We start from the raw sequence: 72,089 nt of genomic DNA, 5'->3' as shown, positions 1-72,089 counted from the left end.
CAAGTACACCAATTTAGTTATTGCTTAGACACCTAATCCAAAAAAGGGTTGGAGGCTAAGGAGGATGCCCTAATCCTTGAGATTAGGCTCTTAAATATGGAATAAAACCTAAAAATCATGGGCTTGGGTTGCAGTCGCTGCCATGTTGTGACCTTCCTCTTGACACATTGTGGTAGCCATCCAGATATGTGTTTCTTGAATTTGGAATGCCACGTCGTGGTACTCCATTCACTTCGTCGTGGCACAAGGTTTTTCTCGAAAACCTTACCTTTGATCCTTCTAAGCCCTCAATCGATCTATTATGGAAAATAGGTGTTACAGTAAAAATTTTTGACATTATTGTTAGAATAGTAAGGCACAGCCTCATCATCTGAGTTTACAATCAATCCTTCTTCATTCTCATCATCTTTGACATAAGAAACAAGGGCTAAAGGACCACCAAAACTAACTTTGTCCTTTTCTTCTGCGATTTCTTTCACTTCAACTTCATGTGATTTCAAGATGTTGTAAAGGTTCGATAGAAAGTATGAATCAAAATTCTCTTGAGTTTTGATAGTAAGGCAAATGTTTTTCCACTCCTTCTTCAAACCTTGAATGAATTTAATGTTGAATTCCATAACTGATCGAACAAAGTTATACCTTGAAAATTTGTAAATTAGATCGTTGAATCAATCATAGTAGGCTTTAATTGACTTTGTCTATTTCTGCTTGAATTCAGATAACTCAGAGAGACATTGGGTTACCGAGCTTTTTATTAGTTCGTTCATTTCCTTGAAGTCTCTCCTTCAGAATATTCCAGATCTCTTGAGCAGTTTTACAACTTCTAATATAGTTGTAAACGGTTGGAGGCAATACACCTCTCAGTTCACGGATACACCTTTTGTCATTCACTTCTTTCTTCAATCATGTGGCAGTTATGTTTTCATTTTGGGCAACTGTACCAACAACTTCAAATGTGGTTGCACAAAATGAACCATCTCTGATTGGATGTCACAAATCTTCATCGATTCCATTTAGATAATCTTCCCATACGATCAACCCATTGATCGTAACATTTTGGAAGCAACATTAAGGTTTGTATGGAAGATCCAAGAAGATTTGCAAAGTTCATCATCGTACTAACATTCAAGTTAGCCATCAATTTGTTTAGAGAGAATGAGAAAATCGAATTGGATTGAAATCAAATCAGATTGATTGAGACTTGATTGCAAAATCATACAATCACAACGTTCGCATGAAGAAAAAATGCTTCTCAAATGTGGAAAGTGTTGAATTCAGAAAGATTGAATCAACAGATGAAAACGTGAAAAAAAATTCTCCAAACGATTTTATGATTCCTATTCTCTGATACCACTTGATAAGTCATGAATTCAATCAAGTTATGATTGCGTAAATTAAATAAACACATAATGTAAATAATTCAGGTTTAGCTTAATTAAGAATGGAAGACAACAAGATTACCGAGTACAAGAGTAAGTTCTAAAAAAGTCCCTCTTTATAAACTATGCTACAACACTATTTATAGTGCTATCAACATATCCAAAACATACATAGAGACTTCGGCATTTAAGTACGAAATCATAAGTGCTCTGTGAAATATATAGATATATCGGAGTTACGTAAACTTCGATATACACAACAACGCAACCTTCGACATTATGACTATACGACTTTGATAGAATATCTTCACAAAAATTTTGTATCGTCACAACAAAACCAAACTCTACACCTACAACAAGATGAAAGATTTTAGGTAATTTGCGGTTTTGCTTGATCCTACCACCAAATCATCTTTTTTGTTACATGCATTTAAAAAAATGATCGAGTACATGGAATTGTCGTTGACCCTGACGAATGTAGACATAAATGGTCTGAGAGGTTGAGAATAGGATGAAGAATTTATTTATGACCTACTTGGAAAGATTTGACAATAGTGGGTCTTCTCAACAAGATGTGAGTCAAATAGTCATTGATTGTGATGCTGATAAAGGTTTTTTTGGCGATTTTCTTTGTATGGGAGGTAGCAACTCTGATCCAATGGATAATGAGTTACGAACCTATTTGAAATAGACTATAGTGAAATAAAAAAAAGATTTTTGAATTCTCGGTTGGTGGAGAATAAATGCGATTAGGTTCCTGACAGTTGCCCAGATGGCAAAAGGTGATTACTTTCTTTTTTGTCTTTCATAGTTTCTTTTTAAAATAATGTTGTTACAATTTAATTATTTTGTTGTTATACATACTGACAATACAAATCTCAAGTGTGGTGTCCGAGTCTGCGTTTAGCACATGTGGTAGAGTTGTAAGTAAGTATCAGATTAGTTTATCAATGTTGATAGTTGAAGCTTTGTTATGCACCAAGATTGGGTGAGAAAGCCTACAAATTTGATAATTGACAACGTTGACCACATCTTGATGGATGATGATATAACTTAGGGTAAACAATTTACAATCTTTGTTCCTTTTTTATACAATTATTACATTTTATTAAAGACTAATAACATTTTCATTTTGTATTTATGTAGAGATTACACAAGCATTAAACATATTAGATTTAGATGACAAAGATATGTGGAAGAGGTCAATGGAAGATTAGATTATGACGTTTGTTAGTTGGATTGATTTTAAAGTTTAAATTATGATTTTTGGTGTTACGGTAATTACTTTTGTATGTTTTAAGAATCTTAACTTTTGAGGGTTAACTTGATTTATATGTTAATTGCTTTTATTTGAAAAATTAATTTTGCAATTTATAATATCTATCTATCTATATCTATATATCTTATAATAAAGACATTTTTGTTAAAATCACATTCATTTGAAACCTCCCCTCTTTTAACTAATACAACTCAAAAGTCTTTTTAATAATGATTTAACACTCGAGGTTTTATAAGTTATATTATGTTTAATAAGCACTTAACGAAACGTTTACTATAAAAAGGTCAATCTTTTGGATAGACATGCATACAAATCACATACAAACCGCACAAAGAAAACAAGCTTAAAGGTTTTTGCATTAGTTTGAGGTCTTATGAACACTTTTTGAGATATGTTATAACTGTTAATTCGTAAGTTTGTTATATACTAATTATTTTTTATATTTTCCTTGGTTTTTGGATTCATTTAATACAATCATTGTATGTTGTTGTTTAATAGTTAATATATATTATATCAAATACATGTTATCGATCAAATGTTGTATGCTATGATGTGGATAATATTTAATTAGATATGTTAAATATGATTCTTTGTTTGGACTGTTTCAATAAAAAAAACTAATTAAAATTCATGAATATGTAACATTTTCCATGTAAGTATGAAAGAAATATTTTTTTTCACCACATGTATTTGAAAGTTCCATTACTTTTTAAATTCTTTTTAATAACGATTATAAATTGGTTAATAGTATTAAATAAATGCACAACGTAAATTAAAATCCTAAAATTAGCTAAACTTCAATATTAAATTAACATATTTTATTTCTACTTATAAAGTTATGTCTTCAACTTTTAACATATTATATTTAAGTTATTAGTTTTGATATATTGTTGTATGTGAAGAATCGTCAGTTTAAATTCACAACTTTTAAATAGTTTGTATATAATACTTAAATTGTTAATTTAAATATATTATTAAAATGTTAACTTAAATAGAATTTTCACTTAAACTTAAAGAAAATCCAACGACTATTTTGTAAATAGTGAGTATAAGTTATAAATTAGAGTGTTAAATGTAAAACCTAAATTGTAATTCGAAATTAACTAAAATATTTCCTAAAACTATTTTCATAAACATTATAATTTCTAAATAAGTAACTTACAAAAAACTTATAACAATAATAGCTAAAAGTAAAAATATATAAAAGATTATATTGTTAAATTTAAAAACAAAATAATTGTTTATGTTTTAAATAATTATAATAATAGACGATTGAGATTATATATGTATATATAGGGCTAGGTTATAATGTGGATTGTAACTATTGTGTGGATGTAGGGATCCGTTGTGGTCCAATCATTTTTGGAAATTTAAAAAGTGATTATCCTATGTAATTAATAAGCTTAAAACGACTTGAAGGGTAATTATGTCAATTTGGTTAAGAATCAAATAAGGCATGTGAGATATTCTTGCTACTAACCAAATAATCACATCCAATTTCAATAAATTTGGGATTTGAATTTGATTCTCCAGATTATCGAGTTAAAAGCTGATAAAGAACTATACAAAACTTTCTCTGATTATGCATTCTTACAAGAATAAACTTACTAAACTTAAAGAATAAACATACAATAAGAAACCATAGTCTGACAGAATACATATACAACAACCTGGCTTTACTCGTGAATATGTAGACATAACTTTTTCTGATTATACATTCTTACAAGAATGAACATACATAGAATAACTATTCTAACAGAATAACTATTCTAACAGAATTCAATATGCATATTCTAATAGAATACAATGACAATAAAGGAAAAAATATCATTCTTCTAAGAATAATCATGAATTCATGTAAAAAGTATTACATAAAAAAGAAAATCTTAAAAGCATTCTTCAGTAATTCTTTAAGAATGAATTAGAATACATTTTGTGAGAATGTCTTTCAGAAAATCAAATTCTAACTTTTTTGTTTTGGATCCATGAAGCTGCAAGTGGGGGTAACACCAAAAGCCATAATCTTTTGTTGATTATCTTCTTTATTCATTAATAGTATCAAAATATTCGTCTTCTTTATCTTTTTTTTTCTTTTTTATTATCAGAATATCCTTCTTCTTTGTCTTTTTTTTTTCTTTCTTATGCAGCACCTAGAAGCATGTAATGCTGATAGAATGTACCCATTTCATTCGGAATATGTATATACGCTTAAGTTGAAACACAAAATAAAAATGAAACATAAAACAAAAAATAAATAAAGTACAACAATTATGAACATAATTTAATCAAATGGAATATGACTAACCTGAATCGATTGACTGGTCCAGACACCGTTAAAATGGTCCAGACACCGTTTCATTTAAATCTATCACACGTAGTTCTACCACTTCAATTATAAAATTTGCTTGCACAAACATATATGTTTGAAAGAGTATGTATCTCCAAGATACGTTTGAATCATGAATTCCATGTGTAATTTATTGCGTTCTCAATCTGTTCATGTGCATCTTCCAAGTTCTTCACCACTGCATGTTCCATTCATCACGTTAATATCATAAATCAATATTCACAAATCACTATATAAACCATGTAAGCTACAACTTGATCAATTAATCTACTAAAATTGTTAACTAACTAAACGCATAACCCACAATAAAACGGATTTAATACCAGAAATCTTAAGTGAACAACTCAACAATGGATAAAAACAAAAATTTTGAAAATAAATTCATGCACCTGAGCATAAGTCACAGTTGAAAAACACTACAATTTATGTGTAAAATCTGACAACCTAATATGATGATGAAGAATGTGATTTGTCTTTCAATCATTCAAATTCCAAGAAGAACATTTGAAGCAGGGGATGCCCAATCATTTTGAACCTGAAAGATCCAGTAACAAAGTCATACGCAATAATATAACTAGGGGTGAGCAAACCCAAACCAAGAAACCAAGAAACCGACTAAAACCGAAGAAACCGAAACCGTAGCAAAACCAATGGTTAGGGTTTGAATTTTTTGAAAACCGAAAAATCGGGTTCGGTTTCGGTTTTTACTCAGAAACCGACCCATCCAACCCGAGAAACCGACCCATACTTAAAACCGACAAACTGCCCCAAGAAACCGACCCATACTTGATTGTTTTTTTGGTTGTAATAGACTATTTCGGGCTTTGGTTGTAACTTGTAATAGACTATTTGTTGTAAGACTCATGTTTTTTGAAGTATTTAACTTAAATTTTGTTTTTTTTGAAGTATTTAACTTGTTGCTTCATTTATGGAAAATAGGTTAAAACCCAAAACCCATGGGTTTAAACCCATAACCCGTGAATGTCTGGGTTGAACCCAAGAAACCGAAAAACCGCTCAAACCGACCTTAGAACCCAAGAAACCGAACCGACCAAAAACCGATCCTATTGGGTTCTGAAAACCAAAAACCAACCACTTATGGGTTGGGTTGGGTTTGGTTCCAAAGCCGACTCAAACCGACCCATGCACAACCCTAAATATAATTTCTGAGACCCACGAATGATAAGTATGTAATGAACAAGAATAAAAGCGTAACATGATGAACAACAAGAAAAAGGGAAATCCAACACAAAATTGATTTGGTAAATAACAAGAATCGAACTTAAATGAATAACAAGAATCAATTACATACCTTAATTTGGAAGTTTTGTGAGTCGATTCGTCACCGTTGAATTCTACTGTAGTTCACACATAGGGGAGGGGGAGGGATCTGATTAGCCTAGATGAAAACGACGGGAATGATGGTTCACGTTAGTTTCAGAGACAAATCCAGATAGATCTTCCAGCGGTGGACGACGTGGTTTCCAGAAGTGATGAAACATGATTTCTGATGATGGTGGTAGTGATGAAACAAATATTTGAACAACGAGGGCTCTGATTCATGGAATTTCGAACATGATGGCTTCGATGGTTTGATGTACTGTCGGTTTCAGTGGTGTGTTTATGTTTCATTGGAAGGGGATCGTCGATGGTGATACTCCCTTGTGAAATGACGAAGATAGGAAGTGGAGAAGAAAAATAAAGGGGGAAGGCATTCCTATGTTACGTAGGGTTGAAAAAGATATTAACATAAATATAATATCAATCTAAAATGCAGTTACCAAGATTATAGGCTTCAATTTTAAATTTAATTGATTGATTTATAAGTCATTTACCAAAATACCCTTATTTGATTAATTAATGTTTTATTTTTTTCTAAATAATACTTGACACATATTAATCCTTACATCCACACAATATTTTTTCATCCATATTTTAACCTATCTTTATATAATTCAAAATAATCAATATTTTATTCTAAATTATTACAAGAATCAAAGTTCAAAACACCATTTTTATAAATAAATAACATATATCTAAAAAATTGTAGTTGTTTTCTATGCAACGTTCGAATACTGACCTAATTATAGATAAATTTAAATTACTTATCCATCAAATATAATAAAACCATTAACTTATTGGATTCAAAGTTTAAATAAATGATAGGGTTTAGGTCATTTTTGGTCACTTAACTTTTTGTTTTGTGCTCATTTGGTCACTTAACTCTTTTTAAGTTTTAAAATGTCATCAAACTTTTGACTTTGTGCTCATTTAGTCACTTAACTTTTGGTTTGGTCATATTTAGTCACTTAACTTTTAGATTTGTGCTCATTTAGTCACCTAACTTTTAAAATTGTGTTCATTTAGTCACTAAACTTTTAAATTTTAGTGACTAAATGAGCACAATTTTAAAAGTTAGGTGACTAAATGTGATCAAACCAAAAATAAAGTGAGTACATGGATTAAATTTTTCCCGATTCGAAGATGCCTTGTCGTACACGCTGTATACATGGATTATCAAAACAACTCGACGAGTTTGTGGTGAAAACTCGTCGAGCTGGCACTGTTTTCAGAATTTATATATAGAAACACTTCTCATTCGAACCCTAACTTTTTTTGGAGGCTAGTTGCGATTATTGAAGACCAGAAGGGTTCTTGAAGCTTCAATTTTCGAGATTGCAACCTAAGAGACAATTTAGAAGAGAATCAAAGGCAAATAATCATTCTTTATTCTTAAGCTTTGTTTTGAACCATGTATGGATCATTAGATTTTGATTTTAGATTATTACTTGCTGTAGATATGAGCTAAAATCTTTTTACTTCTGTTTGGATGAGATAATCTTATGAACATGGTTTGATTGAGTGGTTGGATTAATATTAATTTGGTTATTCAACTTGTTAAGCTTGTTAAAGATCCTCATGTATTGATGATAAATGTTTTCTGTTATTAAGTAAGTTATTGAGTTGCATGAACATCTTCTTGATTACTTGATTCATATAGTTTTGTGAATACAAGATTGTATGCCTAGGAATAGTGAACATGAAACTAGGGTTAACTAGAAAATATGTAAATCAATGTGTGAGCATGTGTGACGAACAACCACATATGAGGTGATTGAATTGAACAAATTTTATTAGCTATTATTACAAGTCTTACTTGATATGAACTGAACACTAGGAAACTTGTTAGTTTAATCAACTGGCCACTGTTTGAATTAACTTGTCTACTAAAGTATTGGTAATAGTGAACATGAACCCAATCACATTAGGAATCGGTAACCATTGACATATTGATCCATTGCACTTGCCAAGAAATCAACCATAGGAATAAGTGAATCAAATCTGAACAGAAGTCTCTTTTATCATTGAATCTAGTTGTCCTTTCTATTTCTTCTTAGTTGTTAATTGTCTTTGTTGGAGTGTTAATTGATTATTTAAGTTTCTAGTCTTGCAAAACTAGATAAACCTCATCTTTTATTACTTGTTTTATTTAGATAATATTAGCATTTATTTTAATTGTTTACCGTTCCCTGTGTTCGATACCCTACTTACCTGAACTAAACTGCTAAACGATAGGTACACTACCTTTCGTGTGTTTGTCTTTGTGTTTAAGTTAGTAGGATTAAAACTAGTTTGTTTCACACGCATCAAGTTTTGGCGCCGTTGCCGGGGAACGGTTCAAATAGTTAATTTTATTTGCTAATTGTTATCGTTTTTAATTTATTGATTAATTTTTTTTTATTTAGTTTAATTTTTATTTTTATTTTTATTTATTATGTATTTTCCAAATCTCGATGCTCTTAATGCTTTTCTTGAGGAAGTAGTACAGGAATTGAGCAAGAAGATGAGGAGTATGACTCAGATGAAGATTTGATGAAATTTGGAAGATGGTTAGATAACATCTTGTCTAACGAACAAGAACAATCTGATTCACAAGAGCTAAAGTTACAAGACGAAAAATTTAATCCAGAAAAAGATTTGGAGGAGCTGAAAAGGTTGCTAGCAGAGAGGTCAGACGCAGAACAAGAACAAGCTGAATTACCAGAACCACGACATGGTTTGACCGTTACCACGGTGTATTATGGTGTTGTCTCTACAAAATCTGCATGATCCTGTATATATCGATGTTGCATCTTATTCCATGAATTTGATCTTAAATCCAAGTAAACTAAAAAATCATAGCACTTGTGATTCCACTCGTTTGTAGACCTGTCCAGAATCCATGATACGATAAATCATTTGATTGGAAATGTAAATATAGTCATGAAATGCACATTCTCAAATCAATATTCCTCTAATAAATATGCAAATGTATTACAAAGTGGTACATGTATGAATAATGTTCTTTCTGGGTTATATTTTAAAGACAAGCAAAAATAAATCTCATAAAGTCATTAATATGAGTAGGAGATGACGTGAGATTTTCTATAAATGAGTAAAGGAAAAATGACTCAGAAGGGTAACCAACTGTTAAGTTTTTTCACATTTGGTCCATTTCCTTTTTTTGTACCCTATATACCATCGAACTTGTTATTTGTGTTCACCATAACCCTTTTGACTGGCTATCACAGGTGATAGTCGGTTAAAAGGGTTATAGTGAACATAAACAACTAGTTCGATGGTATAGTAGATAAAAAAAAGGAAATGGATCAAATGTGAACAAACTCAATAGTTGGTTACCATCCTGATTCAAAAGTCTTTCAGTTTAATTGGTTAAGAGCGTGTGTAATTTTTAATATGAAGGTTCATCAAGTAATCTGCTGAAATGGTCAAAGAGGGTTAAAAGTAATTACATTAGCTGTAATCTGTCTTTTTTTTGTTAATAAAACTTAATTTAGGATTAGATCGTCGACCGACAAAAAAACAAAAAGAAAATGAAAACAATAAATGAAAAAGTGCCAAAAACTCTAAGAACCTGGAAAGTAAAAAAAAATGACCTCTAGTTACGATATAGGGGTGACATATTTTTACCAAACACACATGCAGACATACAGATTACTCAATGTATCATTTATTCAATACAAAGGGCAACGGTAATCAAGTTAGGGGTATATAACATGGTTTTTTCTGTTAGGATTACAATTATAGCTTGTTTTTTGTTTGATGCATAGAGTTCTTTTCTTAATTGGGTTTCCATGATGCTCTCATAGCATGAGTGTGCTAGGCTTGTAGGCTGTGCAGGAAACTAGGTCCTTGTAGGTTGAAGACTTGATTCGATGTTAATTAGAATTTCTTGTTGTTGCTTTTGTATTTTTTGAGAAGTACAAAACATATGGACATTTTAGTTGAAATTTTCACTCAAGTGGAATCAAATAATCCATAAACCAATCACCAAGAAACACCTAAACCTAAATCAAAACAGATGTACGTAACCATAAGAAGTAAAAACTAAGATTATAGGGTAATAAGAACATATTCTACTGCCCAAGAACACAGCACCAAAAGTTCCCCGATTCGAAAAAGGAGAGGTTGTATTTTATGATACATGCATACACACAAGAACAATAAATTAACAAAGAAAATATAGTATGCTGAATTCAAAGGTTAATCATGATCATGAAAAAAGAACAACTTCAATTCAATTATGAAACTTCCGAGTGTTATAACTGACACTTAGTATAAACAAGGGGATAATAAACTGTGCATCTATGGTGACAAAATATTGATCAAAGGCAACATGAGTTTAAAGCCTACATCTTTGAAGCAAACCTACGTGAGCTCAGGGGCAATTTGGTCATCTAGTTTATATGAAAAGGGATTTTGTATTTAGGGTCAATATGGTCAATCTACACATTCTTTTTTCAATTATGATGATTCTAAAATAATAAAAATGATTATAAATTGTAAAAAAAATATATATTTGGACGAAGAAGAAAGCTTTAACAACCAGCCAGTTTACCTTCACAACCTTAGGCGAACTAACTCACATAGTTACACTCACATCAGAACTGATTCGATGGATCGTTTCGAAGCTTATTTTTGTGGCTATTAGATGGGTGGTATATTTGTTTTTTGTACTTTTCTATTGTTTCTGTAAAAATGATAATGTTTCTACATCTAAATTAATTCATTCTTATTCCCAAAAAATATCGATCCGTACATTTATAGGCTGCTTCTTTCCAGTGATCTTCATAGGTAGTGTCCCTCTTAGAAGGACCACCTAAAAACAATGTTTGTAGCGGTTGCTATCGATGAGAACAACCAGACCCTCCATATAAAATTTGGTATGGTCGTGGAAAATAATCTCTATTGTTGTACATGGTTCCTTATGAGCTTAAGAGAAGCTCTGAGACAAGGTAAGGAAGTATCGTTATGTAACATCCCAAAATTTAAGACAAAAAATTTCATTTTTAGCTTAATAATTCATAAAACCAACGGTAAAAAGACATCCATAAAAACACCCCATGTCAAAACCAAAGTGTCGATAATCAAAACATGTTATCATAAAACAATATCAGAGTGCAATCCCAAAGATCTCATGTGCGGAAAACATAGTGTGATGCGCTGCGATTGAGCCGACTCCTTTCCTTTGAAAACAAAGTACCTAAAACCAAAACTGAAAACCGTAAGCACAAAGCTTAGTGAGTTCCCCCCATCATACCACATACCATACAATAACATACTGCCTAGCATATCCGGGTGCTAGCCTACCCTTTCGGTCTCTTTCAACCGGTAACCACCGAGCATATCTGGGTGCCGGTCTACCCCTTCGGTATCTTTCAACCGATAATTGCCTAACGTGACTGGGTATTGTCCTACCCCTTCGGTCTCTTTCAACCGATAACTGCCTAGCATATATGGGTGCTGGCCTACCCCTTCGGTCATTTTGAACGGATCCGGGGACTAGTTTACCCCTTACCACTACCATATAACATACTAGCATATAAAACATAAATCACATACTGCCTAACATATTTCGGTGCTGGCCTACCCCTTCGGTCCTATCGACCGGGTACGAGACTATTCCCCTTCTATCATTATCACATAATATCATACCATGCTAGCACATAAAACATAACCGATAGTGGCATACCAGGCAATTATCACAAAGAGAATTATCTAATCAAACAACTCCTACTAGTGAGCCAACATTGTGGCCTTAGACCCACTTCTACTGGAAGGCAACTCACCTTAATATCTGGAAGTAGTTGCAATTACTCCAGCTCTGAACTCGACCCTACTCAAAATCCTACACATAGACATTCCTTCAATTATCCTTTCCAGATTCATGACCCTTGAAGGTCAACATTGGTCAAAGTCCAAGTCAAAGTCAACTCTTTGGTCAAGGTCAACATCCTGGTCAAAGTCAACATTCTGGTCAAATTCAACGTTCTGGGTTGACTCAACTCGCTGAGTTGGTCCATCGACTCGTTGAGTTTCATATATCAGAAAACTATGAAATCGCGATCCAACTCGACGAGTCCCTCCTATCAACAACATCAGAACTTTTCCATTCAGCTCGTCGAGTCCTTCCTTTACCGAATCGGGAATTTTGCTCACAGCTCGCCGAGTTCCTCATTGAACTCGTCGAGTTCTTCAATCTTCAAGTGCAAAGACCATGTCCAACTCACTGAGTCATCTCCTAGACTCAACTAGCTTACTCAGTAACAGAAAAGGTTGGGGGACCACGACCCAACTCGCCGAGTCATATGAACAACTCGTCGAGTCCCCCATATTCTAAATCAATATAGACGATTTTAGTTGGGTTTAATGCATTCAAAACATAGATCTGGTTCCCTAGGGTCGATATATCACGTATAGTTTCTAACTTTACGTTCATGCATGGATTATTTAGCTCATAAGGCTCTAAAAAGTGGTTTATAAGATGCATGGGACTCTCATGGCCATAAAGTTGGCACCTTTATGTCATGGAGTCCCTCAAAGGCTCTGGATCTAAAGCTACAACTTCATGATACACTCAAATCTCAAAAATGACTTCAATATGGCCTAAAAAGGGTAAAAGACAACCCTAAATGAAGATCTAAGCAATGGAAAGCCAAGGTATAAGCTTATACCTCAAATGAGACCAAAATGCAGCTTGAACTCTGGATCTACCGACTTTCTCTTGAATCTCCAAGCCTTTCCTTCCTTCTTGAAGCTTCAAATCACAAAGAATGGCACAAAATAGCTCAAAACTCTCAAAAGTTGGTTACGGGTTTCGTGGCTAGGGTTTGGGACAAAGGAGGCTGAAGGCGAGGCCAATATATGGGAGTTGAGGAGATTAAATAGGGTCCCAAACCCTTAAAATTAGGGTTTCATTCTGGTATTCCTAGTCGTCTATTCATGCAGGTGTGTGCTGATAATTTATATTAAATTGCCTGACAACTTTGATCCCAAGAAGTCTTAAATTTAGTCATTATTTTTTTTTTTGTTAAATTTGTTCATATTTTTCCTCTATGCACAAATTTAGGGAGAGAATTAAAAAAACAACAAACAATCGAAAAATAAAAAATTCAAAAATATTCTTATTGCTTTTGAGTGTATTTTTATTCTTGGTTGCTTTGTTTGTGTGCTAAGTTTAGTTTTGTTTTGTTTTTATCTCAAAGTTTCATTTGTCTTAAAAATCGAATTCAAAAGAAGTAGAGACTCAATGAGACTGTATCGGAACTTTCTGAGCCAAGGTTACATCCTTGAACAACTGTGGTGAGAAGGGTCTTTATAATTTTGTGATCCACAGGGACTTTTAGTCATTTGTTACTTTTCAAGGAGCAACGGTGATCATTGAAGAACGTTCATTCGAAGGAACAAGAAGTGAAGATTATTTTTCAACATTTAATTTTTCAACCCCATAAGCATAGTGGGGGCTTAACCAGTCCATGCCAATAATTACATCAAAACTCCTAATGGAAACAGGCATTAAGTCTATTTGGAAGACGTGTTGATTTAGAGTTAGGGTACATCCGATGTAGACTTCCCCAGTGGATTCAGTTTTCCCATTGGCCATTTCCACCGTAAAGGTTTCATTGAGCTTCTGGGGTTGTTGTTTTAACAAATGTTTAAACTTATTGCTCACAAAACTTCGCTCTGCTCTGGTATCAAATAGGATGCATGCATAAGTGTGGTTTAGGAGGAACGTACCGGTAACAACAACGGGATCCTGAATTGCTTCTCCCTGACCCATGGTCAGCACCCTTCCTGTTCCTCCATTTCCGGGATTGTTGTTGTTGGGGCAGTTTCGACGGAAATGCCCGGTCCTTCCACATCCATAGCAGGTGTGGCTAGGTCCTGCATTGTTGCCGCCAATGTTGGTGTTGTTGTTGTTGCGGTTGTTGTTGTTGTTGTTTCCCTGTTGTTGGTTCTGAGGAGGGTAGGTCCTGCAATACCTTGCCGTGTGTCCCTTACGATTGCAACTGGTGCACTGCATCTCTCTGCATTCTCCATTGTGATGGAGACCGCACTTGTTGCACTTGGGAAGATTACCGGAATAAGGTCTAGGAGCACTTGGAGCAGCTGAGGCTGGAGCATGTGGTGTGGATGGAACTTGAGTGGTCGCAGCATTAAGCCATTAACTGCCACTGTTTGCTGCTTCTTGGACGATTCGGAGCCTTGACGTCCCTTCCTCTTGTTGTTCTTCCCCTTCTTGCTATCATTTTCCTTCTTAACTTCAGTCTCCACTGGCTTCTCACCCTTTTTGTTGTTGTGGTCATACAGCTTCTTGGCCAATCTCTTGGCACTGTCGAAAGTTTCGGGATTTGCAGCTATCACGTTTCCTTGGATCGGGGATGTTAGTCCCCAGATGAATCGCTCGATCTTCTTTCCTTCTGAGGTGATCACGCCAGGGCACAGCAGAGACAGTTCGCTAAACCTTGATATGTATGCATCTATATCAGCGTTTCGGACAGTGAGATTCCACAACTCTTGTTCTATTTTCTGAATTTCACCTCGAGGGCAATACTCGGCCATCAACATTTCTTTCATCTCTGTCCATGGCATGGATTTGGCTACGGGGAGTGTCATGGCTTCCACGTGTCCGTTCCACCAAGTGAGCGCTTGGTCAACGAGAGTGCATGCGGCAAACTTCACCTTCATCTCCTCAGGGCAATCGCATATCTCGAGTACCGATTCCACCTTCTCGATCCATCGTTTCAGGGTGATCATTCCTCAAGTGCCGTTAAAGGTTCGTGGTTTGGCGTTGGTGAAGTCTTTGTAGGAACATGTTTTGGTGGGTCCTTGATTCATCCCGTTGTTCGAACTTCCAGGTCCTGGTCCGCTGACTCCTCCATTGTTCCCTTGATGATTTTGGGCCATAGTCGCGGTGATCGCAGCCGACACCGCTGCATGAAAAGCAACAGAGTTGAACTCGGGAGGGTTTGGCTCAGGGTTTTCGCGGGTTGGTCGTCGAGGCATCTTTCTGCCATGGAACAGAAAGATGTTGAGTATCTGTGCTTTTTGTGAGAGTGTGATCCTATGAGCTAGGTGTGTGGCACGAACTTAGGTACTTTCATAATTTGGCACATAACGGGTTCAATCAGTCATCAGACTGGAATACCTTAGCCCAATCAGTCATCCGACTGGAATGCCAACACACAACAGGTTCAATCAGTCATCAGACTGGAATACCCAGGGTTTGTCGGCATGGCGCCTTAACCTAACTGCTCTTCTTGAGCCTCCATGCCTACAACTTACAACCGATCTGCACTAGGTATCTTAGCCTACAACATATAGCAGGACCACCTCAACCTATTTCGCCACCATATGGCTATCCCACTTAAGATGTGCGAAAAACCTAAGGAAATCATTTATATTTGTTGAATAAGTACAAAAACAAAAATTACTTATTTTATAACAAAAAAAATATTAAGGACTAAATGAATGATATAAACAAAAGTTTGACCAATATACCCCTTCACCTAATAAAAAGGTTTCGTTGATATATTGCGACGCAGACCAAAAGAAACACACAGCACGCCTCCATTCTTCTATAGTCCGCTCCTCAAGCGATTCCCGATTGCTTGCCGCCCTATCACTACGATTTCCATCGGCGTCGCACTCCACAGATTCGCTTCAGGTTCGATATTCTTCAATCTTTTCCTGCTTTCGTTCAATTGCATTTGCATTTTGGCTGCTCTAGGTTTTACCTTTTCCCCTGATTTCAGTTGAAATGGAAATCATATTAGTTGTTGTAATCGAAATCTGTGTGCTTTTCTTCAATTCTTTCCTTCTTTCGATTTTCTTCAATCCTGTAGATGTATATGTGAAACTGCAATAGGTTATGTGTATATGTGAAACTGCAATTGCTACTGTTAACAGGGACATACAGATTGTGTTCATAACTGGAACGTAGACATTGTTTTGAATGATGATCTTAAGGGGGTGTTTGGCTTGGCTTTTCAAAGCCAAAAGTATGTTTGGCAAAATGGTTTCTTTTGAAGTTTTTACATAAGCAAAAAGAACTTTTTGGAAAAGTCAAGAAATCCTGACTTTTTGTAACTTTTCCAAAAAGAACTTTTGAGGTTTAAAAAGCCAAGCCAAACACCCTCTAAGATGCTTATGTGATACACCAACCATGATAATCTTGTTGATGGTGGTATATCGAAAAAGAAACTTAAGCCTAAACAATTGCTATTAGTTTAAAAAGAAAATGTTAGTTATAATAAGAAAAATAAGTCATAATATAAAAGGAAGCCCTTTTTGGTAAATTTACACATATAAGCATTTTTTTTTTTTTTTTTTTTTGCCGAACACTAAAAATGGCTTATCAGCTGATAGCGTTTTGACACGGTATAAGGTTAGCCAAACACATTTTTAAAAAACTCTGTTTTAAATATAAGTTAAAAAGTTAAAATCACTTTTAATAAGCTTAGCCAAAAACCCTGTAAATTCATATAACCGAAATGTATCTTTTCTGGTGAAGGAACAAAGTGAAGAACAAAATGTAATTGTAAATATTTTAATGTTTCTGTGGTTTGATTTAATTCTGCATAGGGTAGGTATATCTCATGATGCGTACTAACATTTTATTTGCCTATTTATGTTATTTTAATCAACTTTAACGTTTCAAATACCTGGGTATTTAGTTATTAGCTTGTTTGTTGTTGGTATATAGCTGTTTGAAAGCAGAATGCTAAAAAGAGAGACTACAGTTATTGATTTCTGTTACAATTGAATTATTGTTTTTATGATTGCAATGCACGGGGTTAGCATATTATAGATTGAGAATTTAAGTAATCTTGTATTAGTTTGACAGACTTGAAGAATGTAGTTAGTTTATATTAATGTTATTATTATTATGTTTTATAATTGTTTTTGTTGATGTTATTGATTGATATAGATATAGGTAGAAGATTGAATAATGAGTGGAATAAGCTTGGTGATATCAAAACCTTGGTGTAGGGTGTATAATCCTTGTACAGGTGAAAATAATAAGAGTAATTTTGGTACAAGCAATAAGATCCATTTTGGTACAAAACCAAACAATAAGATGGACTTAATCCCATGTCATTTATCAAATTCAAACTTAAGAATTTCTTCTCCTGTTGCAACCAATCACATGTTGAAACATCGTGTGTATTCATCATCATCATCATCATCATCATATGCACGTAAAGATGTAACCGATTCAACATCTCAACCACCTTATGGCTTGTATGGCCTTGTTGCTATTATTGGTTAGGCTTTGCCTAAAGCCTGGGAGGCCGCTATGCATTTTATTTCTGCTACGGAAGGTAGGTAACTTTATCTGCCTTGCCTTGTCCCCCCTTTTTTTAATGATATAATATACTGAGAAATACGACTACAAAATTTCTCATAATCTGTATTTATTTTTTTTCAGGAGTTTTGAAATCAAATGCGTGTTACTATATCTTTCTAGGGGTTGCAGCTGTTTTTGTAGCTAGAAGCTTTCTTGGCAATATCATGCGTGGGTTTGCATTACTACGTAACAAACCCTTTTCAATTGGAGATATGATAGAAGTACGTAAATAAGCTTTCTGATATATTTTATCTTTCGTATGAGTATGAATTTGTTCTTATTTCGAGTGTTTTTTTTGCAGGTTGGACATTTGAAAGGTGAGGTTATTGATATGGGACTCATAACGACCTCATTGCTTACTGAGGAAAACCGTCGTGCATTACTTCCTACTTCCTGGCTTAGTGGACAGGTCTTTCATCGTTACCCTTGAAAGTTATTATGTCATTATAAAGTCTTTTTGTTGGTTAAGTACAAATTTTGGGTTCATATTCTTTGTTTATCGAGTTTTATATTACTACCCTTGTGATAAAGTTTTTTGCCCTCTTTTATAGGATTATGTGAACATAACTGGGTCTCCAGCGCATGCGATGGTTTTCAAGATTGATTTGAGCATTGATGAGATTGAGAAGATCCCCGAGATATCAGAGGAAATAATAAACATGATGAAGTCTAACTCAATCATTTACTTGGAGCAAGAGCAGCCGTATTGTTATCTTTCTCAAGTGGACCCTCTTGGTTTCACACTTACTATTGGATGCAAACTAAAAGAGGGGGTACGTATAGCATACTTCCTCAAACATTTCAAATCATAATTTGCCTCCATTACCAAATAATATTTTTTTTATCAAGACATTATATTTCGTAAATCTACCTAATAATAGCATTAAACTTTCAACTTTTTTTATGTTATATATAAGTCTTTGTAAATAGATAATATAGATATAGTAAGGATGATTTTTCAAAGGAAGAAATGAAAGTAGGATGCTAGAATATACAAATAAGTAGAAAGTAAGATGGTAGATGTTGAATTTCTAGAATTCATCTAAAATTTTCTTATGCCTATTTTATATTATGCAGTGTGAAGACGAGTTTTATTCAGCTAAGTATGATATCTTTAGGCAGGCGATTCAGATAATGAAGAAGCATGGGGCCTACCTAGATATGAACTAGATTTTCTTTCTTTCGAGTAATCGCAAAACCTTAACAGAAACCTTTTATGTACATTGCTTTTGGTTTAGCTTGTTGATAGAAAAATGAGAAGAAGGCAATTCTTCTGCTTTATTGAATTAAAACATCCAATCGTCGATATAAATACAAATCCAAGAGAAGAAGGCAATGGAAGGTCATAAGACGTTACTAGGTAAGACATTTTGAAGGCAAAAGAATCAACTACAATTATAATCAAGATGGCATAGTTATAAATCAAACATAAAATATGGGTGCTTTTGGAAGAAACATGAATGCAAATAATTCTTCTATTACTATTGGTATTTAATTGAACATGGAGATCAAGAATTCTTCTATTACTATGTGAAGTTCATGTATATTCAAGGAATGAAAATCAAACATGAATGGAAAACAATACCAGTTCAAAACATGCTGACATTTGGGATTGCTTTTTTCCTAGGTTTTCCATGGTATCGGAACCAAATAACTTAATATCATTTTCTCCAAAATCATAGAACTAGTGTCGGACCATATATGCTTAATCGGTACCGGTTAAGCTTCCATTCTGATATGAGGCCAGTTTGAGATCGTGTATCATATCAATCCTATGTGCCCGCATCTGTGACTGAAAGCATTTGGTTTTCAACTTATGCTAACAAGATGACAAGACTCTAGAGCATCTTAATTGGGTTTTAAATATAAACTTAAATAACCTTTGTAAATTGTCATATTGCAATGTTATGTGTGCATGTTTCATTTTTCTATATTTTAAATTAAATTATCATATTATTGGGCTACAAACTATTGTACAAGATACTGATTATATCCAAGATCTTTGTCTTGCCCGGGATGTTAGTTCGAGTTTTAAGATATAAATGGTAAGGTGAAAACTCTACCCATAACAATTACCCCCATAAATCTTCAATCCGGGATCTAGGGAGTTAGAAATTTCTAGATTTAGAAAGTGGATTACGCTAATGTGATGTGACCTATTTTTCTGGGATCAATCTTACCTGTCAATTATCTTTGGAAGTTTGGGTTTTGAATGGTTGAGATTCGCATGTATAAACCCACAGAGAATTCATTCAAACTTTAATCAGCTCACATTCTTCAAGGTCACCACCGGCTATTTTACACAAAAAAAATGTTTTTTATGCAATTCCATTGAATAAAATTGTCTTTTCTTAACCCAAACCAAAACTTTTGTTCCATTCCGTTGAATAAAATTGTGATTTCGTGATTGTGATCACTTCTATTGAAACCACATATGTTTTATCTTGCTAACTGTGTTGACACTACTAGAAAACATGGGGTTTTCCTATGGAAAATGGCTACAGAATCGCTACGGATCAGCTACAGAATGGGATGCCCTAATTTAGTAACGGAATAGCTACAGATGCTAATCCGTAGCTAATTAGCTACGGAATGGCTACGGGATACCTACAGATACTATTTACCTACAGATTAGCTACGGAGTATGTTTTCCGTTAGAATTCCGTAGCTAATCCGTAGCTAAGTAGCTACGGATTTTCCTTATTTTCGATTTTTCGGGCACCAAACGTCGTTGTTTTCACTTCGTTTTTTTACACCTCTATTATATATGATTATCTATATTTTCACCAACCTATAGCTATTAATATCGTTCATAAAGTTGTGTGCCCCTTCGGGATCAAGTACTCGTTTCACAGTTTAACATTGTAATACCAATACTTTTCACCAACTTGTGATGGATTATGTTTGTATATGTATATTTATATACATGAATGAGTTGTGGTATGTGTACGTGTATATGTGTATGTATACGTGTTTGTGAGATGTATGTGAACATATTCATAAACATTATAGTGCTAAACCACTAAACGAGCAATGGATCCCGTATGTGCACACGACTTTATAAATGATATTAATAGCTATAAACAGGTGAAAATATAAATAATCATATATAATAGAGGTGTGAAATAATGGAACGAAAAAAGCGACGTCTGGTGCCCGAAAAATAAAAAATAAGAAAAACCCGTAGCTAATTAGCTACAGAATTCTAACGGAAAGCATATTCCGTAGCTAATCCGTAGGTAATTACCTACGGATTAGCTATGGAATATGCTTTCCGTTAAAATTTCGTAGCTATTCCGTAGCTAATTAGCTACGGATTTGCTACGGGTTTTTCTTATTTTTGATTTTTCGGGCACCATACGTCATTTTTTTCGCTCCGTTTTTTTCACACCTCAATTATATATAATTATCTATATTTTCACCAATTTATAGCAATTAATATTATTTATAAAGTCGTGTGCACATACGTGATCCATTACTCGTTTGGTGGTTTCACACTATAATGCTTATGAATACGTTCACATACATCTCACAAACTCATATACATTATCATCATCATCACCATCATCACCACCATCATCATCATCATCATCATCATCACCATCACCACCACCATCATTATCATCATGATCATCATCATCATCATCACCGCAACCACCACCACCATCACCATCACCATCACCATCACCACCACTACCATCAACATCACCATCACCATCACCATCACCAACACCATCACACCATCACACCATCACCATCACCATCACCACCACCACCACCACCACCACCATCACCATCAACATCAACATCAACATCAACATCAACATCACACCATCACCATCACACCAAAACCATCATCACCACCACCACCACCACCACCACCACCATCACCATCACCACCACCACCACCACCATCACCATCACCATCATCAGCACCATCACCACCGCCACCGCATCACCATCACCATCACCATCATCATCTTGTTGATGTGTTAAACGTATTTTTTTTCGTTTAATCGTTTGTTTGTGTGTTCAACACATTCGTTACAATTATCATATATTATTATGATTTTTATTAGTATTATTATTATTATCACTATTAGTATGGTTGTTAATGAAAAATTATAATATTGGGAGTAATAATAATAATAATAATAATAATAATAATAATAATGAAATAATAATAATAATAATAATGAAATAATAATAATAATGAAATAATAATAACAATACCAATAATAATAATAATAATAATAATAATAGTAGTAATAATAATAATAATAATAATAATAAAGGAAATGAAAGGAAGTTGACATTGTATAAAAATGTTTATGGAGGTCTTACATATGGATGTGGCATGCCCAGCTTAGTGGTAAGATGAAAAACATATATGCCGCTTAACTCAGTTTGAATCCTGCCGATTTTTTTGATAATTTTTTTTTGGTCCCGTCGCGGTTCCGTAGGAATTCCCCAAATTAGTCGCTTCGTTCCCTCAAATATTTGGCTAGTTTTGCTCTCCTGCTTAATTATGTCCCGGCTCCCATCTCTCACACCTTTTCCCTTTCTCCCCTTCCACTCCATTCTAGGGTTTAAAGCTGGAGCGTATCTCACGTCGACCTTCGAATGCCTCTGCTCATCTTCTTCATATTTCACGTTGACGATCGGCTTTCTCCTTGCGGCCACCGGTGCCGCCAGCGCTTGATCACAACCTTCCGCCACTGTCGCTGTTCTTCAGCCCTGCCCCTCCTCCAGCGCCGCCTTCCTCCAACTCTTGTAAGCTCTGTGTACTTTGACTGAAACTAAACTATCTCATCTCTCTTGGTCCGATTTCTATTCCTTAATCCTTATTCTTGATTTCTCATCCTAAATCTCTCTCGTATTCTCATCTATTGTAAATCTACTGCAATCGATCAAGTTCGATTAGATTTGTCGGTACCACTGTGCTTGTGCTTGATTGATTCAATTTTTTCTGCCCAAAGCAAGAGGAAAACCGAAAACGGAAGAAAGGAGTAAGGTCTGTGGTGGTTGGCAGGGTCGGCCCAATACCTGGGCAAGATGGGCTAAGGCCCAGGGCAGCAAATATCAGGGCATCAGTTTACTACAGCAAGTAGTTGTATATGTATTAGTTTGGCCCAAAATCTTTAGCCTATTACACTGATTTTATGACACAGACGCGAGATGACACCGGAGGCAAAGACAAGCGCAAAGCGTGGGCGCGAAAATTATTGAATCTACCAAATAGAGATGTAATCGGCATTTTTGATTGGCTGATTGCCAATCGACGCCTAGGACACGAGCAATGTAGAAGATCGAAGAGTCCACTGCCATCTCTAAATAGACCTAATCCCAATTTCTAAATCTGATTTCAATTTTATGATTTCTCATATTCTCCTATTTATGGTTCCCGATTTTGCGATTCTGGTGAGTCATGGCGGATCTTTTCAAGGGCTGGGGGGGGGGGGGGGGGGGGTTGTGGCCCCCCTGATATTTTTGGCATTAATAGTCCTTGTGCTTTAACTTTATACATATTTAGTCCAAAAATATAAAATTTTGACTATGCCCCCTGTTCACAAATTTTTATACAAATTATCCCCAAAAAAAATGAAATATTGAAGCTCCGCCACTGTTGTGAGTTGAAGAAAAACTAAGATTGTCAATTTTCTAATTGTTGTTTCAAATTTTGAATTCTCATATTCAAATCAAAAAATAATGTATTATTGCTTGTTTTGCAAGATGTCATCGAATTAGTTGGGTATAAAAAGCTAAAAACCTTTTTTGATTTGTTGATCTAATTCTAAGATGTCATGCTCTTGTTTTGTCTCTCAATAGGAAGTAGAAGTTGAACCAGGAAGCACTCAAGTGTATGACTTGAGGACCTCAAATTGTACTTGGAAATGGGAGATCGGAAATTTTGTCTCAGCATAGCCTTTGAATCCCTCTCCTCTTAATAATTGGTATTTGCTAATTAGGGTCAATTTGTTTTTGTTTAGTGGATTAATTTTGCTCTTGTTTTCTTGTTGTAGGAAGTATTTGAATTAGTTGTAATCTTCCTATTCAGTTATTTGAACATGGAGACCAAGAATTCTTCTATTACTATGTGAAGTTCATGTATATTTAAGGAATGAAAATCAAACATGAATGGAAAACAATACCAATTCAAAACATGCTGACATTTGGGATTGCTTTTTTCCTGGGTTTTCCATGGTATCGGAAGCAAATAACTTAATATCATTTTCTCCAAAATCATAGAACTAGTGTCGGACCATATATGCTTAATCGGTACCGGTTAAGCTTCGATTCTGATATGAGGCCAGTTTGGGATCGTGTATCATATCAATCCTATGTGCCTGCATCCGTGACTGAAAGCATTTGGTTGTCAACTTATGCTAACAAGATGACAAGACTCTAGAGCATCTTAATTGGGTTTTAAATATAAACTTAAATAACCTTCGTAAATTGTGTCATATTGCAATGTTATGTGTGCATGTTTCATTTTTCTATATTTTAAATTAAATTATCATATTATTGGGCTACAAACTATTGTACAAGATACTGATTATATCCAAGATCTTTGTCTTGCCCGGGATGTTAGTTCGAGTTTTAAGATATAAATGGTAAGGTGAAAACTCTACCCATAACAATTACCCCCATAAATCTTCAATCCGGGATCTAGGGAATTATAAATTTCTAGATTTAGAAAGTGGATTTCACCGATGTGATGTGGTGTGATCTAGGGAGTTAGAAATTTCTAGATTTAGAAAGTGGATTCCATTGAATAAAATTGTCATTTTTTAGCCCAAACCAAAACTTTTGTTCCATTCCATTGAATAAAATTGTGATTTCGTGATTGTGATCACTTCTATTGAAACCACATGTTTTATCTTGTTAACTGTGTTGAAGACTTGAAGTACTGTATGATTAACTGTCTAATTGCTCAATCATTTTATATTCTAACTATGATTGCGTTGAACTATGATAAAATTCTAATTATTTCTTATGTTTTCTTGTTAATTGTGTTAAAGTACGATTATTTGTGACTTTAGTAACCGGCCTGTAAATTATGATTAACTAATTATCATATGTGAAATATGATTTACTAATTAACTGGATTTGATTGAACGTTGATTGACTAATTATGATATGTGAAATATGATTTACTAATTAACTGGATTTGATTGAACGTTAAAGTATGATTAATTGATTAATACACTAATATATATAAATTCTACATAATATAAAAAACGTTATACCACTGCTATACAACCGTAAGAACTGTGATTTCAAATAGCGGCCGATGACCGCTATTATATTTTTGACTGCGATAACTACATATGTGAGATATGTATCTTTTCTAATGCAAATAGTGATTCACTTTGATCATCAGGCAAGTTTCCACAAGGTACTATCTTTAGGGTTCATGGGTCAACTTTTAGAGCAAACTATCTTTCTTCGTCTTGGGGTTTGTTGTGGGTAAAAATTTTGACTCATTACTTTTATATCTTAAATGTGTACTAACATACCAGGAAAACCCAAGATCTTGGATTTATTTATTAGCTTGGTCTGCCACCGTATTTTCTGTGAAAACTTATGCAGGAACTTAAGGCTTGTTGAAAAGAGAATAGACTAAGTCAAATACATGTGGTCAATGCCTCATGAACGTTGAATACTCTTGATGTAACGCTTGGTCCATGTATTATTCATTTCTCAACATTTTTAAGGATTTGGGCTAGAACTTGACGAGTTGGGGAGCTCCAACTCGTCGTGTAGGAATCTTCTTGGCCGCGGAGTTTAAGGATCCAACTCGACATGTTTGGGAGCCCCAACTCGACGAGTTGATGGCCAAAGATGAAACCTTAATTGTAGGGTTTTTCACCTTATATAAAGGACTTAACTCTCTTGGTTGGCCTCCCTACCAGCCTCCTTGTCTAGAGAAACCCCAGATTCGTATTCCATCTTGCATCTTGAGTGTGGTGAGCTTAAAAGAGTGGTTTTGCTGATTCTTTAGAAGGAGCTTGAAGCTAGGAGCAATTGGGTTGGAAGAATTAGTGTAGATCCAAAATCTCTTCTTTAGAATTAGTCTCTTTGAGGTATAATTCGACACCTTGCCTTATATCCATCCAGATCCCTTTTCCTAAAGGTTAGCTGGAGTTTTGGGACATTGGATGAGTTGTCCAAAATAAAGAGGTTTCCAGGGGTTGATGGAGTAGATCTGACCCTTAAATGACCTCTTGAGGCTTAAAGTTGCAAACTTTAATGACCTCCATGTCCCATGCTTTCCATAGGTTCATTATGAAGCCTAAAATGGATCTTAGAGAGTGTTTCAAGCATGCATGGACGTAAAGTTAGAAACTTTATGTGATTTGTCCACCTTTGGACATCATATCTGTGTTTTGGGACGTTAGAGTGAGAGTTTAAGGGCTTAATGGGTCAAGACCTTCCTTAAAGGAATTAGGGTTTGAGTTTGAAGCCTTATGGATGATCCTTGGGGGTAAAGTTGGAAACTTTACCCTTTTAAGACATCATAATGGAAGGGATCTGAGGTTTGGAGCCTTTGGATTCAAGAAAAATGGCTTAATGCATTAATTGGTTTGGCAGATTGGAGAAATCGACGAGTTCATAGGTGAACTCGACGAGTTGGGTTGAGGTTGCCCGATTCTGTTAAAAAACGGAAGGAACTCGACAAGTTCTAGGAAAACTATACGAGTAGGATCGCAATATCGTGATTTTGGCTTTGGGGTGGACTCGACGAGTTAAAGGGTAACTCGACGAGTTGGGTCAAATTGGAGCGTTGACTTTGACTTTGACTTTGAATTTGACCAAGGTTGACTTTTAAGGGTTGAATTGAATCTAAGTAGTTGTTTATGTTTAGGGATTTGACAGAGTTGATACTCGGAGCTTGGACCTATTCAGCTACATTTCACATTTGAGGTGAGTCTCTTCACCATACCAATGGGTCGAAGGCACCAATACCGACCCATGTTATTAGCGATAGTGGTTATTTGCGAATGTGCTATCAATGTGTTATTTATTTGTATGAAGACCATGTGAGGGTTCCCATGGCAGTGGGCTAAGACCATGTGGGGGTTCTTATGGCACCCAGTGTAAGACCTTGGAGGGTTTCCATGACATCCTTATATGTTTGCATGTATGGCTTGTATGACATTTATTTTGATTAGTTAAGACCATGTTGGGGTTCCCATGGCAATTAGTTAAAACCATGTGGGAATTCTGTAACATCCCAAAAATCATGACAAAAATTTTCATTTTTGATTTACTAATTATAAAACTATTTGTTTGAAAACAACCATAGTAACAACTTATAATAAAATCAAGTATCCATAATCAAAACATGTCATGATAAAACAATGTCAGAGTATAAATCCCAAGGAACATAAGTGCGGAAATCCTGGTGTGATGTGCTGCAGTCAAGTCGGCTCTTTTCCTTTCGAATAAGAAGTACCTGAAACCAAAACTGAAAATCGTAAGCATGAAGCTTAGTGAGTTCCCCCATCATACCATATACCATACAATCACATACTGTTAGGCATACCGGGGTGCCCGACTTACCCTATGCTAGGCATATTTAGGTGCCTGACCTACCCTTCTGAGCATACCGGGGTGCTCAACCTACCCCACTATCAAGCATACCAGGGTGGTCGACCTACCCCATGTCAGGCATATATGGGTGCCCGACCTACCCTTTAGTATATCTCAATCGGTTTCGGGGACTATTTCAACCCTACCACTACTACATACTAACAAATCAAAAACATAATCATACTGTCAGACATATCGGGGTGTCCGACCTACCCCTTGGTCCTATCGACCAGATAAATAATACCATATCATGTTAAACACATAATACATAACAGATAGTGGCAAACCGGACAATTATCACAAAGACAATCATCCACAAACAACTCCTACCAGTGGGCCGACATTGTGGCCTTAAACCCACTTCTATTGGAAGGTAACTCACCTCAATGCCGCGTTGTTGTTGAACCTTCCTTGGTACTGGGATCAACTCCTCACAAACCCCCTACACATAACAATTTCTTTTAGTTACCCTTCCATACTCATAACCCTTTTAAGGGTCAACTCAGGTCAAAGTCCAAGTCAAAGTCAACTCTCTGGTTAAAGTCAATATTCTGGTCAAAGTCAACATTCTGGGTTGACTCAACTCTCCGAGTTGGTCCATCAACTCGTCGAGTTTCATATATCAGAAAACGCTGAAATCGCGATCCAACTCGACGAGTTCTTCCATAACTCGTCGAGTTCCTCCTATCAACAGCATCAATAATTTTCCATTCAGCTCGTTGAGTCCTTCCTTGAACTCGTCGAGTCCTTCCTTTACATAATCGGGACATTTTGCTCACAACTCGCCGAGTTTCTCATTGAACTCGTCGAGTTCTTCAATCTACAAGCCCAAAAGCCATGTCTAACTCGCTGAGTCATCTCCTAGACTCAACGACTTTACTTCGTAATAGAAAAGGTTAGGGGACCATGCCCCAACTCGCCGAGCCGTATGAACAACTCATCGAGTCCCCCATATACCAAATCCATATAGTCGATTTTAGTTAGGTTCAATGCATCCAAAACATAGATATGGTTCCCTAGGGTCGATATATCACGTAAAGTTTCTAACTTTACGTTCATGCATGGATTATTTAGCTGAAAAGGCTTTAAAAAGTGGTTAACAAGATGCATGGGACTCCCATGGCCATAAAGTTTGCATCTTTATGCCATGGAGTCCCTCAAAGGCTCTGGATCTGAAGTTACAACTTCATGATACACTCAATCTCAAAAATGACTTCAATATGGTTTAAAAAGGGTAAAATCCAACCCTAAAGGAGATCTAAGCAATAAAAAGCCAAGGTATAAGCTTTATACCTCAAATGAGCCCAAAATGCAGCTTGAACTCTAGATCGACTGACTTTCTCTTGAACCTCCAAGCTTTCCTTCCTTCTTCAAGCTTCAAAATCACAAAGAATTGCACCAAATGGCTCAAAACACTCAAAAGTTGATTAGGGTTTCGTGGATAGGGTTTGGGACAAAGGAGACTGAAGGTGAGGCCAAGTTATGGGAGTTAAGGAGGTTAAATCGGGTACCAAGCCCTAAAAATTAGGATTTCATTTTGGCAGTCCTACTCGTCGAGTTGAGGCTCCCTAACTCGTCGTCTGGACTTCGCCACTCGCATCCAATACCATTCCTACTTGACGAGTTTGGGGCCTCCAACTCGTCGAGTCCCTTCACAAAAATGAATAAATTTTTAGTTAAATACATACCAGGAATTGGGCGTTACAGGTTCACATGACAGGTAGTAAAAACCATGTGGGGGTTCCCTCGACAGTGGGCTAAGACCATATGGGGGTTCCTATGGCACTTGGTGTAAGACCTTGGAGGGTTTCCCTGACATCCTCATATGTTTGTATGCATGGCTTATGTGGCTTATTTGGATTATGTGATTATGTGGATTACGTGTGGTATGTTATGGGGAACTCACTAAGCATTAGCTTACAGTTTGCCAGTTGTTTCAGGTACTTCGGGATCTAAGGGCAAGGGCCTAGCGTGATGGCGCGACATGCACTCCCCGACATTTTAATATGGATACTCGAATATTTTGAATAACTTATTTGATGATTTGGATTTTTGGGAACAATTTGTGATTGGAATTTTATAATTCATGAATATGAGTTGTTAATTAAATGAATAATTTTATTGGAAAAATTGGGTTATTACAAGTTGGTATCAAAGCCTTGGTTTGAGGGATTAGGACACACTCTCGGGTGTGTCAGACCTCAAACTGAGGAAATGGTAAAATTGTTTTTCAAAAATCAAAAGTTAAAAACTTCTTAAAACCGATTTCTTGAAAGAACAAGGGAAAGTGCAATGCGTGTAATCAACCGATCTCAAGTAAGTGTTTCCCAAATATGTTAGCCATGCTATATTGATATTTGGAATGTGATAATCGGATGGATTTTGCTATGTGTATGCTTTAAAAATTGTATATGGTTAGGATCTTATAGCCTTAGAATAATTGATCTAGCCTTACTTCTTGTTCCTTGTCTAGTTGTGGTCCTAGGGTAGAGTCTTTTATTCGACAATCTATTTGATCCTATTCTGTGTATAATTTGCATGCATAGAGCAACCTATTATGATTGAATTGAGTTCTGGTTGATGAGAATTGAGGAAATCTTAGGGTAGCCTAGGGTTTGAGTTATGTAGCATTCTAAGGTCATGTTTTGTGTTAGGGCGAATTTGAATTTTATGTAGAGCCTCGGGAAAGGTGTAGGTCGGTGTGGAAGGTAGTATTGGGCCCATACTACTGAAAGCACAAGACCTGTACCCGAAGTAATGTTAAACCTGAAAGCTCTAAGGAGACTAGTGATGACGAGGGGGGTTCCCTTTCGGATATATTTATCATTTTGTTTTGTGGTATTTTCAGTGGAAGATGGTGATGATCACTCAAGGTTCAGGATCAGGATCAGGATCTGGGTTGGGCTCCGGTGCAGAGCCCATTGATGAGAGGTTGTGCGATCTTATTGCATCCGAGGTGACTCGTGGCATTCTTGACGCTACCACAGTGCTTTTCAGGACCGTCAAGGAGGGTATGATGGAGATCATGGAGGAGCAGCTCAGGTCTTTTCGAGCCGAGATTGCCGCAAGCCAGGTTGGGGCCCGAACTCCCTCGTTCCAGGAGTTCATGGCGTGTGTGGCGCCCGAGGTCTTTAGGATCAAAGACCCCATCACGAGTCGACATTGGGTGGAAAACATGGAGAATGCCCAGCGCACGAGCCTTTACCCCGAGGCGGTAAAGGTTGGGTTCACATCTTGTATGTTGAGGGACTGAGCCAGGGATTGGTGGGATGAGGTTACCCGCGAGGTGGGGGAAGCGGGTGTGGCTGAGATGACCTGGCAGGAGTTTGTGAGGAGATTTGATCAGGAGTTTGCATCGTCTATCGAGGTGCAACAGTTGGTGAGGGAATTCCAGGATTTACGCTCTAGTAACTACATATAGAGCATAATGTGCAATTTCATTAATTAACATACTTTTCATATTTTTTTCTAAAGTAACTAACACTGGGATTTAAAAATAGTTTAATTACTTTATATCATTATACTTATTAATGAGATTATGTCTTATCAAACCTGTTCGGATAACGACCTTCCACCACACAGGAGGGCGGTGGGTAAGAGTAGACACCCATTCAATGGCCATTATATAGGCTACTTCCCTATACCCTCTTTATATCATGGTTTCGTGAATGAGGCCTACTATTGATTTGCGTAACTTTTCTTATACATATAATAAATTAAACTTTTAATAGAACACATATAAGGTGTATTTTAACTTTCGAAAATACAAGGTTTAATCTTTTAATTATCTAAATTAAAACTTTTTAATTTAATTAAATTTAAACCATTTATGGATTTTATAATTATCCTTTAATTAAAACATTTAATCAAATTAATAACAAGATCCATAAGGATAATCTTAGTTAATCATATAATTAATCTTTATCAAGTTTAATGATATCTCATAATATTTAGGGTTTCAATTAATTATCTAAAATCGGCAAAAATCGGATTTTTAGCAGATATATATGCAAATAGATAATTACCAATTACCAACCACATAAATCAAATTAGTCAAGATAATCCAAAAATTCGGATCTGACTATGCTCACGTCATGAAAGAAGCATGTCATGTCGTGAGCAACGATTTTCCTAAAAAAGTTTTGTTCATTCAACAAATGTACGATTAATGCAAGGCACACCAATAGCCCTGCACTGATAGGTTTTATAGGTTACAACAGCAATGCATAAAGCGGAAAATACTTAACAATTTAAAATTTAGGCACATGCAACCTAAATGATCTATGTCTTTCACATAAAGGAAACATACTTTTGAATTTGAACAGACTACCATAAACCTAAGAAATCGATGTTCCTAAGGGAAGAAACCTACCTTTTTGATTTGTTGTAGAAAAATAAATCAAACCAATCTTCAAAAGAACTATTGGAAGCTAACACCAGAAATCTCGTGTCTCTGATGGTTCACACGTAACCTTAGTAACTAGGATACTTGAAGAGAGAGAAGAGGGGATGGTAAATTTCAAAATTCTCTTCTAAGGGATGTGATAGCTGAAAATATGAGGAGCCATAGGGGTTTATATAGGTATATAAGGAGCTTAGGATAATGCGTGTTTCCTTGGATAACCCTTATCCCCTTTACTTGCTCCCAAAGACTTCCAAGAACCCTTTGGAATCTCTACCAAAACTGTCCCCTCTATGGGAAGGTTTTGGAATTCCTCAATGCTAAACTTTTGAACATTGTCACCTTTAGTCCCTATACTTTTAATTAATCTAATTAATCCTAAAATTAATTTTAGTTCATTTTTGATTAATTATATGTAAATAATTATATTTCTAATTAATATATTATTCTCATAATATATTAATAAATCATTGATTTTGATTTCTAATTAGTTTATTAATCATATAATAAATTAATTAATCAGTCTCTCTCTCTCTCTCTTCCTCTCTCTCTCTCTAAAAGTCATTCTATCCAATTACTAGGTTGAGGGCAACCCAAAAGGACTTTGCTTTCAATTCAAGTACACCAATTTAGTCATTACTTAGACATCTAATCCAATAAAGGGTTGGAGGCTAAAAAGGATGCCCTAATCCTTGAGATTAGGTTCTTAAATATGGAATAAACCCTAAAAATCATGGGCCTGGGCTGCAGCCGCTGCCATGTCGTGACCTTCCACTTGACATGTTGTGGTGGCCATCCAGATACGCGTTTCATGCATTTGGAATTCCAAGTCGTGGTACCTCATTCACATCGTCATGGCACAAGGTTTTTCTCAAAAACCTTACATTTGATCCCTCTAAGCCCTCAATCGATCTATTGTGGAAAATGGGTGTCATAATAAAACTTTTTGACATTACTGTTAGAATAGCAAGCCACAGCCTCATCATCTGAGTTTACAATAAATCCTTCTTCATTCTCATCATCTTCGACATAAGAAACAAGGATAAAGGACCACCAAAACTAACTTTGTCCTTTTCTTCTGCGATTTCTTTCACTTCAAGTTCATATGCTTTCAAGATGTTGTAAAGGTTCGATAGAGAGTATGAATTAAATTTCTCTTGAGTTTTGATAATAAGACAAATGTTTTCCACTCCTTCCTCAAACCTTGAATGAATTTAATGTTGAATTCCAGAACTGATCGAACAATATTACACCTTGAAAATTTGTAAATTAGGTCGTTGAATCAATCATAGTAGGCTTTAATTGACTTCGTCTATTTCTGCTTGAATTCAGATAACTCAGAGAGACATTGGGTTACTGAGCTTTTTTTAGTTTGTTCATTGCCTTGAAGATTCTCCTTCAGAATATTCCAGATCTCTTGAGCAGTTTTACAACTCATGATATAGTTGTAAACGACTGGAGGCATTACACCTCTCAGTTCACGGATACACCTTTTGTCATTCACTTCTTTCTTTAATCGTGTGGCAGTTATGTTTTCATTTTGGGCAACTGTACCAACAACTTCAAATGTAGTTGCACAAAATGGACAATCTCTGATTAGATGTCACAAATCTTCATCGATTCACTTTAGATAATCTTTCATACGATCAGCCCATTGATCGTAACATTTTGGAAGCAACATTAAGGTTTTTGTGGAAGATCCAAGAAGATTTGCAAAGTTCATCATCATATTAACATTTAAGTTAGCCATCAATTTGTGTAGAGAGAATGAGAAAATCTAATTGGATTGAAATCAAATCAGATTGATTGAAACTTGATTGCAAAATCGTGCAATCACAAAGTTCGCACGAAGAAAAAATGCTTCTCAAATGTCGAAAGTGTTGAATTCAGAAAGATTGAATCAACAGATGAAAACGTGAATAAAATTCTCCAAACGATTTTATGATTCATGTTCTCTGATACCACTTGATGAGTCATGAATTCAATCAAGTTATGATTGCTAAAGTAAATGAACACATAATGTAAATAATTCGGGCTTAGCTTAATTAAGAATGGAAGGCAGCAAGATTACAGAGTACAAAAGTAAGTTAAAAAAAAAATCCCTCTTTATAAACTATGCTACAACACTATTTATAGTGCTATCAATAGACCCAAAACATACATAGAGACTTCGGCATTTAAGTACGAAAACATAAGTGCTATATGAAATATATTGATATATTGAAGTTACGTAAACTTCGATATAGACAACAAGGCAACCTTCGACATTATGACTATAAGACTTTGATTGAATATCTTCACAACAATTATGTATCATCACAACAAAACCAAACTCTACACCTACAACAAGATGAACGGTTTTAGGTAATTTGCGGTTTTGCTTGATCCTACCACCAAATCATCTTTTTTGTTACATGCATTTAAAAAAATGATCGGGTTAAATGGTCTAAGAGGTTGAGAATAGGATGAATAAAATCACGTTAAATGGTCTAAGAGGTTGAGAATAGGATGAATAATTTATTTATGACCTACTTGGAAAGATTTGACAATAGTGGGTCTTCTCAGCAAGATGCGAGTCAAATAGTCATTGATTGTGATGATGATAAAGGTTTTTTTTGGCGATTTTCTTTGTATAGGAGGCAACAACTCTGATCCAATGGATAATGAGTTACGAACCTATTTGAAAGAGAATACTGTAAAATAGAAAAAAAGGTTTGTGAATTTTTGGTTGGTGGAGAGTAAATGCGATTAGGTTCCCGACAGTTGCCTGGATGGCAAAAGGTGATTACTTTCTTTTTGTCTTTCATAGTTTCTTTTTAAATTAATGTCATTACAATTTAATTCTTTTGTTGTTATACATACTGACAATACAAATCTCAAGTGTGGTGTCCGATTCTGCGTTTAACACATGTGGTAGAGTTGTAAGTGAGTATCAGACTAGTTTATCAATGTTGATAGTTGAAGCTTTGTTATGCACCAAGATTGGGTGAGAACGTCAACAAATTTGATAATTGACAACGTTGACCACATCTTGATGGATGATGATATAACTTTGGGTAAACAATTTACAATCTTTGTTCTTTTTTGATGCAATTATTACTTTTTATTAAAGACTAACAACATTTTCATTTTGTATTTATGTAGAGATTGCACAAGCATCTTTATATATATATATATATATATATATATATATATATATATATATATATATATATATATATATATTAAAAGAGAAACTTGGTGACATCACCGTCAACAACCATTGGATCATTTTGATGATGTCATCCTAAAATAAAATAAAGTAAAATTAGTATTGACGAAAGTTTAAAGTTTCACTAACTGATTTAATGTTAACGTCCTTTATAAAAGGAATGTATTCAACTCATTTAAACTTCATCATAATGTTTGAAAGTTAATTTGATTCATTCCTAATTAAAATCACATTCTTAGTTGCACCTTTCGTATATTCTTTCAATCTTTCAATTCACATATATTATATGAAATGAATCTACAAGATTACAAGATATCGTTTCTCAATTTCAAAGAATCAAAGAATTCGAAATTTGATATCCTTTCCATAATCATTGTTGAAAGTTACGTATAAATCATGTGTTGCTGTTCGTACATTATGTTTTCTTCAGACCGTTTGCAGCATCATGTTCGAACAACATCACCCTTTGCAACATCACGCTCGTCATCCACGTTTCTTCTTTCATATGATGTTCTTAATTTTTATTAATTATATTCGATTTTTTTGATTCTCATTAGTGTTGTATTTGATTGTGATCTTTGAATGCATGAATAATCTTGATTATAAATTGTTAGCATTATTTTTTCAATCATTTACTTTTGTCTTTTTAACCTTGAATTTTATGTTGCACTCTACATGTTTGATAAAATGTCCATGTGAAAAGCATAGTGACTTTTGATTAACTGTATGTATGTATGTATGTCTTACGTAATTAAATTTTTCTGAGATTGTTTGGATTACACGGTAGTTGATGATTGAAAACTACCATTTACCCTTCAGTGTTTTTAATTATCAATATTATACTTGATTAATTTCAACAATTAGTGCCACTATTGTGTTTCCTTGATTAATTTCAACATTGGATCATTTTGATGATGTCATCCTAATAAAAATAATATTGATTAAATTTGAAAGCTTGACTAACTGATTCAATGTTAACGTTACTTATAAAAGGAATATATTTAAATCATTTAAACCTCATCATAATTTTTGAAAGTAAAGTTTGTTCCTTCCAAATTAAAATCACGTTCTTAGCTGACACCTTTCTATATTCTTTCAATTCACATCTATTATATGAAACGTATCTACAAGATTATAGTATATGGTCGCTAAATTTCAAAGACTCAAAGAATTCGAAATTTGATACCCTTTCCGTAATCATTGTTGAAAGTTATGTATAAATCATGTGTTGTTCGTACATTATATTTTTTAGACCCTTTGCAGCATCACGTTCGAACATCATCACCCTTTACAACACGTTCGTCATCCATATTCCTTCTTTAATATGATGTTCTTAATTTTTATTAACTGCATTCGATTTTTTGATTCTCATTAGTGTTGTATTTGATTGTGATTTTTGAATGCATGATAATCTTGATTATAAATATTAGTATTAGTTTTTCAATCTTTTATTTTTGTCTTTTTAACCTTGCATTTGGTGTTTCACTCTACATGTTTGATAAAATGCCCATGAGAAAAGCCCAACGACTTTTGATTAACTGTATGTATGTCTTATGTAATTAAAATTTTCTGATATTGTTATGATTGCACAGTAGTTGATGATTAAAAACTACCATTTACCCTTCAGTGTTTTTAATTATCAATATTATACTGCTATTAATTTGACATATTTGCCCATAATTCTTGGTTTTTAACAACTTTAGTTAAAAGCAATATATTTTGACTTTAATCTATAATCTTTTGAATTGTAATCTCTAAATTTGTTTTGAGTTGTTGTACTGTGTTCAGTCGATACAAAGTGCATTGTAATTTCTATTTTGTTTTTAGCATATTTAGTTAATAGCAATGTGCGTATGTGGTTTTTTATTTAAAAAGCCAAAGGTCTTACTTCATCATTTTTCGCTAATTTGTCCCCGTCTTTGAAATGTCATATCTCAATCATGGGAAACCGCAAACCCTATAACAATATAATTAAGTAACGTTATTAAATAATTGAAAAATATAGAATAATGACAAGTGAAAATTAGTTAATTCAAAAATATCAAAAATTGTCATGTGGCAAAATGAACGAGAAAATGATATCTGGCAAAATGATTCTTATTTATCAGGAAAGATTTTTTTATGTTGCTTTATCTTATTTTTTTATTGTGTCGGGTTTTTATAACTTTATATGTATTATTTTTATATGTTCCACCAAGTTTAAAATTTGTATTTTGACGACTTACGGGCTTCCTTTATCAAATTCAAACTTTCCAAAATCGGATTCCGATCGTAACCTACCAATTTAATCGTCATTAATTTGATGTATAATTTCACCCAATTTAAATTTATGTTTTCCTTATATAACTTTTTTTAATGATCCCGATTTTCCATCCAAAAATATTTCAAGCATTTCTATTTTACACGTTTATTTATCAAATTTAAATTTGTATTTTCCTTATATCCATAAAAAAATATATTTTGATAACTTACACATTTTCTTTATCAAATTTAAACTTTCCAAAATCAGATTCAATTGTAACCTACCAGTTTAATCGTCATTAATTTCATCTGTATCAGGAGAAATGTCAAGTTTTGATTTGTGTAAAACTATGACTTGTGTGAAGTTATGACAACAGCTTTATGACATGCAAAATTTTCTGTCATAAAGGCTCTATTTGCATATATTCTTAGTGAACTTACTTATATCAAAATTTCATAAATAACCCCTTAACAATTCGCAAATAGTCATTTATGGAACAAAAAGTTCAAATTTCGAAATTCTAGACTTAGTGTCAACAATTCAAGGTCTATTTCTGCAACTTTTATCTCTAGTTATGAAAAGCATGGATAAAGGGTACATGTTGAACACCCCCAAAAACTTGGGAGGATCATTTTGTAAATTGTATTGTTCATGTAGTGATTAAATATTATTAATTTTCATGGGTTCTGTGAAACCTCAGGTTCACAGAGAGTTATATAAAAAAATGATAATATTTCAACACACATATCAAACACACGTATACATGCAATCATTCAAGAATTTAGAACAAGAGGTGGCTTGTACTCTCCCTCAAAATCAATAAAAACTTAGGAAAAAGGTGGGGTATGAAGCTCACCTTGGTTTAGTTTGCTGGAGATTTGAAGAGGTGTAAGGAGTTTCCAAGTTCCAGCACTTGGAAGTGTTCTTTGAACTTTAGAAAATCCTAAGAATAATTCTATGTGTAAATATAAGGAAGTCTTAGGAATAATATGAAGAATCACTAGTAAAAGAGGATGAACACTTACAAAAATTCTAGAAATTTTCCTTGAAGGAATGAAGCTTGAGTGTTGAAGGAGTTTGAGAGAATTCTTAGGAGTTATCAAAATAAAGAATAATTTATTTACTAAGAGGTGTATTGCCTCCAGTTGCCCGGATGAATAATTTATTTATGATTAGGTACATGGAATTGCCATTGACCCCGACGAATATAGACATAAAATCACGTTAAATGGTCTGAGTGGTTGAGAATAGGATGAATAATTTATTTATGAGCTACTTGGAAAGATTTGACAATAGTGGGTCTTCTCAACAAGATGCGAGTCAAATAGTCATTGATTGTGATGATGATAAAGGTTTTTTTTGGCGATTTTCATTATGGGCGGTAGCAATTCTGATCCAATGGATAATGAGTTACGAACCTATTTGAAAGAGAATATAGTGAAATAAAAAGAAAGATTTTTGAATTCTCAGTTGGTGGAGAGTAAATGGGATTAGGTTCCCGATAGTTGCCCGGATGGCAAAAGGTGATTAATTTCTTTTTGTCTTTCATAATTTCTTTTTAAACTAATGCCGTTACAATTTAATTCTTTTGTTGTTATACATACTGGCAATACAAATCTCAAGTGTGGCGTCTGAGTCTGCGTTTAGCACACATGTGGTAGAGTTGTAAGTGAGTATCAGACTAGTTTGTCAATGTTGATAGTTGAAGCTTTGTTATGCACCAAGATTGGGTGAGAAAGTCTACAAATTCGATAATTGACAATGTTCACCACATCTTGATGGATGATGATATAACTTTGGGTAAACAATTTACAATCATTGTTTTTTTTTATACAATCATTACTTTTTATTAAAGACTAACAACATTTTCATTTTGAATTTATGTAGAGATTGCACAAGCATTAAACATATTAGATTTAGATGACAAAGATATGTTGAAGAGGTTAATAGAAGATTAGATTATGACGTTTGTTAGTTGGATTGATTTTAAAGTTTAAACCATGATTTTTGGTGTTACGGTAATTACTTTTATGTGATTTAAGAATCTTAACTTTTGATGGTTAACTTGATTTATATGTTACTTGTTTTTATTTGGAAAAGTAATTTTGCAAACATTTTTCTTAAAATCACATTCATTTGAACCCCCCCCCCCCCCCCCCTCTTTTAACTAATACAACTCAAAAATCTTCTTAATAATTATTTAACACTCGAGGTTTTATAACTTATATTATGTTTAATAAACACTTAACGAAACATTTGCTATAAAAATGTCAATCTTTTGGATAAACATGCATACAAATCACATACAAACCGCACAAAGAAAACAAACTTAAAGGTTTTTGCGTTGGTTTGAGGTCTGATGAACACTTTTCGAGATATGTTATAGTTGTTAATTCGTAAGTTTGTTATATACTAATTATTTTTTATATTTTTCTTGGTTTTTGGATTCTTTTAATACAATCATTGTATGTTGTTGTTTAATCGTTAATATATATTATATCAAATACATGTTATCGAACATATGTCGTATACTGTGATGTAGATAATATTTAATTAGATATGTTAAATATGATTGTTTGTTTGGACTGCTTTAATAAAAAAAACTAATTAAAATTCATGAATATGTAACATTTTCCATGTAAGTATGAAAGAAATATTTTTCTTTTCACCACATGTATTTGAAACTCCCATTACTTTTCAACTTCTTTCTAATAACGATTAAGTTAACATATTTTACTTCTACGTATAAAATTATGTCTTCAACTTTTAACATATTATATTTAAGTTATTAGTTTTGATATATTGTTGTATGTGAAGAACCGTCAGTTTAAATTCAAAACTTTTAAATAGTTTGTATATAATACTTAAATTGTTAATTTAAATATATTATTAAAATGTTATCTTGGATAGAATTTTCACTTAAACTTGTAGAAAATCCAACGACTATTTTGTAAATAGTGAGTATAAGTTATAAATTAGAGTGTTAAATGTAAAACCTAAATTGTAATCCAAAATTAACTAAAATATTTTGTAAAACTATTTTCATAAACATTATAATTTCAAAACAAGCAACTTACAAATAACTTACAACAATAATAGCTAAAAGTAAAAATATATAAAAGATTATATTGTTAAATTTAAAAACAAATTTTTTTGATGTTTTAGATAACTATAATAGTAGACGATTGATATATATATATATATATATATATATATATATATATATATATATATATATATATATATATATATATATAATTCAAAATAATCAATATTCTATTTTAAACTAGTACAAGAATTATTATATCAAAGTTCAAAACACCATTTTTAATATATAAACAACATATATCTAAAAATTCATAGTTGTATAGTTGTTTTCTATGCAATGCTCATACTAACCTACTTATAGATAAAGTGTAATTAGTTATCCATATCAAATATAATAAAGCCATTAACTTATTGGATTCAAAGTTTAAATAAATAATATAAACAAAAGTTTGACGAATATACCCCTGCACCTAATAAAAAGTTAAGGTTTCGTTGATATATTGCGACACAGACCAAAAGAAACACACAGCACGCCTCCATTCTTCAATAGTCCGCTCCTCAAGCGATTCCCGATTGCTTGCCGCCCTATTACGACGATTTCCATCGCCGTCGCACTCCACAGATTCTCTTCAGGTTCGATATTCTTCAATCTTTTCCTGCTTTCGTTCAATTGCATTTGCATTTTGGCTGCTCTCGGTATATCTCATGATGCATACTAACATTTTATTTGCCTATTTATTTTATTTTAATCAACTTTAACGTTTCAAATACTTGGGTATTCAGTTATTAGCTTGTTTGTTGTTGGTATATAGCTGTTTGAAAGCAGAATGCTAAAAAGAGAGACTACAGTTATTGATTTCTGTTACAATTGAATTATTGTTTTTATGATTGCAATGCACGGGGTAATTAGCATATTATAGATTGAGAATTTAAGTGATCTTGTATTAGTTTGACTTGAAGAATGTAGTTGTATTTTGAGTTTATATTAATGTTACTATTTTTATTGTTATGTTTTATAATTGTTTTTGTTGATGTTATTGATTGATATAGATATAGGTAGAAGATTAAATAATGAGTGGAATAAGGTTGGTGATATCAAAACCTTGGTGTATGGTGTATAATCCTTGTACAAGTAACAAGAGTAATTTTAAGATCCATTTTGGTACAAAACCAAACAACAAGATATGTCGTTTATCAAATTCAAACTTAAGAATTTCTTCTCCTGTTGCAACCAATCACATGTTGAAACATCGTGTATATTCATCATCATCATCATATGCACGTAAAGATGTAACCGATTCAACATCTCAACCACCTTATGGCTTGTGTGGCCTTGTTGCTATTATTGCTTTGGCTTTACCTAAAGCCTGGGAGGTCGCTATGCATTTTATTTCTGCTACAGAAGGTAAATTTATATACACATGTTGAAACATCGTGTGTATATATATATATATATATATATATTGGTTCAAATGAGAACCAAAAATGGTTAACAACCATAAGAACCTTTAACTTTAGATGTTTATAAAGGGTTTAGGGTAACCCTAAAACCCTAAACCTTTTATAAACACCCTAAACCCTAAACCTTTTATAAACATTTAAAATTAGAGGTTCTTATAGTTCTTAACCTTTTTTGGTTCTCATTTGAACCTTTATATATATATATATATATATATATATATATATATATATATATAGTTTCAACTAATAAATTTCTTAAAATGTGTATTGTTTTAGGAGTTTTGAAATCGAATGCGTGTTACTCTACCTTTTTAGGGGTTGCTGCTGTTTTTGCAGCTAAAGGTTTTCTTGACAATATCATGTATGGGTTTGCAGTACTAAAAGACAAACCCTTTTCGAATGGAGATTATATAGAAGTATGTCAACAAATTTTCCCTGATTTAAACTCTTGTATGAATTCGTTCTTATTTCGAGTATTTTGGGTGCAGGTTGGATATTTGAAATGTCAGGTTATTGAGATGGGACTTATAACCACCTCATTGATTACCGACACAAACCGTCCTTTAGCAGTTCCAACTTCCTGGTTTTATGGTCAGGTGAACGCAACGAGTCTCTCATGATCATTACCCTTTATTTATTTTTTGTTTTTGTTATAATAAAGTGTTTTTTTTATAGGTTATTATGAACGAATCACGGCAAAGCACAATAGTTCCATATTCCATGCTTTGTGGTGAGGTGAGCATCGAGTCTTTTCATGACTATCCATCCGTGAAATTAGTTTTTATGTAATGGGAAAAGTAATTTTAAATTTTATAGGTATTTGTGAGCAAACCCATGCCTCCATGGCATGCGATGGTTTCAAAGATTTATGTGGAAAAGGATGAGTTGGAGAAGGTGCGCAAGATAACGGATGAAATACCGAACATGATGAGATCTAATCCAAATGTTTACTTGGAGGAACAGCAGCCGTATTGTGAAGTTTCATTGGGAAATTATTTTGAGCTTACTATTGGATGTTATCTAAAACAGGCTGTATGTATATATGTTTACTACTTCCTCAAACATTTCAAACCATTAACTTCACATATGATATCTTTATCCTACCAGAATAATTAATAAAAATTGAAAAACACCTGATTATTATAAAGATTTACCCATTTTAAGATCTTCCATAGTAATTGATTGCAGCCTTTTTGTTTGTCAAAATCAAGCTAAAGTTACCGAGTTACTAAATTTTTTTAAACCAAGCATTACAAAGCAATAATGAAAGGAGAATGTTATAAGAGGGTAGAATTTCTAAAGTACACAATATCTTAATAAGAAAATGGAAGATACAACAGTTGTAAGCAGAAGTAGGATGCTAGATGTTGAGCTTTTGGAATTTAGGTAAAATGTTTTTTTTTTTTTTTTCCTTTTTGGAGCTAACACATGTTTGATTATGCAGAGTGAAGAGGAATTATATTTAGCAAAGCAGGATATTCTTTTGCAGTTGGCTCGGCTAATCAAGAAGCACGGGTGCAAAGTAGGTGGGCACAGGGGGGAAGTAAAGTGTTTGTAAACTTATATGTTAACAAAGACTAAATACCATCTGAATGGGTTTTTCAAATAGAGTAAATTACTAAAATCGTCCCTATGGTTTGGCCAAAATTTCACGTTTGGTCCCTAACTTTTCTTTTGCACTCGGATCGTCCTTGTGGTTTGATTTTGTTGCGTTTTTCATCACTTAAATACATAAAATTAGGGACCAAACGTGCAATTTTGACCAAACCATAGGGACTATTTCAGTAATTTACTCTTTTAAATATAGCTTCAAATTGCCTACTAGGAAGACCTACAGACTTCGATAACAGCGTTATCCATGTCAGCAAAATAGTACAATCATATTTACTCAACTTTATATTTAAATATCATATTTATCATTTTTAACTTTCAAACTACATATTTGCTCAATTCTTTTTTGTAAACATTTCTTAAAATTTTTTAATCAATTCTAATATTTAAAAATCATTATAATCTAAAAAATTATAGATTGACCATATTGCCCTTAAATAAAAAAAAATCTTTTTTCATATAAAATAGATGACTAAATTGCCCCTCGCCGTGAATCTGATCACATACATAGGCTTCAAACACACGTTGCCTTCTCCATTTGTTCAACATGGAATCAACTCTTCAACGTACTAGGACTTGTAATCTACATGATTTTAGTGAGGAACTGTGATTGAGCTCTTGGTGCATCAAATTCTTTTTTGGTTGCGATTATGGAAATTAACATGATTATTTGTTTAAAGGGTATGTTTTGCAGATTTTAATTTTGTTTGATACTTCTGTAATCTTACGTTTATTTGATTCAAGTTTGGTGCTAAGTTGATTTGGTTTTAAATACAATAAACTCCAACACCAAAACAGAAATAGCAATATTTTTTTTTGATTAGGTACCATAGTAGAAATGTACGTTCACTATAAAAGAGTAATAATCACAATTATTGATGCTTAGTCTTCAAATCTCTTTTTACAAGTTTTTTTTTTTTTTTTTTTTTTTTTTTTTTTTTTTTTTTTTTTTTTACTAAAATGTCCTTATTTCCTCTCTAAACAAATCCATCAATCTAAACTTCCAGTCTTCGTTTTCAACAAATGATGCCCTTTAAAAAGTGGTATGTTGCTTTATTGTTTGTCCCCAACATTCGTTCCAGCTCCTATAGTACTCAAAAAGTTGCATGATTTCCGTTTATGTATGTCCTTTCCGTATTCAACACTTCCCTCACTTTAGGTTGCTGCAACCCAATTGGTTTAAACACATGAGTACCAAATTGGATCAAATGCAAGAAATAACAATGTATTTCTATTGATTAGTTCATGATAGCGTCTTACTTTCATACTACAATATTATTTGAAAATTCTATCGGATTATAGATGTCATTCTTCGATGCAAAGCATTTTTTATTAGTATAGTGGGTAGAATTTTCAAAGTATATTGTACTAATAAGAGGAAATTGACAGTACAATAAATGGTCAAAATTTTCAAAGACGATGCTATTCCTCGAAAGCAAAATGTCGTAATAAAAGGTATTAAGATACAACCACACTATCAAACACAAAATCATCACCAAGAATAAAAGAAAAAAAATTCAATATTATAAAATCCGTTATGGAATTCTTAGTTTTTTAAACTAACCACTTATGGATAATCTATTGATCCATGTTCAAATCCTGACACTATTCAACCCATGTGGTCATGTAGGTTCGTCTGTGTAACAGCCCGGATCTCCAGGTATTTTATTGTTTTAATATTTTGAGTTTTGAGAAGGGACTCGGCGAGTTGGAGCTCAGACTCGCCGAGTAGGGTCGCGATTCTGGACGCGGGATTCGTCCGGACTCGGCGAGTCCACGCTGTTTAATGAAACCCTAATTTCTCGGGTTTGGGACCTATTTAAATGGCCTTATGGCCGTCATTTGCATCCATCAGTCCATAGAGAGAAACCCTAAAAGTGCTTTAGCGATTTGAGAGAGAAAGGAGGCATTTCTTGACATTTGTGTGTTGTTTAGCAAAGAAGAGGGAGGCTCTAGCCAAGAGGAGGCAAAGGAGACTGCTATTTGGTGGATTTGAAGCTTGACCCTTCAATCTAAAGGTATGATTTCGACTCATCTCCTGTTTTGTGAAGTATAATCGATTTTAGGGTTTCTTGTGGCCTTGTTGAGTTGATTTGATGGCCAAATAGTCCCATGCTAGTGATGAGACTTCGGATCTGGATCCATAGAGGTCCAGAGAGTCTCATTCTTCAAGCTTTATAGAGAACAATGGAGGTCATGACCTTGTGTAGTGAGATTTGTTGAAGGTTCTTCATAATTGGTCATATAGAGGTTGTTAATGCATCAAGACTAGGACTTTACGTGATGAATCAGTCTAGGAGGGCCAGATCTATGAATTGTTGGAGTAGATCTGACCTTAGAAGCAAGTTTGAGTGATTGCATGGAATGGACTCGCCGAGTCCGATGAGCAAACTCGGCGAGTAGCTTGAAGATTGCCTTGGACCGGCCAGTGAGTGGTCCAGTCGAGTCAGGAGTTGACCCAGTGAGTCAGGGCGAGTTAGAGAGGGTTGTCAAGTGGTCTGAGTCGAGCTGGGACTCGCCGAGTCGTTCTTGAGACTCGGCGAGTTGAGTCGGGGTGGTCCCGCGATTCTTCCAGGTGGAACTCGTCGAGTCAGGGGGAGGGAGTACTCGACGTGTGGAAAGGGAATCCTAGAGAGTTGGTGAGAACGTCTAGACTCGCCGAGTTGCCGTGTGCACTCGCCGAGTCCGGTCAAAGTTGACCGTTGACCGTTGACCGTTGACCTGTGTTGACTTCTTAGGGATAGTCAACCTTAGAGATAAAAAGTGTTAATTAGAGTCTTGTGATGTTATAGGAGGATTAGAGCTCGGAGGATCGAGCACGAGGGATTTCCAGGGATCGTGAGATACCGAGACACGCGAGGTGAGTCTTCTCACTATACTTTACCTTGAGTCGGTAATCAGAGTTATGTGTTAGTGTATGTATGTTATGTGTATGTTATGTGTTGTACTGCATTATTTCTATGTGATTTATGCTGTGCATGATTACAGAGTTGGAACCGGAAGGTTCCTAGAGTTAGAACCTGAGGGTTCACAAGAGTTGGGTGCACGGACCCATAGAGTTATAGCCTCGAGTGGCTAATATGTGTTATATGTGGTATTTTGGGGAACTCACTAAGCTTTGTGCTTACAGTGTTAGTGTTGTTGTTTCAGGTACCAACGATGACCGTGGGAAGGCGCCGGCTTGATCTGTACACACGTAGAGGAATTCGATATAATTATGTGATCTTGGGATTTGTATGATACATATTGGAATTTGAAACTTAATGTTTTATGAAATTAAACGAGAAATGATTTTATAAATTGTGAAAAATAAATTTTAAAATTTTCGGTGTTACAAGTTGGTATCAGAGCCTTGGTTTGAGGGATTCGAGTACACCTTCGGGCGTATTTGAACTCAAACTGAGGATTTGAGATGTATCTTCAAAAAGAGTAAAAGATTTTTGAAAAACGCAGAGCAAGAGATGTGTGTACGATCAGTCAGCGCCCGAACGGTGATTTCCCAAAATACCCTTATATATTATGTGATATTGATATCGATATGATGTATCCGCATGCTAGAGTAGGCTAGGTATTGCTATTAGGACTAGAGTGGCCTGATGTGTGATGCCTTAGCCTAGGGAGAGGTGAGCTGCTATGATATGCTTGAGAGTGAGTAGGTAGCAGCAAGGGACTTATGAGAGATCTATTAGAGAGTAGTCTATGCATGATAAAGTACTTGAGACCTGGGATCCAAAGAGAAGGACTTGGAGTGTATTCTGGTGCGGTGCGGACAGTAGTATTGGGCCCGTACTACTGGAAGCACCGGAGCGGTGTGCAGCCCAAGTCAGAATCTTTGGAATGCCAAGAATCAAGGAGAAAAGAGTTGTCGAGTGTGAGCATACTCGTGTGGATTCTAATTTATCGTATGTTGTATTTCAGAGGTAGATCATGGTGAGGACACGTTTGATGCCCGAGAGCAGTGGTACCAGTGAGGAGGAGATCCGCCGGATCATTCAGGAGGAGGTGGCTGCGGCCATCAGGGCAGAGATACCGGAGATGTTTGGGTCTATAAAGACCACATTGATTGAGACGTTTGATGAGCGTTATGCCGCTCTTTCTGAGGCTGCTGCTGCAGCGGCTACCGCAGCGATTGCTGCTGCGAGGCCGCAGGGTGGGGATGCGTTGCTGTTCCGTGAGTTCAGCAACACAAAACCACCAGAGTTTGATGGTACTCAGGATCCAGTGGCAGCTATGAGGTGGATATCTGATATTGAGGGGTGTTTCTTCACTTGCTCGTCTCCTGAGCATTTGAAGGTACGGTTCGCGCTGAACCAGCTTCGCTTGGGAGCGAAGGACTGGTGGAAGTTTGTGACGGCGCATTATTCGCCTGCTGAGCTTTCTGCGGTGACCTGGGAGAGGTTCACCACTATGTTTCGGGATGAGTACGTTCCCCAGGTGGAGAGGGAGCATTTAGCACAGGAGTTTCTGACCCTCAAGCAGGGTACTGAGTCTGTTACAGCGATCACGAGGATGTTCCACGAGAGGGCGATGTTCTGCCCTGAGCACGTGTCCACTGAGCAGGCACGTATGAGCCGCTACTTAAGCATCTTGAGGCGGGATATTCGGGAGTTCGCTGCGAACTCCTCGTACCGGACATTTGCCGAGCTTCAGCTAAATGCCCGGAAGAGGGAGATTGAGCTTGAGACCCAGGCCAGGGAGGAGGCGGAGTCTCAGGGGAGGGATCGGCGACTGGCGCTGTCGCAGCCGGCCGCCAAGCGGGCCAAGCCTGCTGATCCCAGACCAGGGAGCCAGAAGGGCCGCACTTGCGGAAAGTGCGGCAAGGGTCATGATGGAGTTTGCCGAGCGGGGTCTTGCTACAAATGTGGCAAGGAGGGGCACATGGCCAAGGACTGCCCCAAGGGGTTTGCAGTGTGCTTTCACTGCAACCAGACCGGACACCGGAAGGCCGAGTGTCCGCAGTTGCGCGGAGCACCTCAGGGGTCTGCTCCTGCCGCCACCAGAGTTACAGAGAGTCGGCCTGTGAAGGCCGAGACGCCGAGAGCTCGAGGGAGAGCCTTCTAGCTGACTGCGGAGGAGATCTGCGCTGCGCCCGATGTTGTGGCTGGTATGTTTCCTTTCGTGTATTTATTTTGATATATGATGTTATGCTTATATTATGTTATGTGTAGGTACCTTTCTTGTGAATTCCGTACCTGCTTTAGTGTTATTTGACTCGGGTGCGAGTCGGTCTTTTGTATCTTTGGCCTTTAGCCAGCATATCAGTGCTAGTCGTGAGGCACTGAGTCGGCCTCTGAGAGTCTCCATAGCTGATGATAGAGTGATTTGTGCCGCAGAGGTTTTCCGTGGATGTGTGTTAGAGATTTTCGGGATTGAGTTTCCGATTGATCTGATTCCTATTGCGATGGGTGATGTTTGTGTCATTGTGGGCATGGACTGGTTGAGCCGATTCGGCGCGATTATCGACTGTGAGCGTCAGCTGGTGACTATACGAGACCCTAGTGGGGGAGTTCTTTCGGTGTACGGTGAGGGTACACGTTCGGGATCAGTCTTTTGTTCGGCCGCTAGGGCGAGGCAGTGTCTACAGCAGGGCTGTAAGGGTTTTGTGGCGTATGTGATGGATACGCGAGCGACTTCCGAGAGACCGAGTTCAGTTGGGGAGGTACCGGTGGTGTGTGAGTTTCCAGATGTCTTTCCCGAGGAGCTGCCGGGAGTACTTCCTGTGAGGCAAGTGGAGTTTGGTATTGATTTGGTTCCGGGGGCTGCGCCTATAGCTAAGGTGCCTTATCGTCTTGCACCTCCAGAGATGCAAGAGTTATCCTCGCAGCTTCAGGAGTTGCTGGGGAAGGGATTTATTCGGCCGAGCAGCTCGCCGTGGGGAGCACCTATTCTGTTCGTCAAGAAGAAGGATGGTTCACACCGGATGTGTATTGATTACCGGGAGTTGAACAAGCTGACGATCAAGAACCGTTACCCGTTGCCGAGGATCGACGATTTATTTGATCAGTTGCAGGGAGCATCTTGGTTTTCCAAGATCGATTTGAGGTCGGGATATCATCAGGTGAGAGTGCGAGATGAGGACGTCCAGAAGACAGCTTTCAGGATGCGATATGGGCATTATGAGTTTGTGGTGATGCCTTTTGGGCTCACTAATGCCCCGGCGGTGTTCATGGATCTCATGAACAGGGTATGTAGGCCGATGTTGGATCGGTCGGTGATTGTATTTATCGATGATATTCTGGTGTATTCGAGATCTAGAGAGCAGCATGAATAGCATTTGAGGGAGGTCCTTGGGGTACTGAGATCGGAGAAGCTTTATGCAAAGTTCTCCAAGTGTGATTTCTGGTTACGAGAGGTCCAGTTCCTAGGACATCTCGTTAACCAGGAAGGGATTCTGGTCGATCCGGCCAAGGTTGAGGCGGTGATGGGTTGGGAGGTGCCAAAGTCACCCTCTGAGATCAGGAGCTTCCTTGGATTAGCAAGGTATTATCGGAGATTTATCAAGGATTTCTCCAAGATCGCAGTGCCGCTCACCACGTTGACCCGGAAGGGTGTTGCATTCTCATGGGGTCCCGAGCAGCAGACCTCCTTTGAGACACTTCGCCAGAGGTTGTGCGAAGCCCCGGTATTAGCTCTCCCGGAAGGGATGGAGGATTTTGTAGTATATTGTGATGCATCGATTTTGGGGCTGGGTGCGGTGTTGATGCAGAGGGGTCATGTGATAGCATATGCTTCGAGGCAGCTGAAGCCTCATGAGACGAGATATCCCACGCATGATCTAGAGTTGGGGGCAGTAGTGTTCGCCCTCAAGATCTGGCGCCACTACTTATATGGGGTTCGATGTACGATATACACGGACCATAAGAGCTTGAAGTACTTGATGGATCAGCCCAATCTAAACATGCGTCAGAGGAGGTGGTTAGATGTGGTCAAGGATTATGATTGTGAGATCCTGTACCACCCGGGCAAGGCCAACGTGGTGGCCGATGCGTTGAGTCGCAGGGCGGAGAGCACTCCATTACGAGATATATGTTTGAGATTGACCATGATAGCTCCGGTATTGGATGCCATCCGTGGGGCACAGGCCGAGGCTGTGCAGCTGGAGATGCAGAAGAGGGAGCGGGTCGTTGGTTTGGTTTCAGAATTCGTTACGGATGGGCGAGGGCTTATGACTTTTCAGGGTCGGATTTGGGTACCGTTTGTGGGTGGTACGCGCACTTCCTTGATGGAGGAGGCTCATCGGTCGAAATTTTCGATCCATCCGGGGGCTACGAAGATGTATTTGGATTTGAGGAGAGAGTATTGGTGGCCCTGTATGAAGAGGGACGTCGCATGGTTCGTTGAGAGGTGCTTGACCTGCCGAAGGGTTAAGGCCGAGCACCAGAGACCGCATGGCAAGTTGCAGCCATTGGAGGTTCCCGAATGGAAATGGGAACAGATCACTATGGATTTCATCACCAAATTGCCGAGAACTGCCAGAGGAGTTGATACAATTTGGGTGATTGTGGATAGGCTGATGAAGAGCGCTCACTTCCTTGCCATCAGTGAGAGTTCTTCAGCAGAGAAGTTGGCAGAGTTATATGTGAGAGAAGTGGTATCTCGGCATGGGGTGCCGATCTCGATTGTTTCAGACCGCGATGTGCGCTTTACTTCCAGATTCTGGAAGAAATTTCATGAGGAGTTGGGTACTAGATTGCATTTTAGTACTGCATATCATCCCCAGACAGACGGTCAGAGTGAGCGGACGATTCAGACGCTTGAGGACATGCTTCGAGCATGTGTGTTGGATTTCGGGGGTAGCTGGGATGCGTATCTACCCTTGGCAGAGTTTTCCTACAACAACAGCCATCATTCGAGCATTGGTATGCCACCCTTTGAGCTGTTGTATGGCAGGAGGTGTCGGACCCCCAATTGCTGGGGAGAGGTTGGGCAGAGAGTGATGGGCAGTACCGAGATCGTGCTTCAGACGACAGAGCAGATTCAGCGGGTCAGACAGAGGTTATTGACCGCCCAGAGTCGACAGAAGAGTTATGTAGACAGATGCCGGTCCGAGCTTGAGTTTCAGGTCGGCGACTTCGTTCTCCTGAAGGTGTCTCCTTGGAAAGGAATGATTCGATTCAGGAAGAGGGGCAAGTTGGGGCCCCGGTATATTGGGCCATTTCGTGTGATTGCGAGGGTAGGACGGGTAGCCTATCGGTTGGAATTGCCAGCAGAGTTGGGGCAAATCCACGACACTTTTCATGTGTCGCAATTGAGGAAATGTATTGCCGATGAGTCGGCAGTAGTTCCATTAGAGGATATACAGGTGGATACGAGCCTGAATTATGTCGAGAGACCAGTAGCCATCAGAGATCGGAAGATCAAGGTTCTGAGGAACAAGGAGGTACCTTTGGTGTTGGTTCAGTGGCAACACCGGAAGGGATCAGAGATGACCTGGGAGCCGGAGCGCGAGATGCGGGCTCAGCATCCGGAGCTATTTTAGAGCGAGACTTCGAGGGCGAAGTCTAATCCTAGTGGGGGAGAATTGTAACAGCCCGGATCTCCAGGTATTTTATTGTTTTAATATTTTGAGTTTTGAGAAGGGACTCGGCGAGTTGGAGCTCAGACTCGCCGAGTAGGGTCGCGATTCTGGACGCGGGATTCGTCCGGACTCGGCGAGTCCAGGATATGGACTCGGCGAGTCCACGCTGTTTAATGAAACCCTAATTTCTCGGGTTTGGGACCTATTTAAATGGCCTTATGGCCGTCATTTGCATCCATCAGTCCATAGAGAGAAACCCTAAAAGTGCTTTAGCGATTTGAGAGAGAAAGGAGGCATTTCTTGACATTTGTGTGTTGTTTAGCAAAGAAGAGGGAGGCTCTAGCCAAGAGGAGGCAAAGGAGATTGCTATTTGGTGGATTTGAAGCTTGACCCTTCAATCTAAAGGTATGATTTCGACTCATCTCCTGTTTTGTGAAGTATAATCGATTTTAGGGTTTCTTGTGGCCTTGTTGAGTTGATTTGATGGCCAAATAGTCCCATGCTAGTGATGAGACTTCGGATCTGGATCCATAGAGGTCCAGAGAGTCTCATTCTTCAAGCTTTATAGAGAACAATGGAGGTCATGACCTTGTGTAGTGAGATTTGTTGAAGGTTCTTCATAATTGGTCATATAGAGGTTGTTAATGCATCAAGACTAGGACTTTACGTGATGAATCAGTCTAGGAGGGCCAGATCTATGAATTGTTGGAGTAGATCTGACCTTAGAAGCAAGTTTGAGTGATTGCATGGAATGGACTCGCCGAGTCCGATGAGCAGACTCGGCGAGTAGCTTGAAGATTGCCTTGGACCGGCCAGTGAGTGGTCCAGTCGAGTCAGGAGTTGACCCAGTGAGTCAGGGCGAGTTAGAGAGGGTTGTCAAGTGGTCTGAGTCGAGCTGGGACTCGCCGAGTCGTTCTTGAGACTCGGCGAGTTGAGTCGGGGTGGTCCCGCGATTCTTCCAGGTGGAACTTGTCGAGTCAGGGGGAGTACTCGACGTGTGGAAAGGGAATCCTAGAGAGTTGGTGAGAACGTCTAGACTCGCCGAGTTGCCGTGTGCACTCGCCGAGTCCGGTCAAAGTTGACCGTTGACCGTTGACCGTTGACCTGTGTTGACTTCTTAGGGATAGTCAACCTTAGAGATAAAAAATGTTAATTAGAGTCTTGTGATGTTATAGGAGGATTAGAGCTCGGAGGATCGAGCACGAGGGATTTCCAGGGATCGTGAGATACCGAGACACGCGAGGTGAGTCTTCTCACTATACTTTACCTTGAGTCGGTAATCAGAGTTATGTGTTAGTGTATGTATGTTATGTGTATGTTATGTGTTGTACTGCATTATTTCTATGTGATTTATGCTGTGCATGATTACAGAGTTGGAACCGGAAGGTTCCTAGAGTTAGAACCTGAAGGTTCACAAGAGTTGGGTGCACGGACCCATAGAGTTATAGCCTCGAGTGGCTAATATGTGTTATATGTGGTATTTTGGGGAACTCACTAAGCTTTGTGCTTACAGTGTTAGTGTTGTTGTTTCAGGTACCAGCGATGACCGTGGGAAGGCGTCGGCTTGATCTGTACACACGTAGAGGAATTCGATATAATTATGTGATCTTGGGATTTGTATGATACATATTGGAATTTGAAACTTAATGTTTTATGAAATTAAACGAGAAATGATTTTATAAATTGTGAAAAATAAATTTTAAAATTTTCGGTGTTACAGTCTGCAGTGACTTTAGGGCATGAGACATAGCCTCATATATACAACAGAGGATTAGTTGGTGTGCAAAAACTTGTCCCGAACCCTCGTTAAGAAAATTTCTTTTCCAATTTTTTTTCTTTAAGCCATGTTTTTAGATGTTTAATTCTAAAGAAATCTATAGAAAAATCTCAAAGTTTTAGGCCAATTTATGATCCAGTCCTAAATTAAATTTCATTAACGAAAAATTATAGGAAACCAACTAATGTAATCATTTTTGTCCTTTTTTACCTTTTAAGCAGGTTACTGCTAGGTTGCATGCCAAGTGGCGTGCTAGGCTGTCATGGCAACTAATTTCTTTTTTAATTTTCTTTTATTCTTTTATAATTTATAAATTAAAAAATAAAAAATATATCCCCTTTCCTTTCCCATGTCTCCTTTCTTCTTCGTTGAATCTACAAATTTAATGATGTTGTCGGAGAGAAACAAATTCGGTGAAGCATCCGTTCAGTTGGTTTTGTTCATTCACAATCATTGTCTTCCTTTGCTTTTACTTTTTCCATGTCTGATTTCTTGTCTTCCACTAGATCCATGTCACCATCGAGAATCAACGTTCATTTCGAGTATATTCAGCATCTCCTTTGGTTCGATTTTCGATTGGTAATCTCCCTCACCTCTCTCTCTCTCTCTCTCTCTCTCTCTATCCTATTACTAAAGTCTGACACCTCCCCCTATCACCCCAACAACTCCTGCAACCACCACCAGTCATCACTCAAACCTTAAAAATCGAACCCTAAACCTGAAAATAAAACATAACTTAACCCTAAACCTGTAAATCAAAGAAGAGGGATATGCAAATCGAAGAAACAGGTTCAAATCCCCAAATCGTCTTTGTCGACGGTCATCCTCTATAATGCGATTCAAAGAACGGTGACAACAAGAATGACTCATGTGACAAATCCAAAGAACGACGAAGCTTTTTATGATGACGGAGACAAAGAGGGGATTTCCCGAGATTCAGATGGTTTCTTTAGGGTTAGTGGAGATCGGTGGTGGTTGTCGGAAGTGGTGAAGTGATGGTTCTTCAAGAGTTAAGAGAATAGGGAGGAAGAGATATCTTTAAAAAGGAAGGTATGGGGTGGGGAGGATAGGTTTAGGAGTTTGGTTTTAAAGGCTCATCGGTTCGAATCAACATGCCTCCTTTCTATTTAATTTGACTTCAAAACCATGCCTCCTTTTTAGTTAATTTGACGTCATCATTTATTACATTAAATATAAATATGATGGAGTATACTTAGAGATAATGATTTAGGAGGGTAAACAACTGTTGAGTTTGTTTACATTTGGTCACTTTCCTTTTTTTTATACCCAATATACCATCTAACTTATTGTTTGTGTTCACCACAACCCTTTTGAGCGATCATCACCTGTGATAGCCGGTCATAAGGGTTATGGTGAACACAAAAAACAAGTTCGATGGTATATTGGCTACAAAAAGGAAAGAGACCAAATATGAACAAACTCAATAATTGGTTACCCTCTGAGTCATTTTCCCCTCAAAAGTTAAATGAACTTAAAGCTACAAAACTATCAAAGATTACAACCTTCTTAGGCCATAACATATATGAAGAGCATTTCAAAGGGGTAGTTTGTGTTGGATTAGGTGTTTAAGTCCATAACTATAATTAGTATGTACTTGACCCAATAGTAGCATGGTCCTTTTGGGTTGCCTTCACCAAAGCAACTTGACCGGATGAATAAAGGAGAAAGAGGATAATTATGATTTATTAATATATTATGAGAATAATATATTAAAAGAGAAATCATATTTGTTTAATTAATATTGGTCAAGAATTAATTTTGTGGTCAAAAGAGATTAATTAAAACTAAGGGGACTAATATTGTAATTATGTGATAGTTTCAATATGGACTGAGGAACCCTAAATAAGGGTTGGACGATTTCATGGGGAAGCCCATGTTGAAATCGTCCAATAAGCTTAGTTCTGGAATATTCTTATAGGCTACTTAGAGCCTAAGCAACCGGATAAGTATTTGACTAAAACCCTAATTCCTCACCTATATAAGGAACCCTTTGGGCACCTATTTTCGGCTACCAGAAACCCTTGAGAGTTCCTTAGAGCCGAAAATCCATTCCCCTCTCTCTCTCTCTTGCATTCTCCAATTGTTTTGGCGTTTGTGATCTATCAGAGGCACAACATTTAATATGATAAGGTTCTCAAAAGCTCAAGATCTTCAAGCTATAATCAATGGTAACATTCTAACCTATTTATTAGATGCAATTTCGATTTTTGTTGTATGCTAGAATAAGGTTACAAGCTTTGGATGATTATTGCATGTACAATTAGATAAAACTAGATCCCAAGCTTTAGGGTTTGCATGTGCACCATAGGATATTGTTATGCTCAAAACCCATCAGTGGTATCAGAACCTTGCTGTTTTCCTATTGTATTTGATGCCTTGAATAATCGATCAAAGCTGCTGGAAGTCGAAACCTGGAATCTGTCGTAGCTACTCATCGAGTCCCCTGTTGAACTCGACGAGTCGGGGCTACTCGGCGAGGCCCAAGTCTGGCTCAGCGAGTCGGCTCGTCTGGTGGTTGATTTTTTGGGATTTTGACAAGAATTGGTTAAGGATAATTACCATAAACGTTTTAACTATTAAAATTCGATTTTCACTGTATGGTAATGAATGTCCTTCACCAATTAATAGATAATTGTCAAAATTAAGATAATTATTTGTTTTATATGATAAAAATTAATTATTTGTATTTTTGATTTGAATTATCTTGAAAGAAAATAAATTAGGTCAAATTATGTGATAAATATTAATTATATGATATTTAATTATTTTTCAAATTTGATCTAAAAGATATTTTGAAAATTTTTCAAAATTTTCCCTCAAGTTTTGGAATTTAAATTTTTGATTACAAGTTTTAATTTTGAAAATATTTAAATTTTGAACCCTAGAGTTTTAAAAGTTTAAAATTCAACCCTTATACTATTATAATATTATAAGACTAGTAATTATATATATATATATATATATATATATATATATATATATATATATATATATATATATATATATATATATATATATAAGACGAGTCAGTCTTACCGTTAGTATGCCTCATTCACGAAGTTGGTCTATAAGGGGGGGTATAAGGTTACTGTCTATAAAATGGTGGTTTAATGTGTGTCCACTCTCACCCACCACTTCATTGACTGGTGGAGGGTCGTTAGCCGAACAGGGAGGATAAGATAATTATTCCTCATTAATAAGTATAATGATTATATAAAGTAACTAAATGTTTTTACAAAATTCTCAATCTTAGTTACTTTAGGAAAAATGTGAAAATATATGCTATTCCATGAAATTGCACTTTGCACCTTGCCAAGTCGTTAGTGGAGCGCGCGTGACTAACCGACACACTAATTTGAAACTAGCTTGGGTGGCAAAGGGTGGCTCGATGTTTATCATATACTAGTGGAGCGTGTGTGGTTAACCTGCACATTGGTTAGGTGGTAAATGACATCGAGAGCACCAAGCACGTTTGCATGGTTATTCACACATTATTTGTGATCTTCGGTATCCTAGTCGCAAACTTGAAGGACATAATCAAGATTTAAACACGTCATTAAAAAGTTCAATGAATCTCAAAAGAATCTAGGAATTTTAACTTATTTAAAACTTAAAGTCCTTTTACGTTTTTCATGGTGGAAATTGGCAAATCGTCATTTACCTACCTTCAAATTATTTGCAATTAGATTACGACATCCCTTTTCTGAAATGTGAATAATTGTGTTAGGTCTTAGCCCTAATTTCTCATTTGGGTGTTTAATTGGGGATTCATATCTAATCAAAACTTTGTCTTTTTTTCTTTTCAGATGTCTACTCCAAACAACGACGCTTCTGGCTCGAACTCATCTGGCTCCTTCTCTCTCATGAACCTTTGTGGGAGAGTGATTTTCAATGGCACCAAATTCAACGATTGGATTCGTAACATACGAATGGTGACTCGATACGAGGACAAAGTGTAACACCGAAAATTTTAAAATTTATTTTTTTCACAATTTATAAAAAACATTTCTCGTTTAATTTCATAAAACATTAAGTTTCAAATTCCAATATGTATCATACAAATCCCAAGATCACATAAATATATCGAATTCCCCTACGTGTGTACAGATCAAGCCGGCGCCTTCCCACGGTCATCGCTGGTACCTGAAACAACAACACTAACACTGTAAGCACGAAGCTTAGTGAGTTCCCCAAAATACCACATATAACACATATTAGCCACTCGAGGCTACAACTCTATGGGTCCGTGCACCCAACTCTTGTGAACCCTCAGGTTCTAACTCTAGGAACCTTCCGGTTCCAACTCTGTAATCATGCACAGCTTAAATCACATAGAAATAATGCAGTACAACACATAACATACATACACTAACACATAACTCTGATTACCGACTCAAGGTAAAGTATAGTGAAAAGACTCACCTCGCGTGTCTCGGTATCTCACGATCCCTGGAAATCCTTCGTGCTCGATCCTCCGAGCTCTAATCCTCCTATAACATCACAAGACTCTAATTAACACTTTTTATCTCTAAGGTTGACTATCCCTAAGAAGTCAACACAGGTCAACGGTCAACGGTCAACTTTGACCGGACTCGGCGAGTGCACACGGCAACTCGGCGAGTCTAGACGTTCTCACCAACTCTCTAGGATTCCCTTTCTACACGTCGAGTACTCCCCCTGACTCGACGAGTTCCACCTGGAAGAATCGCGGGACCACCCCGTCTCAACTCGCCGAGTCTCAAGAACGACTCGGCGAGTCCCAGCTCGACTCAGACCACTTGACAACCCTCTCTAACTCGCCCTGACTCACTGGGTCAATCCATGACTCGACTGGACCACTCACTGGTCGGTCCAAGGCAATCTTCAAGCTACTCGCCGAGTCTGCTCATCGGACTCGGCGAGTCCATGCCATGCAATCACACAAACTTGCTTCTAAGGTCAGATCTACTCCAACAATTCATAGATCTGGCCCTCCTAGACTGATTCATCACGTAAAGTCCTAGTCTTGATGCATTAACAACCTCTAAATGACCAATTATGAAGAATCATCAACAAATCTCACTACACAAGGTCATGACCTCCATTGTTCTCTATAAAGCTTGAAGAATGAGGCTCTCTGGACCTCTATGGATCCAGATCCGAAGTCTCATCACTAGCATGGGACTATTTGGCCATCAAATCAACTCAACAAGGCCACAAGAAACCCTAAAATCGATTATACTTCACAAAACAGGAGATGAGTCGAAATCATACCTTTAGATTGAAGGGTCAAGCTTCAAATCCACCAAATAGCAGTCTCCTTTGCCTCCTCTTGGCTAGAGCCTCCCTCTTCTTTGCTAAACAACACACATATGTCAAGAAATGCCTCCTTTCTCTCTCAAATCGCTAAAGCACCTTTAGGGTTTCTCTCTATGGACTGATGGATGCAAATGACGGCCATAAGGCCATTTAAATAGGTCCCAAACCCGAGAAATTAGGGTTTCATTAAACAGCGTGGACTCGCCGAGTCCATATCCTGGACTCGCCGAGTCCAGACGAATCCCGCGTCCAGAATCGCAACCCTACTCGGCGAGTCTGAGCTCCAACTCGCCGAGTCCCTTCTCAAAACTCAAGAATATCAAAACAATAAAATACCTGGAAATCCGGGCTGTTACAATTCTCCCCCACTAGGATTAGACTTCGCCCTCGAAGTCTCGCTCTAAAAATAGCTCCGGATGCTGTTCCCGCATCTCGCGCTCCGGCTCCCAGGTCATCTCTGATCCCTTCCGGTGTTGCCACTGAACCAACACCAGAGGTACCTCCTTGTTCCTCAGAACCTTGATCTTCCGATCTCTGATGGCTACTGGTCTCTCGGCATAATTCAGGCTCGCATCCACCTGAATATCCTCTAATGGAACTACTGCCGACTCATCGGCAATACATTTCCTCAATTGCGACACATGAAAAGTGTCGTGGATTTGCCCCAACTCTGCTGGCAATTCCAACCGATAGGCTACCCGTCCTACCCTCGCAATCACACGAAATGGCCCAATATACCGGGGCCCCAACTTGCCCCTCTTCCTGAATCGAATCTTTCCTTTCCAAGGACACCTTCAGGAGAACGAAGTCGCCGACCTGAAACTCAAGCTCGGACCGGCGTCTGTCTGCATAACTCTTCTGTCGACTCTGGGCGGTCAATAACCTCTGTCTGACCTGTTGAATCTGCTCTGTCGTCTGAAGCACGATCTCGGTACTGCCCATCACTCTCTGCCCAACCTCTCCCCAACAAATGGGGGTCCGACACCTCCTACCATACAACAGCTCAAAGGGTGGCATACCAATGCTCGAATGATGGCTGTTGTTGTAAGAAAACTCTGCCAAGGGTAAATATGCATCCCAGCTACCCCCGAAATCCAACACACATGCTCGAAGCATGTCCTCAAGCGTCTGAATCGTCCGCTCACTCTGACCGTCTGTCTGGGGATGATATGCGGTACTAAAATGCAATCTAGTACCCAACTTCTCATGAAATTTCTTCCAGAATCTGGAAGTGAAGCGCACATCACGGTCCGAAACAATCGAGATCGGCACCCCATGCCGAGATACCACTTCTCTCACATATAACTCTGCCAACTTCTCTGCTGAAGAACTCTCACTGATGGCAAGGAAGTGAGCGCTCTTCGTCAGCCTATCCACAATCACCCAAATTGTATCAACTCCTCTGGCAGTTCTCGACAATTTGGTGATGAAATCCATAGTGATCTGTTCCCATTTCCATTCGGGAACCTCCAATGGCTGCAACTTGCCATGCGGTCTCTGGTGCTCGGCCTTAACCCTACGGCAGGTCAAGCACCTCTCAACGAACCATGCGACGTCTCTCTTCATACAGGGCCACCAATACTCTTTCCTCAAGTCCAAATACATCTTTGTGGCCCCTGGATGGATCGAAAACTTCGACCGATGAGCCTCCTCCATCAAAGAAGTGCGCGTACCACCCACAAACGGTACCCAAATCCGACCCTGAAAAGTCATAAGCCCTCGCCCATCCGTAACGAATTCTGAAACCAAACCAACGACCCGTTCCCTCTTCTGCATCTCCGGCTGCACAGCCTTGGCCTGTGCCCCACGAATGGCATCCAATACCGGAGCTATCATGGTCAATCTCAAACATACATCTCGTAATGGAGTGCTCTCCGCCCTGCGGCTCAACGCATCGGCCACCACGTTGGCCTTGCCCGGGTGGTACAGGATCTCACAATCATAATCCTTGACCACATCTAACCACCTCCTCTGACGCATGTTTAGATTGGGCTGATCCATCAAGTACTTCAAGCTCTTATGGTCCGTGTATATCGTACATCGAACCCCATATAAGTAGTGGCACCAAATCTTGAGGGCGAACACTACTGCCCCAACTCTAGATCATGCGTGGGATATCTCGTCTCATGAGGCTTCAGCTGCCTCGATGCATATGCTATCACATGACCCCTCTGCATCAACACCGCACCCAACCCCAAAATCGATGCATCACAATATACTACAAAATCCTCCATCCCTTCCAGGAGAGCTAATACCGGGGCTTCGCACAACCTCTGGCGAAGTGTCTCAAAGGAGGTCTGCTGCTCGGGACCCCATGAGAATGCAACACCCTTCCGGGTCAATCTGGTGAGCGGCACTGCGATCTTGGAGAAATCCTTGATAAATCTCCGATAATACCCTGCTAGTCCAAGGAAGCTCCTAATCTCAGAGGGTGACTTTGGCACCTCCCAACTCATCACTGCCTCAACCTTGGCCGGATCGACCAGAATCCCTTCCTGGTTAACGAGATGTCCCAGAAACTGGACCTCCCGTAACCAGAAATCACACTTGGAGAACTTTGCATAAAGCTTCTCCGATCTCAATACCCCAAGGACCTCCCTCAAATGCTCCTCATGCTGCTCTCTAGATCTCGAATACACCAGAATATCATCGATAAATACAATCACCGACCGATCCAACATCGTCCTGCATACCCTGTTCATGAGATCCATGAACACCGCCGGGGCATTGGTGAGCCCAAAAGGCATCACCACAAACTCATAATGCCCATATCGCGTCCTGAACGCTGTCTTCTGAACGTCCTCATCCCGCACTCTCACCTGATGATATCCCGACCTCAAGTCGATCTTGGAAAACCAAGAGGCTCCCTGCAACTGATCAAATAAATCGTCGATCCTCGGCAACGGGTAACGGTTCTTGACCGTCAGCTTGTTCAATTCCCGGTAATCAATACACATCCGGTGTGAACCATCCTTCTTCTTGACGAACAGAATAGGTGCTCCCCACGGCGAGCTGCTCGGCCGAATGAATCCCTTCCCCAGCAACTCCTGAAGCTGCGAGGATAACTCTTGCATCTCTGGAGGTGCAAGACGATAAGGCACCTTAGCTATAGGCGCAGCCCCCGGAACCAAATCAATACCAAACTCCACTTGCCTCACAGGAGGTACTCCCGGCAGCTCCTCGGGAAAGACATCTGGAAACTCACACACCACCGGTACCTCCCTAACTGAACTCGGTCTCTCGGAAGTCGCTCGCGTATCCATCACATACGCCACAAAACCCTTACAGACCTGCTGTAGACACTGCCTCGCCCTAGCGGCCGAACAAAAGGATGATCCCGAACGTGTACCCTCACCGTACACCGAAAGAACTCCCCCACTAGGGTCTCATATAGTCACCAGCTGACGCTCGCAGTCGATAATCGCGCCGAATCGGCTCAACCAGTCCATGCCCACAATGACACAAACATCACCCATCGCAATAGGAATCAGATCAATCGGAAACTCAGCCCCGAAAATCTCTAACACACATCCCCGGAAAACCTCTGTGGCGCAAATCACTCTATCGTCAGCTATGGAAACTCTCAGAGGCCGACTCAATGCCTCACGACTAACACTGATATGCTGACCAAAGGCCAAAGATACAAAAGACCGACTCGCACCCGAGTCAAATAACACTAAAGCAGGTACGGAGTTCACAAGAAAGGTACCAGCCACAACATCGGGCGCGGCGCGGACCTCCTCCGCAGTCAACTGGAAGGCTCTCCCTCGAGCTCTCGGCGCCTCGGCCTTCACAGGCCGACTCTCTGTAGCTCTGATGGCGGCAGGAGCAGACCCCTGAGATGCTCCGCGCAACTACGGACACTCAGCCTTCCAGTGTCCGGTCTGGTTGCAGTGAAAGCACACTGCAAACCCCTTGGGGCAGTCCTTGGCCATGTGCCCTTCCTTGCCACATTTGTAGCAAGACCCCGCTCGACAAACTCCGTCATGACCCTTGCCGCACTTTCCGCAAGTGCGCCCCTTCTGGCTCCCTGATCTGGGATCAGCAGGCTTGGCCCGCTTGGCGGCCGGCTGCGACAGCGCCGGTCGCCGATCCCTCCCCTGAGACTCCGCCTCCTCCCTGGCCTGGGTCTCAAGCTCAATCTCCCTCTTCCGGGCATTTGCCTGAAGCTCGGCAAATGTCCGGTACGAGGAGTTCGCAACGAACTCCCGAATATCCCGCCTCAAGATGCTCAAGTAGCGGCTCATACGTGCCTGCTCAGTGGACACGTGCTCAGGGCAGAACATCGCCCTCTCGTGGAACATCCTCGTGATCGCTGTAACAGACTCGGTACCCTGCTTGAGGGTCAGAAACTCCTGTGCTAAACGCTCCCTCTCCACCTGGGGAACGTACTCATCCCGAAACATGGTGGTGAACCTCTCCCAGGTCACCGCAGAAAGCTCAGCGGGCGTATAATGCGCCGTCACGAACTTCCACCAGTCCTTCGCTCCCAAGCGAAGCTGGTTCAGCGCGAACCGGACCTTCAAATGCTCAGGAGACGAGCAAGTGAAGAAACACCCCTCAATATCAGATATCCACCTCATAGCTGCCACCGGATCCTGAGTACCATCAAACTCTGGTGGTTTTGTGTTGCTGAACTCACGGAACAGCAACGCATCCCCACCCTGCGGCCTCGCAGCAGCAATCGCTGCGGTAGCCACTGCAGCAGCAGCCTCAGAAAGAGCGGCATAACGCTCATCAAACGTCTCAATCAATGTGGTCTTTATAGACCCAAACATCTCCGGTATCTCTGCCCTGATGGCCGCAGCCACCTCCTCCTGAATGATCCGGCGGATCTCCTCCTCACTGGTACCACTGCTCTCGGGCATCAAACGTGTCCTCACCATGATCTACCTCTGAAATACAACATATGATAAATTAGAATCCACACGAGTATGCTCACACTCGACAACTCTTTCCTCCTCGATTCTTGGCATTCCAAAGATTCTGACTTGGGCTGTACACCGCCCCGGTGCTTCCAGTAGTACGGGCCCAATACTACTGTCCGCACCGCGCCGGAATACACTCCAAGTCCTTCTCTTTGGATCTCAGGTCTCAAGTACTCTATCATGCATGGACCACTCTCTAATAGATCTCTCATAAGCCCCTCGCTACTACCTACTCACTCTCAAGCGTCTCATAGCAGCTCACATCTCCCTAGGCTAAGGCATCACAAATCAGGCCACCCTAGTCCTAATAGCAATACCTAGCCTACTCTAGCATGCGGATACATCATATCAATATCACATAACATATAAAGGTATTTTGGGAAATCACCGTCCGGGCGCTGACTGATCGTACACACATCTCTTGCTCTGCGTTTTTCAAAGAAATCTTTTACTCTTTTAGAAAATACATTTTTAAATCCCCAGTTTGAGTTCAAATACGCCCGCAGGAGTACTCGAATCCCTCAAACCAAGGCTCTGATACCAACTTGTAACACCGAAAATTTTAAAATTTATTTTTTTCACAATTTATAAAAAACATTTCTCGTTTAATTTCATAAAACATTAAGTTTCAAATTCCAATATGTATCATACAAATCCCAAGATCACATAAATATATCGAATTCCCCTACGTGTGTACAGATCAAGCCGGCGCCTTCCCACGGTCATCGCTGGTACCTGAAACAACAACACTAACACTGTAAGCACGAAGCTTAGTGAGTTCCCCAAAATACCACATATAACACATATTAGCCACTCGAGGCTACAACTCTATGGGTCCGTGCACCCAACTCTTGTGAACCCTCAGGTTCTAACTCTAGGAACCTTCCGGTTCCAACTCTGTAATCATGCACAGCATAAATCACATAGAAATAATGCAGTACAACATATAACATACACATAACATACATACACTAACACATAACTCTGATTACCGACTCAAGGTAAAGTATAGTGAGAAGACTCACCTCGCGTGTCTCGGTATCTCACGATCCCTGGAAATCCCTCGTGCTCGATCCTCCGAGCTCTAATCCTCCTATAACATCACAAGACTCTAATTAACACTTTTTATCTCTAAGGTTGACTATCCCTAAGAAGTCAACACAGGTCAACGGTCAACGGTCAACTTTGACCGGACTCGGCGAGTGCACACGGCAACTCGGCGAGTCTAGACGTTCTCACCAACTCTCTAGGATTCCCTTTCTACACGTCGAGTACTCCCCCTGACTCGACAAGTTCCACCTGGAAGAATCGCGGGACCACCCCGTCTCAACTCGCCGAGTCTCAAGAACGACTCGGCGAGTCCCAGCTCGACTCAGACCACTTGACAACCCTCTCTAACTCGCCCTGACTCACTGGGTCAATCCATGACTCGACTGGACCACTCACTGGTCGGTCCAAGGCAATCTTCAAGCTACTCGCCGAGTCTGCTCATCGGACTCGGCGAGTCCATGCCATGCAATCACACAAACTTGCTTCTAAGGTCAGATCTACTCCAACAATTCATAGATCTGGCCCTCCTAGACTGATTCATCACGTAAAGTCCTAGTCTTGATGCATTAACAACCTCTAAATGACCAATTATGAAGAATCATCAACAAATCTCACTACACAAGGTCATGACCTCCATTGTTCTCTATAAAGCTTGAAGAATGAGGCTCTCTGGACCTCTATGGATCCAGATCCGAAGTCTCATCACTAGCATGGGACTATTTGGCCATCAAATCAACTCAACAAGGCCACAAGAAACCCTAAAATCGATTATACTTCACAAAACAGGAGATGAGTCGAAATCATACCTTTAGATTGAAGGGTCAAGCTTCAAATCCACCAAATAGCAGTCTCCTTTGCCTCCTCTTGGCTAGAGCCTCCCTCTTCTTTGCTAAACAACACACAAATGTCAAGAAATGCCTCCTTTCTCTCTCAAATCGCTAAAGCACCTTTAGGGTTTCTCTCTATGGACTGATGGATGCAAATGACGGCCATAAGGCCATTTAAATAGGTCCCAAACCCGAGAAATTAGGGTTTCATTAAACAGCGTGGACTCGCCGAGTCCATATCCTGGACTCGCCGAGTCCAGACGAATCCCGCGTCCAGAATCGCGACCCTACTCGGCGAGTCTGAGCTCCAACTCGCCGAGTCCCTTCTCAAAACTCAAGAATATTAAAACAATAAAATACCTGGAAATCCGGGCTGTTACACAAAGAGTATGTCCTCGATAAGGAGCTTAAAGAGGTTAACATCAATACTGCTACTCCTGAAGAAATAGCTGCCTACGAGGCACTTGAAAGACACGACAAAGGTGTTGTGTATCATACTCGCTACAATGACTGCTGAACTCCAAAAGTCCTACGAGGACTTCTGTCCCTATGAAATGCACCAAGATTTGATGGAAAGGTACCATCAAAGTGCCAGGCATGAAAGGTACAAGATCTTCGCATCGATGATCACTACCAAAATGAAGGATGGAGATTCGATCACAGCCCGCTTGCAGAAGATGTAGAGATTCATGGACCGCTTGCTGAAGTTGAATGTCAACTTTGACGAAGAGTTAGCGATTGACATAATCCTACACTCTTTACCTCCTTGCTAGAGCAGTTTCGTATGACCTATCACATGAACAAGGAGAAGGTCACTTTGAGCAAGCTTCAAGGCCTGCTAAGGCCTGCTGAGAATAGTCTAAAGGGCAAATCTATTGCATCAACTCCTACTGCTGATCCCTGTCTTGGCTATTGGACAAGGTAAAGGGAAGAAGAGGAAGGCTCCTTCTAAGAGCCACAAGGGCAAGCCCCATGATGGATCCTCTTCTAGTGAGACCAAACCTGGTTTTGCTACCCCCTTTACCATCCCAAACCTTAATGCATTAAGTTTGAAATGTACAACACTTAGAGAGGCACATAATCAAGTATGAAATACTCTAAGGTATTTCATAGTTATTATAAAAAATACATTTTATTGCAAACTAAAGATGATGACCCTCAAGAGTGGTAAAAATTGCAAATGATCAATCGTGTGTATGTGTCCACTTAAATGTAATTAGTGCACAAGAAACCATGGTGTGCACTTAAAGGGAACTATTGCATAAGAGGTCCCTAATGTGCATTTTAATGGAAATTATGCACAAATTACCTAAGTATCCATATTAGGACTATGTTTATCCATGATCTTATAACTCAAGGCCCGAATCGAATGATGATCCATAACCATGAGGATGGTGAAAATTCTCAACAGACAATTATAGTTGTATGAAAGTACATTGTCTTAATGTATTAATTAGGTATACCCGTTATTTATGGCTAGACGTTCTAATATTGAAGTGATATTTTAAAATATTATTAGCATGGTTTATTTATATTAAAATTTAGTTAAAGGGTTTAATTATTATCTAAGGTGTTTTTTTTAAATTTAAATTAGTATTATGTTGTTAAACGTGGAAACTACGATGAAAATAAGATTTTAAAAATTAATTAAATAAAGATTCACAAGTGGTAAGGGTAGTAGAGTGGAAATTTTATTAACCGCTCATGAAATGAAATCTTTACATGGGGTTGGATAGGTAATAAAGGAAAAACTCAAGGACCATTATTGTAACTTTAGTGTAAGAAAAAAACATGGATCGTGTCTTTCGATCGTATCTTTCTTATGCAGCTTTAGCAGCTGCATGATTTTTTTATCAAGAAACAAGCCCTGTACTCTGATAAACGATGAAAAGGGAGATGATACTTGCCACAATAGACCAATATACATGCAACGCTAATTGTCAGAGGGAAACAGAGAAAAAGTGAAGATAAAATAGATAGAGAGGATAGATGAGAGAGTGTGCGAGATGGAGATCCATTAAGAAAGAGGTAGCAACGAAGGAGACGGTTCATGGTCTCCGATTATCTCTTCAAAAGAAAACTGGAACCAGAAGAAGTGTAGATCGGAGAGGAATAGAGAGAGATTGGGAAGAGGGTTTGCTTGAGGAAGAATTGAAGGCCACCTCGATGGCTCACTGGTTTGTTTCCCGGCAGCCTCTATCTGTGGTGTCGTGAGAAACAAAACCACGAGGAGAGAGAGAGAGAGAGAGAGAGAGAGAGAGAGAGAGAGAGGGATTCCGAGACCCTTCTTGGACCACCATTATTGACAAACGATGGTCGGTGACAAGACAATTCTTGAATGTGGCTTCCTATCATCGTTTTTCCGATGGGTAATAACTTTCCGGTAGAGTTGGGTGGTTACTCTCTAGTTGTCCACCTTGTTTCTCCGTCGTAATTCTGTGGCAAGAAAGGAGGACTATACAACTTCTCCATATTGGTGACAATGGTGTGAAAAAAATCGCAAAATCGAAAACCGAGCAGATCCGGCCAATCCGAAATTGAAAAAACTAGAATCGAATGAAACCGAAACCGAAAAACCAACAAAATATATATATATATATATATATATATATATATATATATATATATATATATATATATATATATATATATATATATATATATATATATATATATATATAGTTCCATTTTCCACATCCATCGACAATCAGCATTGTTTTTTAATTGATCCACATGCATACCGCATACAGTTTAATGACCAAACAAAACTCAATCCACAATTTAGAACTTTATTCATGGTTAATTTTATTATTATAAGTTATTATATAAATTATAATGTATAATTTAAAATGAACAACTAGTCTTACTTTTGTGAAGACTTGTAAATTGTATTTTTGATTAATGGTATCAATTTTTTATATTTAGCGGGTACCCGTGAACCGAACCGTGGTTACCTGTCTTCACACGGTTCGGTTTGATTCGATTTTTTGTATAATTCGGTTCGGTTAGTGCATGTCAGGTACTCACCCCGTTGTCACGGTTCATAATTTTATTACTATTCGAACAGAACCGTCCAATAAACACCCCTAGGTGACATAAGGATATGAAGAGGGTTATGCCTTTAGACGTGTCAACATTTTGATGCAAGGAGGTATGTTTTCTCATTAATTTAATCTATGAGCTACTATATTGGGCTACATATGTCTTTATTAATTATTTGTTGTTTAAAAAAAACATATGTTTTTGTGGGTTATTTATTTGCGGTTGTTATTCGCTTTAGTCATTACGAAATGTTGGTGGATTTATAAAGATGATTTAAGAGTTTACAAACTTATATATATAACAATACAAGTGAGTGTGCATGGATCGATTGTCGACTTCATTAACTGTAATTATTCATAATGATATACACAGTAGTTATTCTAATAATTCAAAAAGTTAATATGCAATAATCGATACCTAGTCAGTTTGCCACATGGTCAACCCACTTCTTCAAATTTTCACGAGTGCTAGACACCTGACAAATAAAATACATAGCTGGTCAGTTTGCAAATTGCCTCAACGTATTAATATACAAAACTATAAAGAAAAAACAAACCTAATCAGTTTTAAAATTCGCTATATGATTCGATTGTTGTAGATGTATTGATTTACTACGTTATATAAACCACCCCTACGAAAGGTTTCAATATGATTGTTATTGATTTATTCGGCCGGGGAAGGGAACAGAAGAAGAAAAAAAAAACTTTGTGTACGAATCATTTCCTTTTATTTTGAATTTTAGTTTATATTTTGTATCTATCTCTTAGTTATAATAGATGTTCTTGGGTGAGCTTCTTAAATCTTTTTCACGTACAAAATATTTAACAAAAAAAAAAGGACAAAAAATCAAAAAAGACAAAGAAAAACTTCAAAAATCAAAAAATTAAAACCACGAGAAAAACGAAGGTATATGATGAAAATTATTAAAAGGAAGGGTACATAAATGAGTACCAAAAAAAATCCTTATTTCACCATTTCAAGAAATTGACCAATGTACACATCACATATGCCTCCATCAGTCGATCGTTTCCTCTAAGGTCATCTCCAATGGATTAAACCTATGGAGAGTGGTATGAAATCCCAAGTAGGAAAGAGAATGTATATATTCATTTAAATTCTTAAAAAATTAATAAATTTCCTTTACAAATCCATTCAACCCCACACTCTCTCTCCTCTTTATTATATTCATATTTATTCCATTAAACTCCCATACAACTCCCATTGTGGATGGCCTAAGCGAGACCTCTAACTCGCCTCCACTGCTCGCCGCCTTCTCCCGTGTGAAGCCACCGGCCGGAGACCGTTGACCCCACTGCAACGTTCGTTTTTTGTGCTTTTTTTTACTGTTATCGTCGTTTTTTTGCTGCTGTCGATTTCTTTTCTTAGCTTTATTCTTGTTTCTTTTCTCTGGTTTCTGTTTGGAATAATTTGTTGGTTTACTGAATTTATTAATTGATGCATAAGAGCTGTAAATAGAAACATCACTGTGTCGTTTGTTTCCTGTCGTCGATCAGTCCCCTGCTGTCGATTTTTTTCCTAGCGATATTCTTCAATTCTGTTATCAATTGATGCATAAGTGCTGTGAAATTTGTTTATCTTTCAGTTCTGTTATATGGTTGTAGGATGCTAGACATTAAATCAAAATGTTAAACATGTAACCTAGATCTTAAACCATAATAACAGGAAGCCATAAATATTTAATTTCCGTCTTGGTTGGGTTGGGTGGTGTGATGGGGTTTTTGAAGATTGGAAGCCAGAAATCTTTAATTTTCGGTGAATCCTGTGTTTGCATCGTGTGTTGGAATTGGTTTATCTGGTGCTCTTTTGATAGTTATGGGTATGCGGTTTAAGAAGAATGGTAAAGTTTTTCCATCTGGTGTTTATGTTGGTGGTGTCATTTGTTTCGACCGGAGGCTACTTACATGGTGTTATGTGAAGTTTTCATTAATGTTGTTTAATACTTAAAAAATTGTAAGTTTATGTACTCAAGATTCTATTTTCTTTGTATCTTTTGACTTTCTGTGTTTTGACTTTTGAACAAATAGATATATGTTTTGATGGATTTTATAATAAATGTTATAGTTTCTATTTCTTTTTATAGAATGAGAAGAGTATAAATTTATTAAGGAGTTAGGGGGTTGAGTGTGAGTCATGGTAGTTTACGTAAAGGATTATGAAGTTTTCTGGTAGCTCCTTTGGAAAATGGTTTTTGAAAAGAAATCATTATAAAGTGTTAATTGAATTTCATAGCAATTCTTGTTCGAGGATTTATATATGTTATTGTATTTCATAGCAATCCATGATGGGGGATTTATATATGTTAACTATAAGGAACCCCTTTTTGGTAATTTTACATATACAGGCAGTTATTTATTTTTATTTTTTTGCCAAACACTAAAAGTTGCTTATCAGTTTATAGCGGTCGGTTTGACACCTGATAAGCTTTGCCAAACATTTTTTTTAAAGAAAAAGCCTCATTTTACACTGCTATAAGGTAATAAGCTATAAGTTAAAAAGTTAAAAAACTATTTTAATAAGATTTGCCAAACACCCTCTAGCCCTCTGTTTACCATAGTTTTGTCTATCTAACTTTCCACCGGCGATTCTTGTGTTCTTCAGGGAGGTTGAAGGTGGAAATGACGTTCAATTAATTAGTGGGTTCGGTGGTAGTGTAGGAAGATTATCTTTGGAAAATGGGTTTTCGTCTGGGAGTTCTTCTGGTGATTGAAATCAGTTACTCGAGGGTGAAAATCTCGATAAATTGATTGATAGAACCATTAACACCACCATTGTTTTTGCTGCTGGTACTTTCAGTATTACCAAATTGCTCACCATTGATTACGATTATTGGCATGTTAGTTCTTCTATCTATCATTAGCTTCTCGAATTAGGGTTTATTTAAATATAATTTTGAGTTTGAAAGTTACGTTCACCTAAAAGAAGCTCATGTTCACATCTTCTACAGATTTTGGAGCACTCATACCCACAAATTTTCTCAACAAAAGTATACACTATTCTTAGTAATCCTCAACTTTATTTATGTTTAGTTTTTTCAATTGCATAAATTTATCCATGTGAAAATTGCTTTTCAATAACAAAATCCATGATTCCTATGTTTCTTTGTTGCCAAAATGTAATATAAGTTTCAAAATTAGAGGCATGATGCTTACGTTAAAATGTTAACCTTAGAATTATGTGTGTGTTTTAATTGTTGTTTGTATTCATGTAGTTGAGTGAATTATTCGTTACATGAAATTACTTCTTACTTTTTTCTCCATTTGCTTTTGCTTTTTGTAGTCTGTAGTCAGAGATGAATGTGAATAGAGACTCTGATTAGATTTATTATATTCTATCGATTTT

At 37.6% G+C, this 72,089-nt stretch overlaps 2 protein-coding genes and 3 long non-coding RNA genes across 7 annotated transcripts in view; 4 read left to right on the top strand and 1 right to left on the bottom strand.

The window, feature by feature from the left end:
* The first annotated feature begins 15,866 nt into the window (after positions 1 to 15,866).
* LOC111896276 (mechanosensitive ion channel protein 1, mitochondrial) lies at positions 15,867 to 43,250 on the top strand. 2 transcript variants are annotated; one of them, XM_052770328.1, is made up of 8 exons: positions 15,867 to 16,013; positions 17,277 to 17,541; positions 41,467 to 41,601; positions 41,934 to 42,073; positions 42,146 to 42,253; positions 42,333 to 42,392; positions 42,474 to 42,689; positions 43,102 to 43,250. In XM_052770328.1, the coding sequence occupies exons 2-8, from the start codon at positions 17,298 to 17,300 to the stop codon at positions 43,213 to 43,215; spliced, it is 1,017 nt and encodes a 338-aa protein (XP_052626288.1). In that variant the 5' UTR covers positions 15,867 to 16,013; positions 17,277 to 17,297; the 3' UTR covers positions 43,216 to 43,250. The 2 variants fall into 2 exon arrangements, with proteins under 2 accessions (XP_052626288.1, XP_023748077.1); XM_023892309.3 differs by lacking the exons at positions 15,867 to 16,013; positions 17,277 to 17,541 and adding an exon at positions 40,719 to 40,829 and having other exon boundaries at positions 41,247 to 41,601.
* Positions 17,535 to 18,922, top strand: LOC111896421 (mechanosensitive ion channel protein 1, mitochondrial). Its single transcript, XM_042901052.2, has 5 exons — positions 17,535 to 17,670; positions 17,778 to 17,917; positions 17,998 to 18,105; positions 18,248 to 18,469; positions 18,774 to 18,922. Exons 1-5 carry the CDS (start codon positions 17,646 to 17,648, stop codon positions 18,864 to 18,866), a joined length of 588 nt encoding a protein of 195 aa, XP_042756986.1. The 5' UTR covers positions 17,535 to 17,645; the 3' UTR covers positions 18,867 to 18,922.
* LOC122197315 (uncharacterized) lies at positions 22,332 to 23,786 on the top strand. The gene is made up of 2 exons (XR_006190440.2): positions 22,332 to 22,469; positions 23,526 to 23,786. It is a non-coding gene; the product is annotated as an uncharacterized LOC122197315 (long non-coding RNA).
* A 21,155-nt stretch (positions 43,251 to 64,405) lies between the features above and the next one.
* Positions 64,406 to 65,751, bottom strand: LOC128133842 (uncharacterized). Its single transcript, XR_008232145.1, has 3 exons — positions 65,667 to 65,751; positions 64,836 to 64,903; positions 64,406 to 64,545 (listed from the first exon to the last, which is right to left on the bottom strand). It is a non-coding gene; the product is annotated as an uncharacterized LOC128133842 (long non-coding RNA).
* A 5,450-nt stretch (positions 65,752 to 71,201) lies between these two features.
* Positions 71,202 to 72,089, top strand: part of LOC111896773 (uncharacterized) — a 1,795-nt gene continuing 907 nt past the window's right edge. Inside the window, exons 1-2 of one of the 2 annotated variants that reach the window (XR_008232143.1) lie at positions 71,263 to 71,583; positions 71,695 to 71,733. This is a non-coding gene — a long non-coding RNA (uncharacterized LOC111896773). Of the gene's footprint in view, positions 71,584 to 71,694; positions 71,734 to 72,089 lie in introns of both variants that reach the window. The other variant, XR_008232142.1, reaches the window with a different exon arrangement.

This window comes from Lactuca sativa, chromosome 4 (genome assembly GCF_002870075.4).
Source record: "Lactuca sativa cultivar Salinas chromosome 4, Lsat_Salinas_v11, whole genome shotgun sequence".
NCBI classification, from domain to species: Eukaryota; Viridiplantae; Streptophyta; class Magnoliopsida; order Asterales; family Asteraceae; genus Lactuca; species Lactuca sativa.
Note: the sequence above shows the minus strand (reverse complement) of the source record. Positions and strands in the feature narration are given on the sequence as shown.

Excerpts from the sequence above, each read along its gene's own strand:
- LOC111896276 (XM_052770328.1), top strand. The coding sequence starts at position 17,298 with ATGAGTGGAATAAGCTTGGTGATATCAAAACCTTGGTGTAGGGTGTAT. Across the intron at positions 41,602-41,933 it reads TTTTATTTCTGCTACAGAAG|GAGTTTTGAAATCGAATGCG; the intron begins GTAAATTTATAT and ends GTATTGTTTTAG. Across the intron at positions 42,393-42,473 it reads ATTCCATGCTTTGTGGTGAG|GTATTTGTGAGCAAACCCAT; the intron begins GTGAGCATCGAG and ends TAAATTTTATAG.
- LOC111896421 (XM_042901052.2), top strand. The coding sequence starts at position 17,646 with ATGCATTTTATTTCTGCTACGGAAG. Across the intron at positions 17,671-17,777 it reads TTTTATTTCTGCTACGGAAG|GAGTTTTGAAATCAAATGCG; the intron begins GTAGGTAACTTT and ends ATTTTTTTTCAG. Across the intron at positions 18,106-18,247 it reads CTTCCTGGCTTAGTGGACAG|GATTATGTGAACATAACTGG; the intron begins GTCTTTCATCGT and ends CCTCTTTTATAG.